Genomic DNA, 72,089 nt, shown 5'->3' on the forward strand with positions numbered 1-72,089 from the left:
AAACAGGAAAAAAATTATTCTGCTACTCTCTCATGCTGTCAAAATCACTCTGTGTCTGTGTGCACTTAATACTTCATACCTTATGATTTAATATGTACTGCTTAATGTAACAGTACACTTTACTATTAATTTGCACTCTATTGTTATCATTTTGTTAATTTCATGTCACCGTGGGATTGTGAGAGATGTTTTCTCAATTCCTCTGTATGTCAAGTTCATGTGGTGAAATTGACAATGAAGAATAAAATGAAGAATAGTAAGAAGAAGAAACAAGAAACCACAAGATATGGTCTGACTTGTGTATCACTAGCTGTGAGGCAGGGTGCATCTTGGCGTCAATTGTCAATTGTTGCATTCAGATGGATAAATGCAAAGAGCAAGTTCATCTGCAGCCAGTGCCTCCCTGTGCGACAAGCAGATCATTGCCCAGCAATGTCATGAAAATACAGCTATCCTCTGATCCATTGGTTTTTGTAGCCTGGCAACCAGATAAATCTGCCAAAGTCATTGATTTTCACTCTACAGGTTTGACTGCTTACACAGAAAACTTGCAGACAATGCAGGCTTTCATGCACATTTATTCATATATTCATTGGATAATGTATTCATCATATATAGTGCTTATCCTGTACTCAGGGTTCTGGAGGGCTGGAGCCTATCCCATATGTCATTGTGTGAGAGTTGGGGTAGAACCTGGACCAACGGCCAGTATCCACTTGATATGGATACAAACAACCATTCACTCTCTTATTCACACGTCACATAGTGAAATACTACCATTAATCCTCTCATTTGCATGACCTGGCAATTTAGCGCCTCCACTGAACCTCTTGTGTGTTTTTGGACTGTGGGAGGAAACCAGAGAACCAGGAGAATAAATCCACGCAGACATGGAGAGAACATGGAGATTCCACATGGAAAGGCTCACTATCTGAATGGGACCAGGGATCTCCTCATAGTGACTCAGAAGCACTTAAAATTGTGCAACCGTGTTTTAGAAAATAAGACATTGTGTCAGTAAAATGCTACTCATAATCCGAACCCCTTGCATTTCTGACAACAACAGAGTAACAGAGGAGAGTGAGTACAGTCTAATACTGATTTTTAGAGCAATGTGCACAGCAGAGGCCTACAGAATGAAGATGAGATTCATGGATTGAGTGAAAGAGGACAATAAGTTAGTAGGTGTGAGAGAAGAGGATGGAGAGGAGAGGGTCAAATTGATGCATTATTATTATTATTATTATTATTATTATTATTATTATTATTATTATTATTACTTTTGTTGTCGTTGTATTTTCATTTAGGCTACAACAACTACTATTAATGATAATAAATTAACAACAACAATGATAATAATGATATGATTATTATTAGTAGTAGTACTATTATGATGTGATTGCACTGTAACTATTTTCTCAACAGATTTTCTTTAATGTATGCAATATCAAGTGAGGTTAAAGAAAAGACCATGAGCATGGGTAAAAACTGGAAGATTTACCGCTGCTGCCTGTTTTATTCTTTCTTTTATGTGTGTGGGGGGCAAAAATCAAGACACAAAAACAAATTGTCTCACTATGTTTTGTTTGGTCCCATCAATTCACTCAGTAGTGATCAAGTGATCAAGTGACATCAAGTGACATTATTTGCTAACAACGTCTTTTATTCTCTTGATTTGTGACCCTTGAAATATCAATGACATTCAAATATCATTCAGAGTTCTGGTCGCTTGTCATAAAAAAAACAAAAACAAAAGAAAGCTAAGCTTCAATCAGCATCATTATAACACAGACTCCGGCTAAACAGGGGTGAGGGGATTATTCGTCTTATTATTTTCTTGTGATGAAAGGAGCTGAAACACGCGTGGAAACCACTGATCGGCTTTGTTCCCCGAGTAGACTTATTATCTCACAGCGCGAGAGGGACCTCAAATTCAAGTAAAAGCGCAAATGCTTTGCATTAACGACACATTTTTTTGAGATGTGAAATAATGTTTTCCTTCAAGCTCAGTTCTTAATTTGTCATTAGAAATCATCCGAACTGCTGCCAAAGGAAGCCGCCGTACGGTATCTCCCATCCCAGCATCTCCAAGACGTAAATGTTTCTTAATGCCGATCCACAGAGCAAAGAGTCTCTTCGTCCTTTTTTTTCCCCCCTCAAAATGCAGACAGTACTCTGACACTCGTGGAACTCAGGAGTCGATGTAAAGATGGCATCATCAAGCAGACAATGTTACTATTTTAGGGAAAGATGAAAAAACTCAAAGCAGCAGGTGCTCTCCTGACTGGAGATTTCTAGCTACAGACTAATTGAAAAATTTGTTTAGATTGCCAATGTCGTAGTTCAGCTGACGACGCCTGCTGTTCTCAAATCGAGATTATCAAGCAAGTTAGAGTCAAAGGTCCCTCTTCAGGTGGAGCTTCTTGTCTCTGATGTGCTTCAGGAGAATCTTCCATCTCTGCTCCACTGTACGGATGAGGGGCCCCAGCCCACTAGCCCCGCCTCGGCTTTCCCAAAATTCCCTATCTATGTAAAAAGAGCGCAGGAGGAGACTCTCCAGACAACCCGACTGGAGAATAGATACTGCTTTTTGTGGAAATCTGAAAGGAGAATAGGAGAAGCTAATAACACTGTAGTATTAACACATTCATACAGGCTACATGAACATTAGCTGACTCAATGCAAAGATTAAGTAATGTTTTCTTAAAGGTGCAGATTCATTCTCTGTGTTTATAAATGCATTAGCATATTTTGGGATTATACCCTGCAGAAAGCCTTGTACCCTTGAGATTGTATAACCTGACCGACGTAGTAAAAGCCATAATATGAATGGTGACTTCTTTTCCAGATGCAGTTTATCGTTTCCCCTTGTCTTCCAAGGTTGACATATCGTGGAGAGGCTTGGCCAGAGCTGACTGACCCTTTAGACCAGGGGTCAGGAACCTTTTTGACTGGGAGAGCCATAAAAGGCAAATATTTCTTAATATATTTAGTTGAGAGCCATATCGTATTTTTAACATATAATAAATTAATATATCTTACTTTTAATGTGACCTCTGGTGCTGCATGGATTTGTTCGAAGTGCCGCTTTATAATTGACCATTTCATCAATGCAATTCTATCATTGCAAATTAGACATACCGCAGATCCGAATGCAAATTTCTCTGTCCACTCAGCCCGGAATGCGAGGCAATCATCGTCTTTTTTCTTTTCTTCATCTTTTCCGTGACAAGGGTTGAAGCGGATATAAAATTTCTTCACCTTTTCAATGACCCAGACATGCTCGGAAGCTATTCGTTCCCAACCTGACAACCAGGTGATCTGTGAAATTTATCTTCAAAACTAATTTCTGTTTACTTTAAAATGATACAGTATTGTGAAGAAATATCCCAAATGTTTTAAAATCAGTTCCAACTAGATTTTTTTTTCAATTCAAAATTGTCTAGGAGCCATATGCTGACGCCGGAAGAGCCATACGGCTCGCGAGCCATATGTTCCCGACCGCAACTTTAGACATTATTGACAAATGCGGAAGGTGCCGAGGCCTCCAGGGGACCCCAAAAAATTTGGAAAAAATTCACCTTTAAGATAGTAAAATTAGTTATTACCATTGCCTCTTTGAATGGAAAAGCTAATATTGATTCAAACATAAAGCAAAGCCTAATTGATGTTAATACAAATAATAATACCAATAAAATACACCCTGGCTGATTTGTACCTGCTTGCTCTCTGTGGAGGGGAGAGGCATATTTACTGATGTGACCCTTTGTTGTATATATAATTTATTACTATTATTATTCACTTATTTACATGATTTTTATTTTGTGGTGAGGGTGTTTATATTGTATTTTAGATGTTTTTTTATTTATTTATTAATTTTTTAAGCAGGTTAATTGGGTTACATGCGATCTTATCATTTAAAGATAAAGTTAAAATCAATGCAATTCGATTTATTTTGTGAGCAATTTAAATCGCTGATGGAGGGAAGTGCCATATAAAATCTCATCTAGGGCGCCACATTGGAAAGGGCCGGCTCTGGACTTGGCTAATTGAATGCACAAATTAAATCTGATAAGACATGGTGGCGAAACCCCTAACAAGCTCCCAGAGCGGACTGAGGTGCCACAGATTTGAAAGCTCCCCGGGGGAGGGGAGGGGTAACATGTTACATGTTTTTCATCCAAAATGTAAGCTCTTGAGTTAAAAATTAGCTCCTGTGCGTGGAAAACTCATATGACTCAGACCGCCGCGATTTTATTCAATAATATCAAATAAGCATCACGAGTGCTTACTCATCGATGCCCTCCACGAGCCTGAAGTTGAGGTTGTCCTCGGCCTGCTGGGGTCTGCCGGCACTGTCTATGAAAACAAGCCTGGAGGGATCCGCTTGCCTCACCTGTGCTCAAACAGGGAGAACAGGAACACGATAGTGAATTACACACTGAGGGGTGTTTCAGGGTGTATATTGATACACTTATATATTATATTTAGAGGCCTCAAACTTCCTGAAGCATGGTTCTAACATCAGCTAAAATATAAGTACTAACCAATTTATTCTCTTATGGAGTTTATATAAATGAACAATCATCGCAGTTTTGACCATATATCTTAGCTGACAAAACAAGAAATGAGCTCTATGTGGAACTCAGACACTTTCCTCAATTTCTTTATTTCTTTTAGTCTAAAATTGGTTCCCAGGACATCATCATCATCATCATCATCATCATCATCATCATCATCATCATCATCATCATCATCATCATCATCATCATCATCATCATCATCATCATCATGACTTCCCTGTAGTTTGCCCCCGTGTTTGCAGGGTCCGCTTATGAACATGCATATGATCATTAAAGACCTTTCGGTATTTTAAGAATTATTCTGTCTTTGCTGTAACCAATTTGATATTTTGATGGAACAAACAAGGAAAAAACAAAGAAAAGACGCCCGTCCTATCACGTACCAGGATGTGAACCAGCAGCAGATCCTTGGTGTTCGAACACTTGGCGTTAAGGAGGTTCTCCACACAGACTTCTGTTGGATCCGGTGTGAAGCCGCAGCAGTACCTGTCTAGGCGGTCGTTCACCTGCATTATCGGTACATGATAGTAAGAGGTTTTGGACAGGTTTGGGCTAATCAACATGTTTTTTGTTAATTACTGACTTGAACTAAGCTACTCGTAGGAGTATCCAAGAGGAAGAGTCTAAGTTTACAAGGGGCCAGTTGTTGTACCATTTTGCATTAGCATACGAGATACAAAGAGAGTACAAGTTGGTACAAGGACATGAGGGCAGGCTGAAAAACAAGAGCAGATCTGACCCTGCGCTCCGCTCATAAAGTGACTCATTGGAAAATCTGAGCTTGAGCTGTTGAAGTTCATTAGCGGCAGGTCTTGCGCACAAAAAAGAACGCTTTGTGAAAAGGGCAAGTGAAATCGGTCGGCTTGAAACATCGCTGCTTGATTCGCGTTGAGTGCAAAGGCCGCAGCGATAGTTTGGATTCCGGATTCAGCCCACGCTGAAAATATACCAGGATGCATTTGCATGAAAAAAAAGAAAGTTGATTTGAAAAGATTGACTCCAGACTTGCAACCGGTATCGGCCACAGGTTGTTCAATGGACAAATGGGACCTGCAATGATGAACGGAGTTTGGCTCAATTGTTGCCATTCTTTTAAAACACCTTCATCCCATCATAATATCACCTCATTTATACATTACAGAACACTGCATTGGTGCCAAAATATCAGTAAGTACAATTTAAATGCTCCCTGTTGCCGGTCCAGATTCTTGAAAAAAACGAGCCAAAGAGTAAAATCTCAGCAAAGGATAAGAAGTGAGGAGGGGCGACACGTTTCCATTTTGGCCATTAGAGGATGCCGCTGAGCTGCTGACACAAATCGGAGTATTGGTGGTTATCATGTAGCCTGTAAAAGTAAGTAATTAGAATCCCCATTACGAGACCAATATTGGGACTTTATCACGTTGATGGGGTGAATTTTGTCTTATTTCATTTCACTGTTGAAAGGGTGGAAAGGGTGCCGTCAATCTGAGAACGATGATACTTCAAATAATTCTTTCAAATGCATTATTGACATCTAGACCCAAAAAAGAGGTATCAGGGAAACAAGGGAGTTCCGAATGTTGCTATCATTCTCCATTTAAAGTCAGCTGTGTTTAGGTCTGTATGTGTGTGTGAAAGGGAGGGTGTTAATACGTTTGGCTCTTTAGCAGTCACGCATCAGTTTCCCCTCCCTTTTATGGTGATTCTGAGTAACTTCTCTCCATGGCGCCAGTTTTTCATGGAATTTGGTGCAGCGGCCCCTGTGAGGACGGAGCCAATATTGAATAACACCGCTGGTGAATATGTGTGTTTACCAGCTTTAATAAGAGGTGGCGCAATTGGTTAAAAAAGTGCATGATTCATGAGCAATCAGCACTTTCTCCCATGTATTGTTTGTGTGGAATCGCCAAATTTGTACCTGTTGAAATTGTCTTTTCGTCTATCTGCAGGATAAAAAAAACAGATACTCTGTCACTTGCAGTAAATTTTGATGAAAGATATTAAGCAACCTTAAATACCTGACTATTAAAACTCATCGGCTTTCTTGTATCTCAGGTTTGCTTAGCCTTTTCAGGACAATATAGGCTGGTTGGACACTTAAGAAAGCTGTTCATACATGATAGTGTGTTTGGTATGCTAGGCAAACAGAGCCTGCCCTACCTAATTTGGCACCCCAGGTGAGATTTTATTTGAAACAATAAAATGTCATTCGATTTACATACTTAATATATTACAAATACATGCAAAAAACCTGAAAAACAATATTAATACCAGTGCCACTAAACAGCAATTCTGTAAATATGTAAGTAAAACTGATAAATTACAAACATGTCAATAACCCCCCCCCTATAGACAGCCAGCTGGAGGAGGAGGGGGCGGGGGGCTTACTTGGTATTTACATTTGTAGTAATATCAATTGGCATTGCTTTATGTCTGAGTGAATGTGAGCTTTTCCACTCTAATAATTAATTAAGCACTGGTTTGAATATAATTATATTGTAGGTGACATTTTTCCTGGGTGTTGTGGTGCTCCCTGGAGGCCACAGAACCCTTAGCTTCTGCTTATATTGCCTAGGTGGCCTGCCTGCATCCGGTCATCACCAGTGTTTTGTTTTATTTTCATTTGTTCTTCCTCTTGATTTGCACGCTAACAGGAGCGTTATTGCCGATCTTGCATTTTACATAACTGATCTTTGGCAGAAATTTTGATCCCGGATCTGGACGATGCAAATCCATCCTTTCAAATTGAGTTTTGATATATTTTCACATAATTCCGCCAAAAAGTGATTTCAGTGATATCAGATACATTTGCAGGAAATAAGCCGTGTCAGCTCAACTGTGAAAAGAACCAGCGAGCACAGATCCAAGTTAATTTCATTTTTTATAACTATCCTTCCAATTACTACCTTATCTTAATCTCCTCTTTACATGTGTGTGCATGTATGTGTGTCTGTGTGTTTGTGTCCTGCTGCACCTTTGCTCTTTGGTTCTCTGCAGCAGGTGGTGTTAAGAGAAATGGTAGGAACAAGTGTCCAGAGGTGCTGATGAGCTCTCAGCTAATCAATACTGAGCTATTAATGCATGGCTATGTTTCAAGAATTGATTTGTATGTGTGTGTGTGTGTGTGTGTGTGTGTACATGGCCTTGTGCATGTGGGTTCAGGGGTGAGCATCATATTTCTCCTACCACACACACACACACACACACACACACACACACACACACACACACACACACACACACACACACACACACACACACACACTTTGTAGATTGCTTTCAAATACACATTCCATCTCACTCTGCCGACAGAACAGAGTGTGAAAAAGGGCTTTCTAGAAATTGTAAGATTTCTGGAAGCATGAATTTCTCAGCGTGGAAACAAAGTCAACAGCAAAGGAAATATGAAGTCTGAAAACAACAACAACATATCTACTTTGTAAAATAGGGTCTGGAATTACAGCGTGTGCTCAGATTTATTGGTGGAGCATATAATTAAACCATGTACTTCAATGACGGTCATCCATAAGGACTCCGGCCTTTTACTTTCAACATAACCATCTTAAAATGATCTGAGAAAGAAAGATAATCTGGAATGCAAAATGTTTAACCTCATGTCGGCTGGGATGGTGAAGCTGAATCAGTCTGTTCAAGAAGATTAAGATCAAGCCAGTTGTTGTAAAAAAAGATTTAATTAAAAGCTAGTATTTATTGGATTTAATCTGGAATCAATATTTTTTTCAACTACTTTTTCTGTTTAAAGTTTAGTGGTTTAATCTGTCAAGTGACAAGGAGGGTATTTTTAATTTTCTATTTTATATAAGCACTTCCTTTTTGCAATCAGTGTCCACTGGGCTGTGGAAAAAGCAGTGGACAGTTCATACGAAAGAGCCTCTGTAATAGAAATTGCCATCTCAGGCTGCAAGACAAATCTGAATATTCCCCTTCTTTTTACTTACTTTTGTGATAGTCTTACTGTCTGTGACCAGATATGAACCAAACTGAATTCTAAAGTGATAACAGAGTAGAGCAGAGTGGCACATTGGTAGCGTGCTGAGCCCATGGGTCGATGGATTGAAAACTCTTCTGCGAAGCATTTTAAGCAATTTCACAATCATGGGATCATTAAAGTACATCTCATCTCAAAACATCTTATAAGATGTATCCGTAACTTTAGACTCTGTGTGATCCAGACATTAATCTGAATGCCATTCAGACATTATATAATCCAAAGCTTTTAACACGCGTTGACTATTTTCCCTGCCTTGGACAAGCTACCTGTGGAAGCAGGTTAAGTTATTCTCAAAAACCTCATGTGATTGAAACCTTAAGTACTGCACCCTTAGAATAGGAACTGTTGTTTAGCTCAGAGGTTCCTAACCAGTGGACCGTAGTCCATTAGGTATTGGTCAATAAAAAAAAGAAAGAAATTGTTTACAATGTATTTCCTTATCATTATCGGTAGTCTTCCGGGTATTTTATTTTGAAAAATTAACACTTCTGCCCACCCCTCACTCCTGAACTCAATGCATCAGTAAGTCAGCTAGCTAACCATTGCTAAAAAGTTGAAAAGGTAGAAAGAGCCAACGATGAAACACCAAAAAGGTCTCAGAGTACCAGCAAAAAGAAAATTTAAAAGAAAAGAAAATTATGTGTTCACCTCAACAGGTTATTGCACACACTCCACTCCCATTCTGCATCATATGCAGTGACTGGTTAAGAGCTAATTAGTGAGCTAATGATGGCATAAGAATCATAAGAATAAGAATAAGAACAACTTTATTTATCCCGAAGGAAATTGTTGTGCCAGAGTTTCAAGTAAAACATAATAATAAATAATAGTAGGAAATTGTATAAACAGTAAAAAAAAAGGAGGGAGAATAAGAAATACAAATAAAACTATAAAGTGTCAAAGTCAAGGCTATAAAGTGTTTTAAGGTCTTGAGTGCAAAGATTTGAAGATTCTCTGCAGCTGAAGCAGCATAAAGCCCTGAAAAACGACTTTGCCACACAGCACCCTGGATTGAAAGACAAGCCCTTTGCATTTTTTTGACAAAAAAAACCTCATGTACAGGGGCCGACACAAGGTTACAGAGTAGCCTGAATATAAAGAACACACTCGAGTGTCACCGTTGCCCATCACCCCAAGATGGGACCACCTTGTTGGAGAAAAACAAGCTTTGTTTAACTGCAACTGACTGTGCATTATGGTAGCTATATATTGATGTGAAAATCGTTTACTAGTAGTTAAAAGTGTACAATATAAGGTCTAGTGGTTACATTTACATGCTTACTTTAAAAAAAAATTACAGCCTCCCCCCTCCCCTCCGTGCATGAAAAAGTTGGGTACCACTGGTTTAGCTGATGAATGACATAAACCTGCAAAAGAAAAGAAATCTGTTCTTTTTACTTCAATAAATTCAAAACTGCAAGTACTGCAGAAATCGTTTTTTGAGAAAATGTCTTTCCCATACCCAGCCTCAGCATAACCAGCGTAAACCAAACAACCGCACAAAGGGCTCCCATCCTAGAGATGAAATTAGAGGAGCCAGCTGTGTAAGGATGCGTTTTGTAGAATTATTTCTGCTTTTGACAAAGGTGTCTCCCACAATCTGGATGGTAAATTTAAAAATTTGGATGTTTGTTATTTGCTCATGCAGCCTCAGGGGGGCACAAACCAGCGTCTCCCGGAGCCCGTCTTAAGCCTGAATAAATGGAGTGGGTTATGTAAGGAAGGGCCAAAGAGGGATAGCCATTGGTGTCGATAACCTACAGGGTACCAGTGGAAATTGGGCTACTGTAGGTCAAAGAAGGAGGGGAGGAAGGTGTGTTCAGAAGCAGAAAAGGCAAGACAGAACAGGAAAGGCAAGAGTCTGGGACTGCGAGTAGGGACTTTGAATATTGGGACAATGACAGGGAAAAGGTAGAGAGTTAGTTGACATGATGCAGAGAAGGAAGGTGGATATACTGTGTGTCCAGAAGACCAGGTGGAAAGGTAGTAAGGCTAGAAGGCTAGAAGCTTAGAAGCAGATTTTAAGTGTGAGTTATCTTGAAAGAGGAGTTTGTAAGGAATGTTCTGGAGGTGAAAGGAATGTCAGACAGACTTATGAGTCTGAACTGGAAATTGAAGGTGTGATGCTCAATGTTGATAGTGTCTATGCTCCACAGGTGGGATGTGAGCGAGAGGAGAAAGAGAAGTTCTGGAATGAGTTAGATGAAATGATACAGAATATCCCGAGATGAGATGAGATGAGATGAGATGAGATGAGATGAGATGAGATGAGATGAGATGAGATGAGATGAGATGAGATGGGATGAGATGAGATGAGAGAGCGGTAACTAGTGCAGACTTCAATGGACATGTTGGTGCAGGCAATAGAGGTGAAGAAGTGATGGGCAGGTTTGGTATTCAGGATAGGAACACAGAGGGACAGGTGGTGGAACACTTTGAAAAAAGGATGGAAAAGGCTGTGGTGAACACTTTTTTCCAGAAAAGACAGGAACATAGAGTATCTTATAGGAGTGGAGGTAGGAGGACTCAGGTAGACTACATCTTGTATAGTAGAGGGTCATCCGAAGGATCAGTGACTGCAAAGTCGTGGTAGGCTGGAGTGTAGCCAGAAAGCATAGGATGGTGGTTTGTAGGATGACAAGGAAGATGGAGAGGACAAAGGCAGAGCAGAGGACAACATGTTGGAAGCTGAAAGGTGGAGGAGTGTTGTATGGTTTTCAGAAAGGATTTGAGAAAGACTCTGGGTGGTCAGGGAGAGCTTCCAGATGACTGACAACTATAGCTAATGGGATCAGGGAGTCAGGTAGGAGAGTACTTGGGCTGTCATATGGAAGGAAAGTAGATAAGGAGACTTGGTGGTAAAATAAGGAAGTTCAAGAGTATATACAGAGAAAGTGGTTAGCAAAGAAGAGGTGAGGCACTGAGGGGACTGAAAAGAACAGACAGGAGGATAGAGGGAAAACTTGATGAGACATATGATGAAGTTATGGGAAAGCGTAGGGGAAACGAGACTGAGGGAAGATGTAAGCATTTGTGAGCAGCAGTATGGCTTCATGCCTAGAAAGAGTACTACAGATGCAGTATTTGCTTTGAGAATGCAAATAGAGAATCACACCAGAGAGAGCTACATTGCAATTTTGTCAACCTCGAAAAAGCACACAACAGGGTGCGAAAAGCGAAACTCAGGTACTGTACGGGGAAACCTGGAACGGCAGAGAAGTATGTTACACTGGTGCAGGACATGTATGCTAGCTGTGAGACAGTGGTAAGGTGTGATGTTGGTATGACAGAGAAGTTCAAACTGGAGGTGGGGCTTCATCAGGGAACACCTATGAGTCCCTTCTTGTTTGCAGTGGTGATGGACAGGCTGACAGATGAGGTTGGACAAGAATCTCCATTCACCATGATGTTTGCAGATGACATTGTGATCTGTAGCGAGAGCAGGGAACAGGTTGAGGAAAATCTGGAGTGATAGCGGTACTGTATGCTCTGGAAAGGAGAGGAATGACGGTTAGTCGCAGCAAGACAGAAAATATGTGTGTGAATGAGGGTAACCCGGGTGGAACTGTGAGGCGAACTTAGGCTCAACAGTCCAGAGCAATGGAGAGTGTGGAAAAGAGGTAAAGAAATAGGTTTAAGCAGGTTGGAATGGGTGGAGAAAAGTGTCACGGGTACTATGCAAGACAGTGGTGAGACCAACGATGCTGTATGGTCTAGAAACACTAACAATGATGAAAAGGTGGGAGGCAGAGCTAGAGGTTGCAGAGATGAAGATGCTCAGGTTCACTTTTGGAGTGAAGAGGATGGGTAGGATCAGGAATGAGTCAGGGAAGCCAGACTGGGATGGTTCTGTCATGTGCAGAGGAGAACTAGTGAATATATAGGTAGACGGATGCTGGAATTGGAGCTGCCAGGCAAGAGGTCTTGAGGAAGACCAAAGGGAAGATTTATATATAGTGAGAGAGGATATGAAGTTAGTTGGTTTGAGCGAGGAGGATACAGAGAATAGGGTTAGATGGAAAGGTGGATTGGCTGTGGCGACCCCTGAAGACAAAAGGTGAAAGGAAAAGAAAAAGGAGGTGTTGGTTATTTGCTCTGGTTGAAAGTAATGGAGTTTGTCACTTTGATCAAAAGGGCTCTGGGGCAAGGAAGGAGACAGCCCATATGGCCTTTGAGGAGATATTTTTTAATATGATCAAAGTCCAACACCTTGTTCATGATTGAACGGACACGACAAAGAATCCCCTTGAATGCTGAAAGAGACACCATTTTCACAGAAACTCATACTTAGCTTTTGGGAGAAGAATCTGAATTCACTCTACTGCAGTTTGTTATGCTGCTGCAAACTTTTACTGTGCTTGGCACATTTAGAAAATGGAACGACCAAATATGGAAAACATCAACACTAAATGACTGGAAGGCTGGCATTACTTCCAGACATGCATCTTACCCTTGCAATGTCTTCAATGAACTCCAGTTGCTGTCTGGCAGACAGTTTGGGTAAACTAAGGAAAACACTATCGGACTAAAAATACTTCATAACTTACGACAACAATATGTAGAAATTTTAATATTATGCAATCTGTTAGGAAAAAAAACTGCCACATCTACTGATTTCTGGTGACTTTATTTATGGTTTTGTATCGTAGTTGAAAGATGTGACAGGAATGTTGTTTATTAAGTATTATCAATATTAAAGAATTTTTATGAGCATCATCTCTTACCTGTAGTAGGAAGTCAAAGAGAGCCAGTCTACTCCACTCTGAGTGGTGGACTCCCACACAGGGCGCTGACATCAGGCCTACTTCATTCCCGCAGTGGACCTGGAGCAACTTCTGGTACTGAACCCAACTGAGCGCTACCGAATTCTGGTCATTGTCGTCATCTGCAAGGTGCTTAATATCTGGGTCCCACCATATTACAGGTCTGGGGGTGCCACTGGTGTAACTGTATGGTAGAATCTCACTATGGAAATTCCTCAACACTGCAGGCAGACTCCTGTTAAGTCCAAGCACCCGGTCCAGATGGAAGGCAAACACTTCATACCAGTCATCAGTGCGTTTGATCAAGGAGCATTTTCCCTGCTCACAGTGCTGGCCATGGGGTGCTGTGTGTCCCTGTGCGTGCCCGTGTGCTGAATTCCTCATTACTGAAGACACCTAAAATGAAAAGAAATAATTACACCACATTTTGCCATCTAATATGTCACAATAATTACAATTTGATGACAAAGAATGAGAAATAAACAACTTTTGATCTATTGAGTTAATTCGGAAATAGGACCATCACCTTTCAGCTTTAAATGTGACTGCTCTATTTGAGTTGCTTAGCCATGATGTTTTTAGATTTAGTTAAGATAGAGTTTGAAATAGTCTAATATTTGGATGGAGTATTTGTAAGGAAAATTGTATGAGGTAAGGAATGGCAATCATTAAAGGTCAAATGAATGATGTTTACTTCTTGCAAAAAATAGAACAAAGTTAATAAGCTGATTCTCAATGAGTCCTGTCTGTGGTCTGTTACCTTGACAACAGTCTGACTAAAATATTAGCGAATGAGCTGTGACAAACTGTCCCCATTAATTAAATAGGGTCTTAACTTTATCAGCCAGGAAGGATACTGTTGGTATCAGAGCAAGATTGGTATCCAGGATTGGAATGAGGAGGGAAAGATGGGGATTGGCTTTGAGAGGTGCAGGACATGTATGAGAGCTGTGAGACAGTGAGGTGTGCTGTCTCTGTGACAGAGGAGTTCAAGGTGGAGATGAGAACACATCAGGGATCACCTATGACTACCCTCTTGTTTGTTATGATGATGGGCAGGCTGAGAGATGAGGTTAGACAGGAATCACCATGGATGGTGATGTTTGCAGATAATGTTGTGATCTGCAATGAGAGCAGGGCATGAGTTTAGGGAAATTAGAGAGTTGAAGGGATGTCCTGGAAAGGAGAGGAATGAAAGTCAACTGCAACACAACAGGATACATGGTGAGGCTACAGGGTGTGGAAATAAAGAAGGTAGAGGATTTTAAGCACTTGGGTTCAACAGTCCAGACCAATGGAGAGTGTGGAAATAAGTGAAGAAAAATGTGCAAGTAGGTTGGATGAGCTGGAGAAATGTGTCGTGTGATGTTGGATAAAGAATATCTGTCAAAATGGAGGGAAAGGTATATAAGATGGTGGTGAGACCAGCATTGCTGTGTGGTTTAGAGTCAGTGGCATTGAAGAAAAAACAGGAAGCAGAGCTGGGGGTAGCAGAGATGAAGATGTTTAGGTTCTCTTTAGGAGTGAGGAGGATGGAGAGGATTAGGAATGAATCCATCAGAGAGACAGCACATGCCAGATATTTTGGAGATAAAATCAGACTGAGATGGTTTAGACATTTGCGGCGGTGGGATCGTGAATATTGGTAGAAGAATGCTGAGGTTGGAAGGGGCAGGAGGCCTAGAGGAAGACCGAAGAGGAGATTTATTGATGGATTGAAAGAGGACACGACGTTAGTCCTGAGAAAAGGAGTGAGAGAAGAGGATACAGAAAATAGGGCTAGATGGAGTAAGAGGATTCACTGTGGCAACCGTTAAAGAGGTATACAAGAAGTTTGGTTATCTCTGGATGCAAACGTGCCTTTCAGTCTACTTCACTTGAATTTACATACCTCACAACTTTAAAATCTGATTTTCTGTTTAAATTGCATCTATTCACCCAGATATTAATGGTGGATGCTGCGATTAGAAGCACCACCCAGCTCATTATTCAGAATCAAGAGGACACTTGGGCACGGTCTCCACCCATCCACTTATGAGTGTAGAATAATTGATTTCCTGTGGCTAATATTTCGGTAAAATACAGTAAAATAAAATAAAATCAAACCTCTAAATGACCCTACTGCCTCCATAGGGTCATTTACAGTTAAGCTGTTGCAGTTTAATAGTATGATAGTGTCTCATTACCAGCAGTTATCCACAAAATGTATTAATGTTATACATTGATTTTCCTAAAAAGCTTTGAATTTTTGGTAAACAAAGAACACATCTATGTGTGACATTAACTTGTACACTACAGAAGAGCACATTTAGAATCTCCTTATGAGCTGTCATGAAATGAAAGCTCGTCACATAGTCTTTTCCTGTTATTATAGCATATCAACATCTATATTGAATATATATTTCACAATTTCACAAACTTCACAATTGTCCATATCAATTATGCCTATAATGCAACTGATTTATAAAAACATGTGAAAAAAAATGAATTACACACACACACACACACACACACACACACACACACACACACCTGCCCCTAGCAGAGGAGGTGCTTAAAGCTGCCCTCACAATATTTTCCTCATTATTTTGTAATGTGTAGCAATTTTCATACAATGAAAAATAAAAAGTAGCTCAAAGTCCTTTACGCAATAAAAATAAGAAAAACAAAGCAGAAGTGATGCCCCCTCCCGCCCTCTAACACGCACAAACTTTCTCTCACGCATACATACTCTGGAAGGAGGGCGACCTAAATGCTAATATATATGCAAATGGGAAGTGTTATTTGAAGCTAGATGTGATTGATACAATGCTTTGGCAGTGCAGCCAATGATGTGCAAGTTTCGATGATGACTATGATGACTGATGATGATGGCCCAAGACCAATTCCACAATTAGATTGTGTCAAAAAAATTATATGGAATTCTGATACAAGCTGAATACACAAAGCATTTAGCATTTACCTGTTTGCTTGCGTTGCTGTCCAGTGCAACCTGAAGCACCTGTCCATGTGCAGGAACCCTGGCCTTGCTGATCACTTCACCCCCAGCGAGCAGCTCCATCTTTTTGATGTCGCTTTGGCTGAACCAAGGGGGCTGCAGGTTTGGACTAACTCTGATCATCCTGCGGTCACCGTCCGGGAAGTCTTCCTCTCTAAAGTGCCGGCACGAGCCGCCGTTGTCTTTCTTTGCACTCGTCCAAGCTGTCACCGAAGCCGTTCCTGCGTCCGACACCCCGGGGTTCTTCTTTGGATGCTGTGAGATGTTGCGATGCATTCTGTGGTCTTTGGAGGGCATTTTCACAGGCTGTTGATCCCAACTAATTTTGTCTGATTTTTTAAGCGCCCCCTTCGTGGCGTGTCTGTTTGAGTCCAGGGTGTGCTTATGCATGGCTAGCTTTTTACTTGTGCGGTCATTACGTGTTTGCGCATTTGCATCCGGATTGCCGTTTGTGCGTCTGTCTCCCCATTTGCGTGTCTGCCTAGCCGCATCTCTATTTCCACTAATCAGCCCATCGGGTGGATGGAGAATATGCTTTTCTTTGTATTGGTTCTTTCCAAGGTGAGTGTGTATCTCTGTAGTGTGCCTTACTACGTTATTATCACTTTGCTTTACTCTCTGCCTTGTATTTGGGGCTGTTAACTCTTTGAGGTGATGATGCTCACTAGTTTGATGCTGGATTGATCTCAATATACCTTTTCTTCTTGAAGAAATGCCATTGCTGGTGTGTTTAGTTTTTCCAAACACTGGCTCATCTCTCTCTAAATGGCTATTTTTGGCATTGCTGGTTGAGTGCTGAGAATATTTAGGGGGTGCTGAAAGTTTCGTAGTACTTTTTTTCATCATTCCACTTTGGATGCGAGGGAGGGTTAGTGTGAGGGGATACCGGAAGACGACACCCGAAGGGGGATCCATGACCACAGGCCAGGATCTCATCTCCTCGGCAGAGCTCAGCACCCGGGATGACCGCCGGTCACCGTCGGAAGACAGCGACGGGAGAGGCAGGGTGATTGTCATTACAGCAATAGTGATGAAAAGGAGAAGGAACGGGAAGAGGAGGAGCAACCATTTTTGACCACAGCAGAGTTTCGCCCACAGCCGCCAGCCCTAAAAGAATATCGGTAGACAAAAACAGAAGAGGAAAGAAAGTATCACGAGTCAGTGGAAGACAGAGAAGACCATGATTACAATCTTGTGGAGCTATAAATTACAAGGATACCACAGAATTCTTAGACCAAAACTGCACAGTGTAGATCTTATGGCTGCAGCAATCCGGAAAACAAACGTAGGCCTGATTCTCATGGCTTGGAAATGATTGTTTCACTGATCAGTTCACTATTCTCTTCACGTTGCCATATCAACGCTTCTGAGTGCTTATCATCCAAAATGGAAAAGTGTAACAAACACTATACTTAAAAGAGAAAAACAAAAAAAAAGACAACCAGCTGGATCAAATCCAGCTCGCCCATAATTCCGAGTTTACGCCTCTTAAGTACAATGGCCAAAAAAGGAAAACTATATTTTACACAAACTGCGGTCCCCACTCAGTGTTTTTTTTCCACTGAACACCATAAAAGGATTGGGATGTGTATCGCTGTATATAGAGCTACTTATTTTATTCTTTTGGCTGTGATTTATCGCATGTATGCAGTTTTGTCAACACACCGTTCAGTTTGTCTCCAACACACATGCCTGTGGATCAGCCAACATTTCAGAGAATATTTCTCAAGTTAGTGTTGGTCCATCATGGCAGCCCAGGTGTACTCAAGAGCACAACACCACTCTTTTTTTGTTGTCTGTTTTTTTTTGACAAGGATTAGCATTAGAAGGATGATTTTGTTGGGAGTCTTACGACACAAAGCAACAACAAGTGATTTCCTTATTCCTATTTTTTTTTTTTTTTAAAGAGGTATAAATTCAATGTGACAAAATAACAAATAGGGTATTCACAATGGATATACCTAAAGGGGGACCGATTCTTTACTTTTTGGGTATCTTTTCATGGAAATCCGGAACTTTTAAATGGGCCAAGCAACTGGGGAACAGAAAAAGCAAAATTGTGGTCCCTTGAATGTTACATCCAGATAATATCATTAAATTAAAGCCTACTGAATATTCTTTTGTGTTTGTGCAGGCAAGGGCTAACAAACTAAGCAAAGTAAGTAGAATCCAACCGTAGAAAAACTATGGAAAATAATAAAAAATTAAATGTTCCACTTTTGTATGGTCCCGGTGGACTAATCACGGAGCCGCTGGCCCATTAGGCTGTATAGGTGAACTTTAAGGGCGGCGAGACCTCCGGAGGGCGCCACAGAATTGGAAAAAAATTCACATTTACTATAAGTAGCATATATAAAAGCTATTTCCTCAATAAGTACCCGCTAACTGGGGAGGAGCGAATTTATAGGCGAGATCTCTAGTTACTATTACTATTACTCACCCTCTTATTGGGTGAGGTTATTCATATTTTATTTCAGATTTGTTTGTATTCATTTGTAATTTGTTAGGCATGTAAATTGGGTGACATGTTATCTTATAAATGAATGATAGTGGTAAAAACAATGCTATTTGATTACTTTTGTAAGCTTATATAAGCTACCGATTGAGGGGGGGTGCCATGTAAAATCTCACCTCGGGCACCACATTGGGTAGCGGCAATTCTGACTGATTGCTTTGTGTAGCAAAGATAGTAGTAGATGTAATATAAAATTCGATACTAGAAGAAGAATTATCACATATAAAATTCTGAAGCTTCTTTTCACTGCTTAAGGTGCAGTCGTGCCCTGACTGAAATACGGCTCTGAAAGACACACTTTCCAAATAATCATCTGTAAGTACAGCTGTTGGATGACCCAGATAACTACTGGCTCTCCGCCCTGCCACCTGACTACTCCCCCCCACCCCACCCACACACACATACACACACACACACACACACACTCCCTCCACATAGGTGAACGAGGGGTTAAGGAATGTTTCAGCCCCTCGAGATCCCTTCCACGTCCCAGAGACGTTAACAACATTCCCAGATTCACCCGTGAAAGGATCTCTTTATTCTGCCTTTCAGCAGCATGGACCCAAGATGGCAGGTTAAACATGGAGCCAATAGAAAATACACAGACAGCCAGGAGGTTGGTATTAGACAGGTATTTATTATAATCATATGTCCAATCAATACTGATAATAAATAAAGCCAACTGTTGCATTAAGCAGTAATTGCATTAAAGTGCAATTTCTCTGTTCCAGGCATATGGCAGGCAAATGTGTGCAGAACACTAATAGTGTCGGGGAAAAAGGAAACGTGCTCGGGCAAAATTCTCCTTTTCAGTTATTTTCTGCAATATTGCTGTCATCTACAACTGAAATGTGTGTGAAACACTAGTATTATCACGGTGGAATTTAGAGATAAAACACACCCAGGCTACTGGTCCAATTTTGGCTTACCCACAATTCCACCCGCACGGCTTTCGGATGAAATGCATAGCAGGGGAAAAAATAGATTTTACTCAAACTGCAGTCCATTTGCTGTGTTATTCCTTGCTGTTCAGAGCTTTTTCTTATTGCACATTCACAGTGTTGTATTATCCTTATGTTAAATCTGTGTCTTAAATATAATTAGATCAAGTTACAACTCTCATTTCGCCACTAATGTGAAAGGTTTTCACAGATCTTTTGTCATCAAATCTCACATTTCCTATTGTGTCTGCACTCATCAATGCATGACAACAACTGCATATCTACACCAGAGTCTCTGGATTATTACATTTTGCAGGGGTGTGACTTGATCTACAGTTGCATCCCTCCAGGCGTCTACCATTGGGTTTTCTTATAAATATTAAGGCTAGTATTGTATCATGTCAGCTATTACTATGTAATGGTCAGCACCACTGTAACTATTAGTAAGAGATCATTATTGTCTGTCCATCCCAACCTTCTTATTACTCTGGCTTTCTCTCTCACTCTCTCTCTTTCTGCCCCAACCTGTCGAGACAGACGTCCGCCCACAATGAAATCAGATCTGGGAGAGAGAATGCTGGCTTTCTGTGAATCATTTTGATGAATGGTGGTCCTGCTCTATGTGCAAAGTGTCAGACAACTGTATGAATTTATGGTGATATTACCCATATATACCAGTAAAGCATGTGTGTGTGTGTGTATATGTTGGGGCGAGGGTTTTGTGTGTATCCTTGCCTGCTCTGACAGGCTGAGATGACTAGACTGCCTGAACTCTGACAGCTCCCGTCTTCTTCTTCTTTCTTTCCCTTGTCATTTTAAGACATTCTGTTTTTCTCTATCAGCTGGAGGCTGCAGGGGAGGTATGCGGCATTGGGTCGAGACATGCAACAGGTGCTGCAGCCGCCTAGATCGCCTAAAGGGAGGAGGTGGGAAGGAATGACTAGAAGAAAAACCTGTCTCTTCTGGACCGTGAGGCTCAGGTGGGCAATTAATTGCAGGTATACGTGCTAAAACACACACATTATGTGGTGTTGGTCAAGGGAAACGAAGGAACAGCTACTGTAACAATGATTTCCAAGCAGTTAGGGAAATCTTTAGCAAATGTTTGCTAATGTGATCAAAGTTGGCTTGTCATCGCCTGCGAAAGTGACTGCTGTGCGAAGCATTTATATTTGGCCGAAGGCTAAATGGACTGACTGGTTGTTTGATATTTATTTGCACCTACATGCACATTTGCTTTATTGCTCCCCAAACTCGACTGTCGGGAGTGTAGGAAGGTTTTGATTTCCTGCGCACATTTGCACTGTTAACTTCAATGAGTCACAAACATGTATTTTACAATGTTACAACTGTCAAGTCAAATCAGGTCTGATTTTATCTAAAAAACGCTGAATCACAACGCAGTTGTCTCATGACACTTTCCACGTAAAGCAGATCTGGACCACCACTCACTGAAATGATTTACACAAACCCAACTTTACCCTGTGAGCAAGCACTTGGGAACTGTGGTGAGGAAAAACTGTCTTTTACACGGCAGAAACCAGGGGCAGATTCAAGCCCAATGTGGGCGGCCTTATGTCTCGATGATTGGGTTTGAAAGAGTGTGATAGTTTGTGAACACAACAGGGTGCGGTGCAACGGTTGGGATGGACAGGCACAAATAATCTCATACTGATAATAACGTTTTTACATCACATTACATTACCGTCATTTGGCAGACGCTTTTATCCAAAGCGACTTACAAAACTTACAACGACTTACAACGTTTTGCTGTTGTGTTGACAGTTACATAGTCATAACTGACAAAATACAATATTAGCATTGATAATTATAACAGAAAAAAAAAGTGGTGGAGGAATGCTGCAGTAGATCCCACCTCTTGGGTACCTGCATAATTGAGAGAGCCTAGGGACTCGGGAAAAGACTGCACGTGCTGAAAAGTGCCATGAGCTGCTAATGACATCTGGAGGGAGATTCGTAATGTGGTGAAAAGCCCAAAACCATTTTCGATGAATATCGATGAAAGGACGTACTAAAACAGAAGCAAGGTATTGATGCTGCTATCAATACAAATGACCGGTACTAGAGCATGTGAGCTGAATCCAAGACTATTCTATTGTATTTAAAAGGAGAAAGGCAAGTTGATTTGAATTGTTTGCATAAATAGAGCTCACCATTTTTATGTTCCTTTGCAGCCAGATATTTGTTATTATACATTACCAGACCAGCTGGCTCACTAGGCATTATGGGCAAATGCTAAGGGCGTTGTGGCCTCCAGGGGAAGCCACAAAATTGTAAAAAAAAATCATCTTCAATATTTACATTAAAACTTGTGATTACTATTAACTCGTAAACTGGAAATTTTGTACATTGATTTAAATGTATAGCAAAACCAAAGTCATATTTCTGTAAATGACAATATCAGATATGCTCCCCACTCCAGCCCATGTTTGTATTTTTTTTAAGCATTCAATTGGATGACATGTTATCTTACAAATTAAATACAATGGTAAAAACAATACTATTTGATTTCTTTTGTAAGTGTATGTAAATCGCCCTAAAAAATCTTACCGAGGGCGCCGCATAAATAAGGCTGGGTCTGGTTAGTACCTCTTAATCTTATCAACCGCTGACTGTTTCCTTTGCTGAGGTATCGTCTGATAAAGGAAAGTTTTACAAAGCTTGTTGGAACAAAATGGATTTTTCTCTTCATAGTCCAGAACGTTGCCACCTTGCTTGTTACAAAATAGTAATCACTCATGTTCCAAGTTCCCTTGGCTGGCTGCCCGTTTCTGCAAAATGTTAAAATGCACCTGCACAGGTTTGTTTTCTGCACACATCTACTGGTGTGGGTCCTCGACTGATGGGGAAACAAACAAGATATTTAAGTTTAAGCTCACATAAACTGATTCATTCATAAAAAAAATATCTTTTTTCTACTATCAAACATTGAAATGCAATTTAAAATGTGACATTTTGATCAATAAATGACAAGCTCTTAATAATCAAGTAATTTTCTTTAACTGAATCCCAGCCCTGATATTACATGTAGATTAAGACTTCACACTTTATTTATGAGACATCAGTTATGGACAATAACGTTGACAGTTCAACTTGCTCATAATTGCTCTTTCACGGCCATTAAGTGCTGAAACTTGTCTTCATAAGGCAGTTGCCACACTAAAGAAAAATAATATCAAATATTTGCGTATTGTGTATTGTGTCCGACTTTTTAATTCCTCTCCCTTTAGCCGAAGGGGATATTCAAATATTTGTACTTTTTAAGACCAACTTTGACACTTTATATTTTTATTTGTATTTCTTATTCTCCCTCCTTCCTACTATTATCTATTATTGTTATGTTTTACTTGAAACTCTGGCACAACAATTTCCTTCAGGATAAATAAAGTTGTTCTTATTCTTATTAAAGTGTGAAGTGTAAATATGAGTTGTTGAAGTCTGATTTAAAGTTGATTTAATTTTGATAATTTTTCTATCAAACTGAAGAAGGAGTCCTATCAAGTCTTTCTGGCCTGTGGGGCTCCAGGGACAGCTGACAGGCACCGGCAGGCCAAGCGGCGTGCAGTTTCGGTGGTTGCTGAGGCAAAAACTCGAACGAGGGAGGAGTTTGGGGAGACCGTGGAGAACGACTTCCAGTGGGCATCGAGGAGATTCTGGTCAACCATGCGGCAGTTCAGGAGGGGGAAACAGCGTTCCCTCAACACTGTGTACAGTGGGAGCCGGGTGCTGCTGACCTCAACTGGAGACATTGTAGATCAGTGGCAGGAATACTTCTGAGACCTTGTCAACCCCGTTGAAATGCCTTCCAATGAGGAAGCAGAACCGGGGGGACATTGGAGCAGACACATCTATTTCTGGGGCTGAAGTTGCTAAAGGAGTCAAAAAGCTCTTCAGTAACGGGGCCTCGGCGAGTGGATGAGGTCCACCTTGAGTTCCTCAAGGCTCTAAGTCAGGGGTCGGGAAGCTTTTTGACTGGGAGAGCCAGAAAAGCCATACCGAGATCCAAATGCAAATTCCTCTGTCCACGCAGCCTGGAGTGCACGGTAATCATCGTCTCTTTTTTCTTTTCGCCATCTATTCCATTATGAGGGTTGACGCGGATAAACTAGTTGGCTATCTGATAGCCATATGCCATCACCGGAAGAGCCATATATGGCTTGCGAGCCATAGGTTCCTGACTGCTGCTCTAGATGCTGTAAGGCTGTCATGGCTGACACGCCTCTGCCACATTGCGTGGATGTCGGGGACAGCGCCATTGGACTGGCAGATCAGGGTGGTGATCCCTCTTTTTAAAAAAGGGGATCAGAAGGTGTGCTCCAGCTACAGGGGGATCACACTCCTCAGCCTCCCTGGTATGGTCTATTCAACAGTGCTGGTGAAGAGGGTCGACTGGGTCGTTGAACCTCGGATTCAGGAGGATGAGTGTGGTTTTCGTACCGGTCGTTAAACAGTGGACTAGCTCTATACCCTCAGCAGGGTCCTTGAGGGAGCATGGGAGTTTGCCCAACCAGTCTACATGTGTTTGGTGGACCTGGAGAAGGCATTCGACTGTGTCCCGTGGAAAATTCAGTGGGCGGTGCTCCGGGAATATGGGGTACCAAACCCCATCATTCGCGCTATTGGTCCCTGAATGATCGTGTCGGAGCTTGGTCCACATTGCCGGTCGTATGTCGGACCCATTTCCAGTGAGAGTTGGACTTCGCCAAGGCTGCCCTTTGTCACCAATTCTGTTCATGAATGAGGACCAGCACCTCCAAATCTGAGACCATGGTGCTCAACTGGAAACGGGTGGAATGCCCACTCCAGGTTGGGGAAGAGGTCCTACCCCAAGTGGGGGAATTCAAGTATCTCAGGGTCTTGTTCATGAGTGAAGGAAGGATGGAGCGGGAGATCGACAGGCAGATCGGTGCGGCGTCTGCAGCGATGCGGACTCTGTACCAGTCTGTCGTGGTCAAGAGGGAGCCGAGCCAAAATGGGAAGCTCTCAATTTACCAGTCGATCTACATTCCCACTCTCACCTATGGTCACCTATGGTTCCTCTGTAGGGTGGCCAGACTCTCCCTTAGAAATAGGGTGAGGAGTTCGGTCATCTGGGAGGATAACTACTGCTTCAGCTGCTGCCCCACAACCCAACTCAGATAAGTGGGGGAAGATGGATGGGTGGATAAAGGATGGATGGATGGATGGATGGATGGATGGATGGATGGATGGATGGATGGATGGATGGATGGATAGTTTTCCATGTTCTTTAGAAAATGTTATTTCTCCATTCACTTTGACTTTATTTCCTTGGTAGAAAATTTCTGAGCGTTGTGATAGTAATAAATGGTAGAAGTGGACCCACACCACCGCTGATCTGAATAATTTCAACCAAAAACAGGTCAAAGATAATAGGAATTGACATGTGTTATAAATGTGTAATGCACTTCATTAGATATCCGTCATATATGGAATTCTTTTCGTATCCAAAGAAGGGCTCAGAGTTTGGATGTGTGTGTGTGTGTCTGTGTGTCCTAAATATGGTGTCATGAGAGCAGATAATGAAACACATTCTCTCGCTCTCATAATCATACACATGCCTGCAAACACACACAGGCACACACATACACAAACACACACACACACACACTCGAGAATAAAAGAAATTCAAACGATGAAACCCAAAGTGATGTACAGAGACCCGACCGCCTCTTCAGCCCACTTTCAGATGTGTTTTATTTTTGCGGATGATGACACCACATGAAAGATTAAAAAGAAAAAAGAAACGCGTTTGGTTACTCGGAGCATTTATCATTCAAGATCATTTATTTAATACACAAAAATTGCATACCGGAAAAAAGGACCTCTATATAAATTGGTCTCACGTCTCTTGGAATATTTGCTTAAAAAATTGTGTTTCACAAAGGAAAAGTGATCCCTTTCAGTTGGATTGTCAGACAACCCTTTCCAGCCAATGTTTTTCCTTCGGTGTAAAGACAAGTAAATGGTAATAAGGAGTTTGCGAAATGATAAAGCCACTGTCCTCATTCTCCCCCCAAATTTCTGTATATATCAGCAACTTGTCAGAGAGCATCAGCAAAATGACAGGATTAAATGTCTACGCAAGATTAAATGTTCAACTGGAAATTTTTACATGCGGAAATGCTTATAATCCAGGGTAGAATTCAAAATCCTTCTCCTTGACTATTCAGCCCGAAATGGCCACTAAACTCCCAGGATGCAAGGAGGCTTAAAATCTTTCTTTTTGAGAAATTTCTCTAGCCACTAGTCGTGCTGCTGTGCTGTGGTATATCCCCTGATGCACTTCTTTCACTTTTATCCTGTCAAGACAGCAGAAGGTCGCCCGTATTGCGCTCTTAAAAGGGAGTTTTTCCTCACCACTGCTGCCAACCGCTTGTGCACTGGGGAATGTTGGGTTTCTGTGAATCACTCTAAAGCTGTGGTTCCCAACCCCCGGGCTGCGGACCGGTACCAGCCCGTGGATCAATTGGTATCGGGCGCACAAGAAATAATTCATCATTTCTGCTTTATGTAGTATCTGAGTCTGGCGGTCTTTTATTTTGAAGAACCATTTATTTAGAAAAATGATTCTCCCGGTGACATCTGCGCCAAAATTGAACCCAAAAGCTAGCAAAATGAGTAAGAAACAGACGTCTTTGGAGAGTTTCTTTGCGAAGGGGGAGAGACCCAGTGAGGAGACAGGAGAAGAGCCTACTATCGAGAAAAAGACAGTTTTTAACAAACAATACCAGGAGTCCTACTTGAAATATGGTTTTATCCCGGTAGGTGATTCCTACATACCAAATCAACTCTGCATAATATTTGGCAACCATCTCTCTAACCAGGTAATGAAGCCGTCAAAACTGCTTCGCCACTTAGAGACAAAGCACCCGGGATTAAAAGACAAGTCCCGCGAGTATTTTGAAATAAAAAAGGAACACGAAGGAGAGATGACATTACTGAGGGCCACCACATCAGTAAATGCGAATGCGCTAGTAAGGTTTCTTGACATTGACTCCATATTCTGAAATGTTTGAAATGTTCATGAAAATAACGTTTTCTTTATAAATGTATTTGTGGGCCTGGGCAAGATGTTTGACAGCTCTCTCAAAGATACAGCCTCCATAAAGACAGCTTGCGCTGAGCTGGATGTCTGGTTGAAGTCTGTGGACAAGTCCGGTCTACCTGGAAAATTCAAGGCTTGGGTCTACCAGCACGGCATCCTCCCAAGGATCCTGTGGCCGCTCCTCATCTATGCCGTCCCACTCTCCACAGTAGAAACCCTGGAGAGGAAAGTCAGTAGCCACCTCCGGAGATGGCTGGGGTTACCAAAGAGCCTGAGCAGCATTGCTCTCTATGGGCGCAACAACAAGCTGCAGCTGCCCTTCAAGTCCTTGGAGGAGGAGTTCAAGGTAGCAAAAGCCAGAGAGGTGGTGCTATACAGGGATTCCAGCGACCCGAAGGTGGCTAATGCTGGAGTCCAGGTAAGGACAGGCAGGAAGTGGAAGGCAGAAGAGGCTGTAGAAACAGCTGAAGCTAGGCTGCGCCATAGGACTCTGGTGGGAGTCGTCACACGGGGCCGAGCTGGCCTAGGATCCTTCCCAACCCCCCAAATGAACACCAGGGGGAAGGAGAGGAGGCGCCTGGTCCAAGAGGAGGTGAGAGCAGCTGTGGAGGAATCAAGATCGTGCAAGGCGGTGGGCATGAGACAGCAGGGTGCCTGGACAAGATGGGAAAATGCGCTTGAGAGGAAAGTTACCTGGACGGAGATCTGGAAAGCTGAGCCCCATCGCATCAAATTTCTTGTCCAGGCAGTGTATGATGTGCTGCCCAGTCCATCGAACCTGCATACTTGGGGCTTAGCGGAGTCGCCAGCCTGCCTGCCCATTGTGTTCTAAGAGAGGAACCTTAGAACACGTCCTAAGCTGCTGCACCGCAGCGTTAGGAGAAGGGCGCTACCGATGGAGGCATGACCAAGTCCTGAAGACCATCGCTGAGGCACTCAGCACAGGGTTGGTTAGGGCAAAGCAGTTCCGCCCTGCCAAGAACTCCATTGGCTTTGTCAGGGCTGGGGAGCAGGCAGCCACAGCTACAAGAACACCAGCAGGCTTCCTGACATCTGCAAGAGACTGGCAGCTGATGGTGGACCTTGGAAAACAGCTTAAGTTCCCTAGCCATATCGCAAGCACCACCCTCCGTCCTGACATTATCCTTGTATCAGAGGCCACCAAGCAAGTGATAATGTTGGAGTTGACCGTCCCGTGGGAAGACCGCCTGGAAGAGGCTTTTGAGAGGAAGCTCTCCAAGTACACAGGACTGGTCAGGGGGTGCAAGCAAGCAGGATGGAGGGCAAAATGCCTTCCAGTGGAAGTGGGCTGCAGGGGATTTGCAGCCCGGTCCTATGCCAGCGCTCTGGGTTGTCTGGGCATCGTCGGGCAGCATAGGAGAAGAGCCATCCGCAATACCACCGAAGCGGCAGAGAGGGCCTCAAGATGGCTGTGGCTCAAGAGAGGAGAGCCATGGAATCATGGTAGCTAGCGTGCCAACTGGACACAAGTCGGGGCCTGATCAGCCCTGGCTGGGTCCCCTGGATGAGGGTGTATGATGTTGAAAGACCCGAGACACCCGATGATCCCAGGGACATCACTGAGGATGTGTCCAGGTGCATCAGTAGATGTATTTACACAGTGGCATATCTGAATCTTATTTTGAAGGGATATTTACCGTATTTTCACGACTATAAGGCGCACATAAAAGTCTTCGATTTTCTTCAAAATGTGCGACGCGCCCTATAGTGCAGTGCGCCCTGTGTGTTATTGTTGTTGGGCGGACGTAGTAGAGAACACCATAAGAACATTAAAGGGGGAAGTGTGGGCATTAATTGTATATAAAAGAACGGTTATGTGCGTTATACAGAATATCGTTGTTTTAACAACCCTGAAAATGTCTCTGACAAACACATCCAGCCCAGTCACATCACTAACGTGGACGAGGCGCCGTTCACTTTCGACGTCCGTGTGAGTCACACTGTGGAGAAGAAGGGGACCAGCATGGTAGCAAAACGCCCAACGGGGTACAAAAAGTCTTCATGGAGACCACAGTTTCCAGAGCGCTCTGAGGCCAACCCCCCCATGCCGCAGTGAAAATTGTCAAGTGTTGAGCGTTGGTAAAAAGTTTGGGGACCACTGCTCTAAAGAGTGTAAAGTGTCATGGGACAACTGCATTGTGATTTGGCGCCATATAAGTAAAATCTCACTTCACCATAAGTAGACAGTTATACCTGCGTACAAGGGAAATACACACCTGTTGCAACTAATCCTTAAGCCCTGATATTTCCATGTATGGAGCAGACTGGTTTTATTTTGATACTCATTAAGCCAGCCAAATTATCTCATCATGTTCTCACTTCTTTAAGCATAGATCCTTTCAAATGAGGTGCAACCCCCCCCCCCCCCCCCCCCCCCCCCCCCCAAAAAAAAAAAAAAACAAACAAGCCAAGAACTTAGGCTTCCATTTGAACAGCAAGGAAGACTTTTCTCAATTTCCCATATCTCATCCTTGCTTTGCACATTATCGTCAAATGCTTGTCTTATTCAGACAATGTAGATAGAAATCGAATACCTTGTGTCCACATTCAGGTGAATATACCAATAACAAACTAAGTCATGCGCTACTGGAGCTCTTGCTACCAGTGATGATACTAGTTAAAATGCCAGTAATAATAATTCATTCAACCAGGTATGTTCAGTTCCAAAGATGATTGCTCTACCTCCTGCACCACGTAATTGTCCTGTACGATAATTACTGTACAATTACACATGTATCCATACTAAGCTGTGTATATCAAATGTGGAACATGCCAGAGTAATTTAATTTGAAATTTGGCTCTTTGAAATTGGCAGGTTCAGGTGAAATTTCCCAAAAGGCACAAACAAATGATGAAACTGTCAAAAGTTACTTTTACTTGTTGTTGGTGGAAGGTTTTATTCGGTAAGAGGTTTACATTTCTGATCACGCACAGAGATCATAGATGTTGCTTATTTGTTTTTGATCTATTATCTAACATAGTTAATAAAGTTGCATTGTGTCCAAAACACTTTGCAGATAACCAAGTGTTTACCTTTTACCGACAATGAGCATGTGAGTGGGTGTGTGTGGTCACGAGCATTAAGCTAGTCTCAAGGAAACCTGTTCATTAAAGCCCGAGATCTGGGCTGAGCCAGCGAATGACATTTCCCGTCATTTTCAATTGTTTATGTTATCTAACCTGACCATTTGGGATATATATACTTAATCACTCCAGTCTGTTGAATGGGACTGTAACTCATTGTACTGCAACACACATGCGCTTATATTCAAACATTGATAAGGAGCGGAGGAGCATGAAAGAATGCAGAGCCAGCCGCAGGCCAAAAAAAATCCCTGATGTTTAAAATACTTTGTTGATACTTTGTCTGCAGTGTTTAATTCAGATTCCTGATATGGGCCGTGTCCCTGTACAACAATAGATTGCAATTCAAACCGGACAGAAGATACACCAGCCGTCTACGCATGTGGAACTAACATGTCATACACCTTGAAAGTGCATCAGCAGTCCTCGAAACAAGCTCAGTCGCACGATTTATATTTCCACCACACACATTATTCGTACAGGGGGACAAAAAGTACATCTGGAGAAGAGAAGAGGAGAGAAGAAATGCTCTCAGGGATTTCCATGTGGCAGTTCAAAAACGGGAACCTCTGCGCTGCACATGGAACCAATTTGAAACATGAGACTGCGGCGCCATCTTGAAAGTTCACCCGTTAAAAAAAGACCCAAAAGCAAATGTGAGACAACGGACTGATTGGTAACTTTATTGCATAACAATTCCCACAATGTAAATATTCAGGAAATACCCTGTAAGCTTTGATTTTGCACTTTTTGTCCCCCCTTTATCCTGATTTACATCACAATGGCAACATCCTCAAAAACAAAGCCAGATAGAATTCTTTAAATGCACGCTTGTTACATTTATACAGTTTTGCACAGAGTTTGGGTAATTTTTGGACAATAAAATAAATCTTATTTATAAAATATTCAGAAAAGACAACAGTAACAATAATTGAGAGCTGTAACATGACAGTCCTGTAAAAAGGGCTAAAATGTTCAGCTGATGTAGTAAATTTTAAGGTAAAATGTTCAAAATGTCGCTTTATTGTCATTGCACAGTCACACTTAGTACAATAGTACAACAAAATTGAAGTAACGTCCCACATCAGGGCAAGAAACAGCATGACCAAAAGAAAGAAAGAAAAGAGAGCAAAGTCAAGTCTCTTTCAATAAATTATGTGCAAAGTGAAATGGTAAAATATTAAAAAAAGAATACTACAAACAAATAGTAAGTGTAAATAATGCAGTGTGTGTAGTTTGTTGACTGTAACGACAGCCTGAAGTTGCAGATGACTTCCCCTCCACTGTGCCATAGTAACGACACCACACGTTTATTTCACGCTGTGAGAGACTGAACGCATATCTGTTCTGCAACGCAGACTGTCCATCCGTGTGCGTGACTCTGACACGCGCTGGCTTTCGCTTGACACGGTGAGAAAAATCACAAACCGCCGAGAAGGTCGCGGCCGCATGCCAAGGCAAAACCAAAGATGTGACACCTATGGCAACCATCTTGCCATAGGTGCCATAGGTGTTTTAATTGAACCACAGAGATGATTGCCTTCCATAATAACTAATAATAACATAATTCCATAATAACATAATAACCCAAATAACTGCAGAGCCTTTAAGTCGTCAGAAAGACATGTGTTTTTTCCTATTAATTAATTTCCCATTCGGGTCTGGCCCATCGCAGTGGCCACATATAGAGACATACAACCGTTCACTCACTCATTCACACGTGTGGGCAATTTGGGGTCTTCCAATGAACCCCTTGCTTGTTTTGGGGGGCTGTGGGGGGAAACCAGAGAACCCCCAGAGGAAAACCACGCAGAAACGAGGGAAACATGCAAACTTCACGCAAAAAAACCCATAATGGAATTGAACCAGAGACATTCTTGCCATGAGGAACAGGTGTAAACCATCATTGCACATGTTGAGTTTTCTTAACATATATATATATATATATATATATATATATCTACAATTACCTTCCATCTATGTCGGAAAACACATTATTAATCAAATATGCACGAACTCGCATGCACACGCACTTAAGATGCAAGACACGCCCACGATTGTCTTGTCAATAATCGAAGCCCCAACGGGATGCTGCGTGCGCGCAACTGTGCAGGGAAGTAAAAAAAAAAAAAACACGCACATGGACGAAGTATCCCGCAAAGAAGCCACCCGTCCACGGAGCCCCGATCATCCCGGCGACAACCCGCGTGGAAAGCGGTTCTTACCATGGTTCACATCCCCGCTCCCGCAACTTCCTCTCCCGGTGTCATCTATCGCGCACGCATCCTCTCCAGCTGGAGGTCAACGCACATCTGCGTAAAGTTAAACACATCCGATGGACTTCGAGTGTGTGTGTGTAAGGGGGGGGGGGGGGTCCTTAAAAACAAACTGATTTGCACTTATAGAAATAAATAAATAAGAATAAATAAATAAATGACGAGAAACGTATACATACGATAATGTCATGGGAGCGCCATTGTCTTCGCGTCCTCCCCGGAGCCGCTCCACGCAAGGCGACCCGGGAGAAATGCTCTCAAAGCACACAAAAAAAAAAGAAAAAGAAAAAAAAAGAAAACGATTTGAAATTTGAGACTTGCCCCCCTCCTCCCCTCCCAGCTGCCAGAACACATGGAATAACAGGCCGAGCATGTCAAAGAGCTTGGAAACACTGTTCACTGTTGAATAGTTCTTATTACACCCGATGGCTTTGAATAATTCCAATTAATAAATAGCATCTATACTGAACCTATTTATGGACTCAAACAAACTATTTTTTTGTCAGTGTTTGTGGCCTTTATTCCTGTATTGTTTTAAACATCTTTTGTTGAAGCAGGGTGGCAACTGTGTGCTCCTTGAGGAGCAGTGGGTTCTTGCCTGGGGTCCCCCTCCATACATACACACACACACACACACACACGCACACACACACACACAAACACACACACAAACACGCACCACCGCTGCAACCTTCCCACTTAGACGTCCTGGCTTCAGATGGATGCAGCTTACCCTGCAGTTATTAATCATGTACATTTTTGCATTCCTTTCCATCTTTTTGTGTTTGTGTGTGTGTGTTTGTGCATAGTAGGTGTGCATCAATTTGCATTTGTGCGTATTCTGTCACAATGGGTGGATATTTTGGAGAGGAGATATTGGGATGTACTCCTGCAGAAGAAAAAGAAAATAAATATACAGCAAAGACGTTATCTGGATGTTGAACTGAAACTGTTGTCTTGTGCTCTGGTAGATCTGGTAGCTCTGGTGTTTTTGTTCATTTCATCAGACTTCTCTCATCTAAAATAGTTCAATGGGTCCACACCCAATGATTTCCATGTACTTTTACAAGTGCAAATTGAAAATTGGTCTCTTTGGCCTGGTGGCCATTCCTGCTCTGCTTCCCTTTAAACAACACAGAGGAAGTGTGTGTGAACTTGATGCAAAAATGGCTCATCCCTCCACTGGTACCTCCAAGGGGCTCCAAATTTCTTGCGGGTGTGTGGCTACCAGATAAAGAACCTGCGATCAGCAATGCATCACTGAGTTCTGCATCACTGAGTCTTCTTCTTCTTTTCCTTTCGGCTTTTCCCTCCAGGAGTCGCCACAAAGAATCAACCTTCTCCATCTAACCCTATTCTCTGTATCCTCCTCCTCTCTCACACCAACTAACTTCACATCCTCTCTCACTACGTCCATAAATCTTGTTCTGTACCATGAGTAAAAACAGTATATCTGGGATCCCTTTGAAGAGGTCTTGCACAAAAAAAAAAAAAAAAATAGGATGTTTAACAGCTGCAGTTTGGGGTCAGGCATGTCCCGAAGGCGGTTATTATCTTGCAAAGTGAGCAGAAAGTTGCCCGTCTGCGCCACAAATATGACGTGCGTATGATCGCTTAGTTTTCTAAAGATGGATCCTTTGCTCTGAGTCTCGGTGTTTGACACTTCCCATCCAGTATCTCAATTATCGGGTAATTACATGGGTGAGGCAGTCAAAGTTTTCCCCTACAAATAATAATTTACTTGTCTCTACCTCCGGCTACCTTCAGTGGATCATTTTTGGGGGAAGTTATGTCAAATTTATATGTGTGACACTGGAGATGAGGGATTACTTTATAAAGGGCCAATAAAACAGCCCTACTGACATACTGTGTTTTTTACAGCAGAAGGTTTAGGGTGCTCTCTTGTGTTCACCATAATCCTTTTTCATTCCAGTTTCTCAAATAATAAGTTGGAAAAGGAGTTTTTGTTATCTGGAACTGAGGTCCTGGAGAGGGCCGTATTTGTTCTTCTCATTTCCTGTTAAAAAGTTAAAAAAAAAAGGTTGTGCCTTCTCTCAAGCTATGTAATGTTTGTTTTTCACCACACCCAGAATTTTGCACTGGCATGCAGCCTTGAATTGGAACACTTATTAATCTTTTCAGGCAGTCCTGCCTCAATCAATCATTATTTCTAAACTTTGATTTTCTCTTGTTGGTGAGCACAGCATGAAGCAACACTGTCTTCACCAGATGTCTGTCTGGTAGAGTTGTGTCTGAATTATGATGATATGGTGCAATAGGGGACTTGTTTGTTTATTTTGTTCAATCCTTATATGACCGTTTTGTTCACAGAGCAACCACTCCACTCAACTGTCTGTTGTAACTTGTAACCTCACGAAGGAAGGCAAATATCAAGTCTTTGAAATAAACAGTGTTCAGAAAATAGATAATTTTGTGCCGTCTCAAACAAACTGTCGCTCAATTTTAAATGATACTGAAAACTAAAGGTGGATTCGAAATGACTTCGCAGAATCCACTATTCCTGGTTCCTCATACAAAAATCCCCCTCAAAAATCTAGGAATTCGTCAAAATTCACCAGGTCTGCAAACTGCAAATTGCAAGATTTAGGCTTCCAGGTTGCAAAACACCAAGAATAGACTCGAAAGGATGTAGATATATAGATGACTGGTTGAATATAGGAACTCGCATTTGGAAATTAACCTTTTTTTTTTTGTACATTTAAAGACATTTAATCAGGACGCCTGGAGGCAGGGGTGAAGCAGTGGTTAGTGGACATGTCTCACAGAAAGAAGGTCCCTGGTTCAATCCCCATGGGAGTGGGAGCCTTCCTGTGTGGAGTTTACACGCTCTCCCCACATTAACATGGGTGTCCTCCAGTTCTCCCTATTCCGATGACAGGTGAGATACCACGGGAAGATCTAGAGAAGAGCAGATTAGTTTTACATGTTTACTCTGATGCCCCCCCACACACACACACACAGACACAGATACACACCCCATCCCTTCCACCACCACCACCCCTGCATAAGCTGTGTTTACCGGTGCCCCTGTGGTTGAGTTTACTTCCTCCAATGTGATGTGTTGATACGCGGGCAAACTTTGATTTGACCCTGTCACCGACCTTTACTTGAATGACTGCTGACTTTTTATGTATTCCAGATCATTCCTTTGTCTCAAGCATAGTTTCCAACCTGAAATTTTGTATTAAAAATATATACGTGATTATTAAGAAATAAAAACAGAACATGTGTGTTATAATCAACCTATTATCAACATATTTTGTGACAGCAATTCCTTTTTTTCAAGCTATGCTTTTTGTGTGAAATAAGAACTTGAAAAATGATTTTGTTTCATCATTTTGTCATTCATGTTTTGTTGTTCATGAATGAAAGAACAATTTTCTTATAAATGATTTCATTGTGTCCTACTCTTATTCCTTCTTTAATAATAATAATAATAATAATAATAATCAGAACAACAATAATAACAATAATAATAATAATAATAATGATAATAATAATAATAATAATAATAATAATAATAATGAAATTATGCTGATGTACAAACATAATGAGCCTATGATAGGGCCAATGAGATGGGAGAAAACCATGTAACCCTCTTTCTGACACTATTATCCTTGTACTATTGTCATGTGTGGATTAGTGCTGACCTGAAGGTGGCGATATTGGTGTGGGATTGAAATATTCTAAAAGACAAAAAGAATAAGACTTTGTGTGCACGTGTGTGTGTGTGTGTCTGTGTGTGTGTGTGTGTGTGTGTGTGTGTGTGTGTGTGTGTGTGTGTGTGTGTGTGTGTCAGAAGATAGAGATAGCGGCATGTGGGACAAACAATGGGATGTTACAAGTCTCCAGAGACCTTTTTCACTTGGTCACTGACCTTTGGGTCTTGCCGATGCCTCTCCTCCTCCTCATTCACGATGTCAAGGCTTTCTGTCCCCTTGGACAATTGGCAGCTTCATTCGACTCAGAAGACTTTTAACCTTGGCTGTGTTCGCTGTGACCCACCGGACTACATGACTCCTACGGCTCTTGCTGACATTTCATCTGAATAAAAGATGCCCTGAGTGGACCCGCCACTCTTCTGAGAAAAGCACAAACGGGAATGTTTTTTGCAATCATTCAAAGGGATATACACTGAATAAGTCTGCATAACAGTGTTTCATTCTTATAACGGCACAGGCTTTTTGTTTGAGACAGCAGAGGAGAGGATGCTATTTCCCGGCAACATAGTTGAGCTTTTGTTTCCGAGCATCTATCCTCCACATCAACAGTACCGTAAATTATAAGCATCTGGAACCGTACCAGCTACTATCGCCACCATTCAGGCTATACTCATATTTCCTGTTCTATATCCTGCAAAGATGTGCACAGATGCATGGAACTCCAAAGTACATAAAGTGTTAGGGGCGTGGGGGCGTGCCAGCAGCCCATTCGCTATTGGTCCAAATAATAAACGGTGATAAACAGTCTGCATTTCAGACCAGGAACTAAAAAAGTGTATGTTTCTAATAGAGAATATGAGGTGGATGTGGAATACTTCAGTAAGGATTCATATGTTGGCAGTCAACGCAGCTTTGCAAATCTGGGGACTCACTTGTAACCATTTGATACATATAAACAGGGTCTAAACTAAGAGGACACACACGCACACAGAGGCTTTGATCGATTTAATAAAATGTGACTGGATTGCGTGCGTCTGTCTGCAAACAAATTTAGAAATTTAAATGTGATGTGTACAAATGCAAGCCAGATAATGATATAATCTCACTTACACATGTCCTTTCACTTATTTTTTTTTTTCTTTTGTTTTTGCCAAAATATTTGTTAATATTCATGGATGTCCCTCACATTTTTTTTTCCAGTAAAATATGAAATTATACTGTATATAAACTATATTTCTTATGCTTGGGCCTCCAACCTTTATTCCTGGCATCACATTATATTTCAATAAGATAAACAAAAACATTTGACTAACTATTGCTTACTTATTGAAATGACGAAAGAGATCATTGATATAAATGGACAGATGTCAGAGTATAGTATATTAGACCGATGAGGCATTAAACCACAATAGATTATCTTAAATAAATAAAAAAAAGATTGACAAACACATGAAGTGAAATCTTGAATACTATTGAAATAGATGTGGATCCTTGAATTACAAATTGTGAAAGTGAAGTTTTATCATTGTTCATTCAGTAAGTTTTTTCTAAAGGATACACGCAACTGTGGGTGTAAGCAATGAAATAGCTTGCACTGTTGTCATAATTAGTTTTGCTGGCCATTTAGCCAAAACAAACACTAATAAAATAAAATAAAATAAAATAAAATAAAATAAAATAAAATAAAATAAAATAAAATAAAATAAATTAAATTAAATTAAACAAATAAACTATAACTTTAACCACTTTCAATCAGCAAGTTTCTTAGTATAATGCATGCTCTATAATGCTATTGTCTATTTCTAACATTATTGCCAAAAAAATATATATACTCATTTGATTACACCAGGTTGTCAATAGTTAAAATAATTGTTTTATGATATAAGAAGATTCATTGAAGATTCATCTAAGAATACTCATTATCTGGACTGAAGTTGAAGAAACTTAAGCTTGTGTGTCCATATGAGAATTAGGATTTATTCTTATGATAACGTCCCAGAGTTCATGTATGCTATATACAGTTGATAATTTATTTAACTTCTAAATATATTTCACAGAGTAGGCTTGGGGTCCAAATTTTGGAATTGCTATTGAAAAACAAACAGTCAGCAGTCTCAGATAAGGAAACACACAAGCAGGATGCAAAGACGGTGGTTTATAGGTTTTCAGCAGAAACTGCTGAGAGGAAAGAGCCTCCGTGCTTTGGCATGTTTGAAACCTGGAAAGCAAGTCCTCGGGGAAGGTACGGTAAAATTGTCTCCGCTCTTTGAGGGTCCATTTTCTCTGTGACCACCACCAATGGTAAGAACGGGGATGCAATTTTTTGATGGAAAATATATCCATGAGAAAGGACAGACTAGAACCTGCTGCAGCTTCACAATCTCTTCAAAACGCCGCAGCTTCTGGTTACATGAATGAAAATACAGCAACTGCCAATTCGCCAAACTACAGGCCTCGGTTTGAGTGCCCGTAAACTAACAGATGATCACACAGTGGCTCTGTCCATTCAAATCATTCAAATTCAAATCCCCATTGGGGACCAATCATACTCTACAACATACACTTGGTGTATTTTGAGAGGTTATTTTTCTGTCTAGACAAGTCCCAGTCATGCTCACTCTGCTGAAGACTATCCCATGATTCACTTCTTTCATTCCACCCTCTCTTCCTATCCCTTCCCCACTTGTGTCCTTTCAGTGTCTGATAGTAACCTCATATCTTCTCATTTCGCAGGTTCCCAGGGGCTGTAGTGGTCCTGCCAGGTGCCCACTATTATTTCTTTTATGAATATTCATGTTATTCAGAATCAGAATCAGAATTACTTTATTGCTATAAGCTTATGGCAGCACATCATGAGTTTACCACGTCAGTTTACCACGTAACTGTTGGTGTTAGAAGATTTTTCGTGCCTGTCTCTCCCAACCCTTATAACCCCCTCTCACTCTAACATACTCATGCTCTCTGTGTCTCTGTCATTCTCCCTTGCTCGCTCTCTCTTCCTACCCCTACCGGTCAAGGCAGAGGGTCACCCACATTGAACTTGGATGTGACCTTGGATGTGCGGGGTAAAAGGTAATTTTCCCACGCATCGCTGTCTCAGAGCACTCGCTCATGGGGGGGGACTATTAGATTTCAGTAAATCTCTTTGAAGAGTGCAGCCCAGGCCTGCTCTGTGTATTGTGATTTAGCACTTTAACCCTCATATTATGTTAAGGGTCAATTTGACCAATTGGGTCAATGGGTGAAATGGGTCAAAATGACCCTTAACATAATATGAGGGTTAAATAAAAATCTGACTTGACTTGACTCCAATAAGCTCTTTTTGATGACGTCTCAATGCCTTGCTTCTTCTTCTCAGACACCTACCCTGTGACCTTTTAGATATTAGTCACTGGCTCTATAATCAGTTTGATAATATCAATAAATTCCATTTTGACGGCTCTGATATGTCCAGATTATGCTTCAGGTCTAATAATAGAGGCAGGTGACTGGGTTTAGCGGCCACTGAAGGCAGCAGCCGAGCGGAGAAGAAGAAGAAGGTGCTATCAATCTAACCTGTAGTTCACTTGACGTGGAATAAAAAGGAACAGCACAGACTTTAAGCTGTTTGGATAAGTCACTGTTTGTGTTGCTCTGCCCGACACATCTCTGGCACCGAGTGTGAGTCTGCTGCGTGGAATCTTTAGCGCCTCTCTCCTCTTCCCTCGCACCCATTTGTCCTCTGTATATGTTACAACATGATTCAATCTGGATATCTAATTTTTCTTGTTTTTTTTCCTACACAGATGTTCTTTGATGTTTTGGATCTTCTCTCTTTCTCTCTCTCTTCTCCATTCTCTTCGTTTCCTCCCCTACTCATTCTCCCCAGACATGTTTGTGAGTTCAGACATTGGTCTGAGGGCCCCAGCTTGGTTCACATGGTAACAGATCTGAAAACAGCCATAAACAGAGTTGTGAGAATGTGTGTGTGATGAAGAGGAGGGACGGACAGAAGGAGAGCAGAGCTGAAAGGGCAGAGCCAAGGGGCAAATAGCATTGGGATGACCCATTAGGTAAACCGCAACAAGGACTTAACTTTATAGAACAGTTTTGCGAAGCAGAAAAAGAAAAAAAAGGCACTCAAGTTTAAAGTGCCGTTCCATTCCAGCGGTACAGATAACCACTGAAGACTGAGATAGTGCCAGGATATAAATGACACGCTGGACACACGGTACGCCACCATTCAAATATTGCACAATAATCAGCTGTTTTCACTCAAGTTTAAAAAGCGCCTCCTTGCTGTCCGCATATGTCTGGGTCATTTCCTTTAACGTCGATGGATACATGATGTCACATGCGCCCAGACACAAAATTCAAGAGTGGACTCAATTTGGGGTTTGGAGTAAATATTTTACTCCTGCAAAATATTTACACAAACCGCGGATTCAGGTGCTGAGTATAACCGGCCAACCGAATGTTTCGCAAAGGCCATCAAGGTTCTCTTCCTATTCTGTCTACACTTCACCAATAAATTGATCGCAACCTTATATACTGCTCAAAAAAATAAAGGGAACACTTGAACAACACAATGTAACTCCAAGTCAATCACACTTCTGTGAAATCATAGTGTCCACTCAGGAAGCAACACAGATTCATTTTGACTTGTTTTAAGGACATTACATCAAAGTTGGATCAGCCTGGAGTTTGTTTTTACACTTTAATTTTGAGTGTGATTCCTAATCCAGACCTCCATGGTTGATACAATTGATTTCCATTGATCATTTTTCTGTGATTTTGTTGTCGGCACATTCAACTGTGCAAATAGCAGAGTATTTCATAAGAATATTTCATTCATTTAGATCTAGGATGTGTTTTTTAAGTGTTCCCTTTATTTTTTTGAGCAGTGTATTTTCTCCCGAGTCCCTGGGCTCTCTCATTTGGCTTAAACTACTACAGCGGTCCTGCCAGGCTCCAACCATCGTTATTTCTTTCATGAATAATGAAAGCATTATTGTATCATGTCAGCTATTACCATATAACTATTAGTGCCGACATTGGTAAGTATATAATCATTTGTGCCACCTCCATCTCTATCACACTCTTACTTTTGATATCTCTGTTCCTCACAACTCACGTGTGTATTGCAATTGGCAATACACACATGAATGGAAAGAGCAAAAACAAAAGGATCGTATGATTGGTAGATGATTTCAGTGATTATCATATATAGTTCTGATTCATTCTAATCAAATTGTTGGCTATTTCAAACATGATTTATAGGAATAGAAAAAAAATATTATATCACCTCATTATTATACAGGAAGAAGAACAGCCAACATTTTCCATGTTTCTTGTTGACACTGAACTCTTCATTGACTGTGATTCTGTGAAAGTGGCTATTAGTACATTGTAGTGGTATTACACTGGAGACATTTTTTTCCAGAGGTTTATGTTTTATGGTTGTTTAAAAAGGCATACAAAGGCATACTACAACTGAATATAAAACTCACCGGGGTTTTAGCTCTCGATGCACTGAATAGTTGTTTGTGTACTTTATATTTCAACAGTATATGAAGGCAATGCTTATTACCACATTAGTTTTGGGAAATTAATCTCAGTTGGCTGATATATGCGTCCAAAGAACTTTTTTTCTTTTAATTTATCAATTTTAAAATTTTTATAGAGTTATAGTTTGATACTTGAAGAAAAAAGTAACAACTTTTTTTATCAAATCGACATTCATTTGTGTGTTTACACCCTACAGTTACAAGTTGTGCATTTCCTAAAAGAAAAGCCATCTATTTGACAAATGATCAGTATGTTAAGGCTCTCACAGAACCATAAATAGCACCTCGATATATTTCAGCTCAACCCATGTCCGGTCTGTAGCAACTAAATACAGCAGAGTAGATTAATGTGTTAAAGCGGACTCATGGCGTATCGAGACGAATTCTTTGTATAAATGATGATGTTTCATGCATATGGGAGTCTCAAGTATTTCTACCAAGAACTCAGAAAATACAGCAGTCACTATTTTATGTCATACTGGTGATTAAATAAAAATATTGTGCTAGTAAGCCGTTTAGAAAACAGCCGATGTCAGCGATACTCTCGCATTCTGGATCATCAGCAGTGAGTTATTGGCATATAAATTAAACGTCAGCCTATACGTTCCTCTTATAAATTTTTAAGTCTCAATACGTGTCTTAATAAAATTTTCTATGGCAACCAAGTGGCCAAAACATGAATTTAGTATAGATTGTTAGTTAACAATTTTGGCCGTTGCATTTGCTAGTAAAGGGCAAATTGCTTGTAAAAGTGTACAAATCTGGCATTGGGTGCCTAAGGAAGTTTTATGAATACCTTCAAAGGAAGTATTATGGATTAAATTCCATAGCATGGGGAGTGCCTCCCATATCTAAATTTACACCTCCAGAAAACATTTTCAGGCTGGTGTATAATTACTAAAAGAATTTGAAATCGCCTAAAAAAAACAATGGTCAACACAATTAATAGATAGATCTGGTCTACTAAGGGGTTCTACGCATGGTACTGAACTTGTCAAACGTGCACCAAACTATCCAACTATCTCAGTGAAAGGTTTCTAAATAAATCATGCAACTATATCGCCTATTTTTATGTTGCTGTTGTTTTCAGCGTTATCAGTGACATATAATGTTGAAGAAATTCCACGAGAGGGCCGGTAGGACGTGATTTTAATGCAATTCGAATCTCTATGTCGGCAGCAACATTACTGTTAAATGTATTGTAATAGGTTCAATTTGTATGACTTCAAAACAAAAACAAAAGTCCTGGTTAAACTAAAGTATTCCTTTACCTGTACTCAATGCGACAGTACTAGGTACAATAATAATAAAACTTAACAGTTGTCAGTAGTGCACAGACATACGTGCGACTCGTCCTTCGAGAGTAGTTTACCGACATGTTCAGCACTAGTTGGCGAAGCTCACAGAAGCTGTTTCACTTTCAGGTTGGATGTGGGCTGGGATATTTCATTCTCACGGAGAGTAAGAGCTGAAACTCAAGGAAAGCACATTAAACTCCACCCCAGCCATGATGTGGGGATGACAACAGTTAATTTCAGGATTTCATTGGCCTGGTGGCAAAAATGTTCTTCATCTTTATTGCGACCAGCAGATCTGAGATGCATTTCTGTTGCTGCACAATGAATCTTGGAATGGCAATATGAAAAAGTATTTGGTATGTGTAATGTATGACACAATCGTTTGAAAAAAAAAAAAAAAATTGCAGCAACTAAGGAGTACACCACACAATTTTTTGTGGGAGGAGTTCACATTGTTTCTTATTATGTTGCAGCCAAATGTTTCAATCTCTTCTAGATGGTTGACAGAGAATATCTGAAAGGAATGTGTCTGATTTCTCCACTTTAGGTCCATCTCTTTTCACAAGACTTTGAAAGGGTACACCATTACTGATGGACATGTAGACTGATTTATAACACAGTGAGAATTTGCTCTTTAGCTGGAGCGATAAGAAGGCAGCTGTGAACTTTTCAGACGCATGTATTTGGGCCAGATTTAAGAGTGTTTAATAAAACTGATAACTTTCCCTTTCATATTGTATCTCCAAGGGTTCCCCTTAATCCCCAAATGCATTGTAATTTCTACATTAGTTGCAAAGCTATATTGCTATATTTATGTTGAGGTGTACCTTAAAAATCTCTGTCTGATACATTTGTACAATAACGAAATGCTCGACTCATCCCGTCACAGTTTTATCAGGACCACAATTTGCTGTTAAGCTGAGCTTGTGAAATTGGGCACATGATTTAGCACAGCACATAGTGTCGTTTGACAAACCATCCAACAGTATGTTTTTATGTTTTTTTCGATTGAGTTATACCACCAGAGGAACATAGGCTTTATGACCCTTTGGTAAAGCGACTTTTGGTCCACATTTGTAAGAGAGTAGGAGAAAGACATGTCCTTGTGAAAGGACGGAAAATGATTTTGAGAGCAGCACCTGCTACAGGGAGGCTGGCCCGGGTTAATCTTTGTGAGATGCAAATGGCTGGATTACTATGTTTTGTTTGTTCAAACCAACGGGATGGCTGTCTGCTCAACCAACCAGTAAACCGTTGTAAAAAAAAAACAAAAAAAACACATCCCTTTTGATGTTCCCTCCTGGATGTTGCTACCCTATTGAAAATTCAACTGCCTAGAGTGAAAATGCTTAAACTCCTGGAATTTGTGTCCCTGCAAATTTCAAGGTCCACATGGAGTAACCTAAGCCACAGCCCAGAGGTTCAGTGTCTCCCAGCTTTGCAATTTTATGCTGTGGGCATTTTTTTTCAGGAGGTGGTGAGAGACGTGATCCTGTTCAGCAAAGCTTTTGGTGTCGTGGAGTGTTGAAGCTATGACCAACCCGCTGTATGTGTTCTCTGCCAAGTCGATGGTTGATGCAGTTTTGGCATGTGAATTTGTGGTCTGACTGTTTCCAGCAAGAGCTAACAAAACAACAAATAAAAATAGCATCAGTGGAAATAAAGAACCAACACAACTGTGGAGCATGGATATGTGGCAAAATAAAACAAATGAACTTCATTACAGGATCATTCACTTAATCAGAATCAGAACCAGAATCAGAAAACTTAATTTGTCCCAAAGAGACAATTGGGGGCCCAAGGGGCAGCAGCATCAAATTGTTGACATTAAGTAAATATATGGATGAATTATATAGACAAGAATATATAAATATATACAAATAGAAAAGATAAAATATAGACAAGCATAAGTTAAAAATAAATGTAGACAACAAAAGAGCAGGGATAGCAATGAGAGGTTGGCAAAGGTCTATGTATGGAGTAAGTGAGGAAGATCTTGCCATCATCCACCCCTCTGCTGATGTATAGTGACAGCACTTGGAATATTAAACCTTAATTCACATGCTTAAATAAAGAGACATTAGACTTGCTGAAGCTGGATAAATACAGCCCCAAGATCATCTGAGGCAATACTTGTATATGTTCATTATTGGTGTTTCGTTATTCAAAACATGCGTCCTTTTATAGGTGGCTATCTGTCCCTACTAGATAATATTTCACCCTCTTTAAAAGCTCTTTAAAAGTGGGTAGTTTAATCAGAATTTTGGGGAATAAGAAATCCAGTTGGGATCAGCTGGGATTGTATGTTTTAAGTCTCTATGTCATGCATTTAAACATCTTTTCATAACAATTCTGCCGTCCCTAGAAATCCAACTTTACCCCATGAACAAGCACTTGGTGACAGTGGCAAGGAGAAACTGCCTTTTACCTCGCATAAACCTTGGGTAGATCCCAGCTCAAGATCGGGGGCCTTCTGTCTTGACTGGTTGTAGTAGAAAGAGAGAGAGCGAAAGAGAAGGACATAGATAAACCAACAGTGTGATAGAGACAGAAAGTAGTGAAAGTTTGGACGGACAGGCACAAATGATCTCTTACTACTAATAACAGTAGTGTAGGGTATTTTCCTTTTTGAGTATTTGGACATTACACTCTCAGTTCAGATAAGTCTCATATTTTTTCTCTTTTTTCTGCAGCTTAATCAACCATGTTTGAGAAAATATTTCACTTCGGCTAGTGAGCTATGCTGTTTCAGCCAGACACGAAGGCTTTTAAGGTAAGTTGACCCGCGACCATGAAAGAATGCACAACTAGATTGACCTCAATCTCTGAATGCAATCTATGGAAGTATTGCTTGAATGGTCACTCAATCAAGTTGCATGTCCAGCATTTGGTTGTCTATGTCACCAAAGCCATATGTGGCAGGTTGCTTTTGTAGCCAGGCCAAAACCTTGTTAATCATTGACAAATACCTAATAATACCTTGAGGCAAATCGTTTTTTGGTGAACAAATCAGTTTCTCACAGGGAAAGGTATGTGCTATGCCATGATTTTGTAAAGAATGTAGAGTACATTGACCATAGAAGCTTGTTTGTTTCCTCCAATCGGGGGTGAAAATGGAGAACCCGGAGGAAACCCATGCAGACACGGAGGGAACATGATAACTCCACGTAAATCAACTCGACGCTTCAAAATTTTTAAGGCAAAAACTGGGAATACATCAACTGTAGACTGCTGGTCATAATGTTATTATCCTTGACATAATTGTCCAGCTCTCTGATGGTAAACGGCACTATTGTGCCATCTTGTCTGGTTACATGTTTCCACTCAGATTTGGGCTGAGACCCTGGATCTCCACAGAAATTACAAACATTACATTGGAGTACGTCATCAAAACAATCTCTGGTCCGGGTGTGTGTTCTAATGTCTCCAATGGCTGTGCCCATTGTACCCAAACACCCAAGTTTCCATATATTCTGCTACTCCTGCGATGTATGCTGGTATGGCCTAATGAAGTATTAGCTAGAAGCTACCTTTTATACCACCCTCTTGTGTTGGGGTAGTAAATTGGTAATTTCGATTTGCACTATTTGACATTTCATAATTTCTTAACTTCATTTGACACATTTGATCATCCTTGGTGATGGTTTTTATAAAAAGAGTCAGGGCTGGGCTAGGCTTCAGCATCTATGCAACCTGGGCCGATCACCAGGCTATCACAAGGCCATATGCAGAAACATGAGACTGCTCTCGTTCACTCTTTCGTGTGCTTCAAAAGGACTTGAAATGCAAATGGATATCCAACATATGTGTATCAGCATTCAATCTAATACGAAATACGACAATAGTCAAGAAGAAGATGATTTTTGTTATTCCGCTTGTTTTCCTTCCTCTCCGTCTTTCGTTTCCTTTTTTTTTGGACTCTGCAGACAACTTGTAAGTGGTTGCAGTCAGCTGATAGCTCTGTCCACGGGGCTAATTGAATGTTGGTTTGTCTTCTCTGGTTAAAGCAAGCGTTTGATCTCCACTAAGCCTTTTACCACCGTTACGGCTGGCTGCCAGAGATGGAAGCTCTCTGGGATGCAGTCATGGAAGTTATTGGTCAGTGGTATCCGAGCAAATGATTTTGCCGTGTTTCACTGCATATCTCGATATTTGTATTTCTAGCGTTAAGCTCTCAAAACCATTATCAGTAGCGCCCACTGCTACCTTTTGCTGAGTTCTGTTACTATGGTTGCAAGTGTTTACTGCTGTCCATAAAGACAGATGTTGCAGGGAGAGCCCCCTCCCCCCCGTTAAGGTTCTGACAAAATCCTGGGGGTTCTGAGTTGGATCCCATCGGATTTTGATGGGGAATTAATCTTCTGAGCCACAGTTAATTGATTTCTGTCGCTGAATATGTGACTTTACAAGTCAAATAATCTGCCCCACTTTACACATACCTTCCTCTCAGCTTAAACAAGCCCATGTGTGCCAATTAAAGAAAAATTCCACGTGCGGTTGTTGCTCTCCAGCCATAGTGAAGGCTGAACTCTTTTGGGCTTATGACATGTGACAGCATGTTTTACAAATCCACTGATTTATTATAGTAAATATTTTAAAGTAATTACATTGAAAATTAAATATTTAAAATCAAAAAGAAACTGTAAGCTATCTAGTCCCAAATTGAGAAATCACAATTTTTTTTTCATCATAACAAGTGAATACTTAACTAAAAGTGGTGTCATGGGCCCCCAACTACACATTCCCGCAACTCATCTCCTAGATCCTCCCTACTTGCCCCTCAGAGGTTAAATTCTAGCTGCAGTAAAAGTACAGGGGTCAGCAAGTAGATTCACAGCTGCAGTGAGGAAATCATAGGGCGTCCCCACAACAGATCATGTTCAGTGACTAATGAGCCACTGATTCTCTGCAGGTCTGCCATTATCTTTTTATTGTAAAAAGCTGTGCTTTGTGCAGAACAGACAAAATATTTCTCTGTCTGTACACTAGGTTGTATTATTAGTCACTAGAAAAAAAATGATTAGATTTGTACCTTCAGTGTCTTGACTTTCCGGCATCGGCAGTCTTTACAATACAAAAAATAAAAGTGCATGTTCGTGCTGGTGCATGTGTTTGGGTTTCTCTGTGTGATGTATTTTATGGATCCAAAAGCCAGGAGTCTGCAATGCATGTTGTGTCACATGTGCTGCATGTGCCAGAATACTGGGGTCCCAAAACATTTAAGGGCGGTCCAATCATATAAGAACTGGTTTCAAGGGTTTAGGGAGAACTAAGACTTGAGTTAATGTTAAGGCAATGTGCTGGTGAATGAAATGTCTATTAGTTATGAAAGTTATGGGAGTTATGATTATGGTTATGGTTATGGTAGGGTTAGTGTAGGGGTTATCTTATCTTATCTTATCTTATCTTATCTTATCTTATCTTATCTTATCTTATCTTATCTTATCTTATCTTATCTTATTATTGAGGTATTCAGTTGCGACAGGTAATGTTAAGGTAAGGTGATGGTGAATCAAATTTCTGTCAGGGTTAGGGTTATCTTACGTTATCTTATCTTTCATATTAGAAAATGTTTCATTTCTGTATTTTTTACCTCCGTCCAGCTCAGTAAATGCAATCGCTACAATCAGATCACGCTGACATGGAGATCCCATGTCGTCATGAGTCATCTGTACTTTATCATTAGACGAGGAAGTATGTCAGTCCGCACTGATTTATTTATTGATCCAGGATGTTACAGCAAATGCCAAAGATTAAGCGTCTCAACCAAATTGATGATGCAACTTAGACTTCTGTGATGTGATGTGATAGCATCCTTAGCTTATGTAATTGTGACGTGACGTGACGTGACGTGACGTGACCGGATGTGATTTGCAATGGGACAAACTGCAAATCATTGGAATTTTAACTGGATTCTGTTTCAAGATATAAATCAAAAATAAATTATTTGGAGGCTGTAGAGAACAGAATGACCAGTTTTGATTCTCTTATTTTGTAAATACATTTGTAATTGTATTTCATCAACAAAGACTCAATTCAATTTACTTGATTCAATGACATTCCAGCTTCATCAGAATCCTGAACTGTCATCCTTTCCGTGTGCAGCAAATGGATCCAAAACAAGAGAGGTCTTTTTATTTCCTCTTTGGTCTCTTTCATCCACCTCCACCCTATGTGAGGGAACAATTTGAGACTTCTGCGCAGTTTCTCAGCGATTCTGAGAGCGATCCATTTAACCGGACGATTGCAGCCAGTTGTTTTGTGTCCAAGTTCTGCACGGATCTCATTATCTTTATTTTACAAGTGCAGCGTTTGGCACAGAACTAATCTGTCACTATGGAGAGGACCCGGCCCTCCTTGCAGCCTCTCCCAACAATACCTCGCATTGTGTTGCTGACGTCTGTCTTTCCTGTGTCCATGCCAGGAAAACTGAAATAAGTGATGAAGTAGAAGAGGAAATGTGGGAAGAACTGAAAATAGATTATGTTGAAATTTGTTGGGGTTTTTTTCTTCACAGTTTTGAAAACTTGATTCAATTGAGTAATTTCTTTCAGTCATATGCCTTTGAAGCAGTGTGATTGTTAGTAATATTCTAAGCGTTTGAAGAGTGTGGCAGCAAAGACGTATGCAAGTGTGAATGGGTGTGTGCAAGGGGAAGTTGAAGGTATGCGCTGTGCAGCACATGGAGGAACATTCCATTCGTGTGTGTGCAGTACGGCTCCTTCAAGAACAAATGCTTGTCTTCACTCTGGACACTCCCACGCATATGACTGCAAGAACATGCACGGCCCTCCTCTGCCCAGTCCGGTCAATTGATATTCTTTTCAACTCTCAGATGACTCTTGGCCCACCCCCGATACACACACACATAACACGAGTGGTCTCACACGGGTCACTATCATCAGTTATACTGACATTTAAGAAGATACAGCCGACATCGCAAGGTTCACATTTGCTCTTCCAGGTCACCAAAATAAATAAGTTAATTCTAAAAAAATATGACACAGGAAACATGCTTAAGAGCAAGGGTGATCTTGAATGAGAGGAAAAGCTGAATATTTTAGACACATGGCTACACTTTACAGAGTGATTAATTAAATTAAGTTGTTGTTTTTGTTGTTGTTGTTGTTGTACCAAATAGGGTACAACTGAAGCAAAACCTCATTTAGTAGCATATGTTTTTTTTAATTTTTCTAAATCCATTACTTATGGGGCTTTGCAGGCATCATACAATATATTCATGCGACATGTAATAAAACTAGAGTATATAGATTACCTACATTTTTATTATCAACATCAATCAAATTGTGCACAAAGGCCTGCAGTAATCATGTCATATATTTGAATCTGGATTCATAAATAATCGTACGAATACGAGGAACATGTTTTATAAACCCTCTGTGCATAATTCATTCAATAAGAGTTTAACCAATGCAGTTTATATGTAATAAACAAATGCACCAGTCTCAAAACACTATTTTTGTTAGGGCAGTGCTGTAGCATTATATGCATACAATGGTAGCAATATAACCATCCACACAAAAACTGAGAGTTAGTACTCAATATAAGTTTTAACACATGAATAAGTATAAATGGGTAAACATAAATCATATAGACAGGCAGATAATGATTATTGCTTATTACATGCTAATTGTGTATATGTTTTTCATGTTTTTGTTTTCTGCCTGTGAAATACACCATGTGTTTCTTCCTCTCCAGAACTTCCATAGTGGAGGGGGTGTTAGTGTGAAGCTGTAATACATGTAAGAGCATTAAAAGATAAATCTAGCAAAGGAGTAACTTGCCCAGATTGTGTCGCCGTAACCCTGGAAGAGTTATAGATATATATTTAAAAAAATTATTCCACTGAACTGGGCCACTTCATTGTGCTTCACTTATTGATTCATTCTGACTTGTTCACATGACAGGTTAAGTCGGAACCAATTCTCTCGAACAATTGTGTCGTTTATTTTTGTTTTGTTTTGTTTGTTTGTTTTGATAGACAGCGACAAGCCTTTAATTTCAGTCATATTTGGTCCTATTTTCTCTTATCCCACAAAATATTATTTCTTTGTTTGGAGCAGGCAAAGCACACTGTTGTTTTTGAAAACCGTCCAGGGATACACAATATGGTAATGTAGACACCTAGTTCTGATACTACAGGACTTTGAGGATATATTCAAAAACACCGACAAGAAATCACTATTTTGCTCTGAAGGACAACTCTATCAAGAACTGGGTAGAATAAGGTGTGTTCTTTTGCACATGTAATAGGCATTGGATGATATAATTATAAGAAATTGTTTTTGGGTAATAGACCTTAGATCTAAATTGCCTAATATTCCTAATTTTTTACATAAGGCAGGTCACCTATCATGGCTAATTTCTTAGTCAGCAAGATGGCTGAAATCCAGTCTTCTTCTTTCCCTATCAAGATTTCCCTTCAGGGGTCACCACAGCGAATCAACATTCCCCATCTAACCCTATTACTTGTATCTTCCTCTCTCACACCAACCTCATATCCTCTCTCATTATGTCCATAAATCACTTTGTCACTTTGGTCTTAATCTAGACCTCCTGCCTGGCAACTCCAGTTCCAGCATCCATCAACCAATATGGTCACAATCCCTCCCTCCATTTTTGACCAAACCTTCTCAGTCTGGCTTCTCTGACCTTCCTTCCAGAGCATCAAACATGCGGCGTCCCTCTGACAGACTCATTCCTGATCTTGTCCATCCTGTTCGCTCCCTAAGAGAACCTGAGCATCTTCATCTCTGTGACCTCTAACTCTACTTCCTGTCTTTTCGTGAATGTCACTGTTTCTAAACCATAGAGTATCACTGATCTCAAGACTCACTGTCTTGTACAACTTTCCTTTCATTCTGGCTGATAGTCTTCTATGGCATCAACCTGCTTGAACCTGTTTCTTTAGCTCTTTTCCGCAATCTGGGTTGTTCTGGACTGTTGACCCTAAGTACTTGAACTCCTCCAACTTCTTGAACTCCACTCCCTGTAACCTCACCGTTCCACCTGGGTTCCTCTCATTCACACACATATATTCACACATATATATCTCCACCTCTCTAGAGTTTCCTCAACCTGTTCTCTGCTTTCACTACAGATCACAATGTCATCTGCAAACATCATGGTACATGGAGATTCCTGTCTAACCTCATCTGTCAGCCTGTCCATCACCACTGCAAACAAGAAGGGGCTCAGAGCTGATCCCTGATGGAGTCCCACCTCCACCTTGAACTTCTCTGTTGACAATAATAATGATAATACATAGTTTTTCTATAGCGCTTTTCATGATACTCAAAGATGCTTTACAAGTGAGAGACAAATGAAACAGTAGCCGTACAGCACACCACACCACACCACTGTCTTAGAGCTAGCATACATGTCCTGCACCAGTCTAACATACTTCTCTGCCACTTAAGACTTCCTCATACAATACCAGAGTTCTTCTCTCACCACTCTGTTATATGCCTTTTCTAGGTCTACAAAAGCACAGTGCAGGTCCCTCTGACCTTCTCTGTTCTTCTCTATTAGCATTCTCAAAGCAAATACTTCCTCTGTGGTACTCTTTCTAGGCATGAAGCCAAACTGCTGTTCACAAATGCTGACTTCTGTTCTCAGTCTAGTTTCCATTACTCTTTCCCATAATTTCATTGTATGGCTCATCAACATTATCCCCCCACAGTTGACGCAATTCTGCATATCCCCCTTATTCTTAAAGATGAGCAACATCACACTTCCTCTCCATTCCTCGGGCATCTTCTCACTCTCTAAGATCCTGTTGAATAATCTAGTAAGAAACTCTACCGCTGCCTCTCCTAGACTCTTCAATACCTCCACAGATATATCATCAGGACCAAGTGCCATGCCACTCTTCATCATCTTCAATGCTGTCCTTACCTCACTTTCCTCAATCTCTGGTACTTTGTGGTCTACAACAGTGACAGTACAACAGTGCACCCTTCCCTCTCTTTCATTGTCCTCATTCATCAGCTCTTCAAAGTACTCTTCCCATCTTCCCATCTTTAATGCTCCAGCATCCTTGCAACCCCAGGTGTGGGATAAGTAATAATAATAATAATAATAATAATAATAACAATAATAATAATAATAATAATAATAACAATAACAATACAGACATCTTTTTAGCCCCTAGAGAACTCATGAACTCATGACCCAGCATCCATGCGAGTATCATCACATATGCTAGGAGTTCTATAGTTTAAGATGTATTTAAACGGTTCTTTATAGTGATGGCTAGAATACAAGACGAACAAAGTAACGCTTTCCTTCAGACACTGGTTGCCTAAACATGATTTATTGACTTGTCTTTTATTTCTTTATCACCTACCTGATTCAAATGAGCTACCATCAACTGCGTAGTCAACTGTTTTGTTGACTGTTTTGACTTTTTGATCATTTGGAAATATTTTGTGCATTTTATTCATTTTCTGTTTCCTCTCTCTTTCTGAACACTGTTCCTTATGTTTCTTGGCTACAGGTCTTGCCCTTCCCGTCAGCAACATTCCACATGGCATACCAAGCCTTCCCCTGCGTGGATGATTGTTGTTGCTTAGAAAAACACCTTCCCCTTGGACAAACACGGCTATCACACAGGGTCCCAGCAAGAGGAGAAATTAATTGTTGTTCATCTTTGGCTGAAAATAAAGCAAATAGGTCATACTGAGTGTGGAATCACTGAGCCCAGTAAACCTCACTGAGTGCCGTGGAAGGGATATTGGTGCACAAATAGCTCCCATAAGCTTGGATGTATCACATGTGTGTTTGCCCTTTCTGGTCTTCATCCACTGCCACCTCCAAGCAGGACAATGGTGTTTTGCAGAGGCAGATAAGAGCACTGATCCTGATACTGTGCACTGCATTTCAACTTCCTTCATCGCATTCAATGTTTAAATCCCATTCATGTGACAGTGACAAGATAACTGATTATGTTTTTATAACAGGAACCCTTCAACTTCTCCATTCATCAGGAAGTCGGGGATGTCAGGAAAATTCCATTGCCATAATTTAAACATCTAACATTGTATGCAAGTGACGCCTCTACAAATTCTGCAAATGGTTTCCATGTCAGATTAGATGATCTTCATCACTCACTGTGACTTGTCAGACATAACTGCCTTCATAAAAAAAAAGACAGCACTGTTCTAATGCCATTAGTAGGACTTTAATGCTTAAAAATAATTCATTCAAAGTTTATCCAACATTGGATTCACAGAGAAAAGATGTACTTTGGATGTGGGCTAACTTTTTGGGGGTTTCACCCAAAGGGATTCTACCAGCAGAAACACTTTGCATTAAAAACTAAAAGCTGAAAACCTCTTCCCTTGACATGATATATATATATACACCTTTGTAGTTTATAAAGTGGCATTTACCACAAACTTTATATAATTGTTTCCAAACATCTATATTTGAGTGTTTCATCACAACTCTGTGTTAATGCGTGATCTTCAATTAACACAGAGGGGATACAGAAGTAGAAAAAACAAATGGATAAGAAAGCATTTATGGAAAGTGACTGATGTGTTTCTGCTTGTATTTTGGAATTGTAAGCAATGCTTCATCTAATTCTCAGAAACATTATCTGTCAATTGAAGTAATTACTTTCCCTGAATCTTGGTTCACGGCCCTTTCATGCTTTTTTCAGCCTGAACCCGACTAAATGCCTCATTTCAATATGTTTTGCCCCTCTTTATTTCTCTGTTGAGTCTGCATATTTTTTGCGTTTGTAAAATATTTCTAATTTTATTTATTTCTTGCATGTAAATCCCTCCCCAGCATGGCTGGGTGGAGGATGTCGGTGGGGGAAACAGGAAATAGGGGCAGGGCTTCTCCCCCAAACTGTTGAGAACCACTGAGTGAAGACATGATGAAGTGGTTTTGAATTTCAAACGGAATTCAAAACAGAACACAGACATAAATAATGAGGTGGGAATGTGGCAGAAAAGTAAGCAGTGGTGGCAAAGTTTGCTGAAAAGGAAATTGGAGCTTGACAACTTTGACTTCCTATTGATATTCCTTCTAATTTTTTTTTTTGTTTTTGTTGTTTAAAAAATATTAAACACTTTTAAGAGCCTACTACTGATTAATTGCTAATGACAGGCACATTTGAGGATTTGATGTTTCATTAAAATGAATATAGACTGTCTTTGTCTTGCTCGTCAAGTCACTCACGCAACATGTAATGTTACTTTGTGTAACAAACAGCTGCAACCATGATCAAATCTTGATAAATGATAAAAGATAGCGAGACAAATACTGTTAACATTTTAAGCTCTGACAAAGTGGCCATGTGGGGAACTTTGAAATAAAGATTTATGGACTTGTTAAGGTGATAAATCCTGAGCAAAAAATGGATCTGTCACTGAATTGTTGCATCGCTTAACTTTCATCCGAGGGGGAGGTTGACAGTCAAAAACTCCAGGCCCTAAAATGTGCGTATAGTAGACAAAGCTAATTCAAATGATGTTTGCTTCCTCTAAATATTTGCACACTCCAGAGTAGCCCACCTGCCACACTGATTGTGTGTGTGTGTGTGTGTGTGTATGTGTGTGAGTGAGTGCATTTGCCCAGGCTGGTTTGTACTTATCTGTGTGATAATGTCAGGGGATAAAGAATGGTATAGGTTTTTTTTTCCTTTTGCTTTTTTTTCTCATATACACAGCTGGGTACTTTTTATTATGCACATTCACAAATGCCCGGAACATTCACTTTGACTGTGGTGCCTGGTACAAAACAAAGCACAAAAATACTAAATATTCTGTTTTTACTGTACTTTTGCGGTGCCTTATCAGTCAGCTTGAAGACCAAGAGACCTGTTGATACAGCTGTGGAATTACAGAAACTGTGTCACGGCAGTGATGAGTGATTTGAACCTATAGGAATGCAAGTGTGCCGATAGAGAGCAGCAGCTAGACAGTGGTTATAGATGAGTCATAACAAAGGTCATTTTGTGAAGTGTGACAAATGTGTCGGTGCTGATTTATAGCACAAAGGTTTCTGACAGACTACACCCGCAGGCTGTTTTGTAGGCTGCGGTTTATTTTGCAAGATGAGTACAGGGACTTATTCTCCCCCCCTCTCTCTCATTCACACACACTCACACACACTATGCTGTCTCTTTCTTTTATTTCAACACCAACCATAACTACTTAATGCTGATTTGGATAGTGCTGGCAGAACATGTGTTGAATGATAAAGGGGCACCATAGCAACGTTGCTAGAAGATAAAGTGGTCCTTTTGCAACGGTGGACTTTCCTGGTCGATAAAGGGGCACCATAGCAACGTTGCTAGAAGATAAAGTGGTCCTTTTGCAACGGTGGACTTTCCTGGCAGTGGTTGCAGTTGATAAGCAGCCTCGAGTGCTAAATTACATAATATTTCCACAAAAGCTGTTCAAGGTAAGTCCCCCTCAAGCTCGCCTTATAACCAGATGAAGCTGCTAACCTCATTTCATCCATCTGGTCCACTGCCCGTTCTTTCTTACTTCCAGTGGTTTCAACCCACTGAGCCAATGCCGACCAGTTATCTCATGTGCTTCAGGTAAATTACGAAAAAGACAAGCCAATAGCTACTGAGGAACAAAAAGACCTCCAAGAATGCATGAAGCTGCATCCGTCACTCCCAGGGGCACAGGATAGCAGCCGCCGCCAAAGTGGATTTATGGGTAACAGCCGGAGATTTTCCATGTCAGACACCGGAGTGGGGGGGTGGGGGGTCCAAGACTAGCAAGCTGGCCGGTAAAAGACCATTTGATTTCTAATCAGGCCATCTCTGACAGACATGTTGGCTAATAAACAGACACACATGTTCCTAGTGCATGTCTAAAAGGGTCTATAGAGGGAGCAAATAAAGAAATGCATTGTAGGTCGATACGAACCTGTATACATTTTTATAAAAACATGTATGTCAAAACCAATTGACTGCGGCAAGGAGGGGAACTCCAGCCTTCCCCTTTGGACTACATCCCTGCATGGTCTTGGTCTCATCACCTCAATATAAGCCCTACTTTGCCAAGTGAGAAGGAGACGAGGTGGCTCACATTTTGCTGTACCCTTGTTTTTCTCCCTCAGGGAAAGGGCAGTTATCTTCACCCCCATCGCCCCGAAGTCACAAGCCAAGTCCCGTCCTTGCAGTCCGTCTGATCGGCCTTATCTACCAAGGAGCATAGTATCAGACATCAGTGATAATTTATGAATAAAGAGAAGACGGGCACATAGACAGCCTCTTCTCGAATTTGTCAAAAGAGGGCCGACAACACAGCCATGGTCCATGCAAGGGGGGCATATGCACTTAGTTGGTTAAGATGCGCAGGAGATCACTTCCTTCAAGCAAGGGAAATGTTCGCCTTTGATTTGGGGCAGTAGATGATGGGTCCATTTGCCACTCTTAACATGTATAACTTATGTATAAGTATTTAATCGTCTCATCTGCTTTCATAGGTACATCGTTGTATTCCTGCTTGAAGCTTTGACCATTGTCTACTCAGGTTAGTAGACCTGATTTTGCCCCTGGTGTATTTGCAAAGTTTGAACAAATCATTTTTTCTCACTGTAAAACATTGGAAAAGAAAATCTGATTTTATTTGGTGTGATTAAAAAAAACAAAACTATTTTGTTTTTGTTCTCCAAGATACAAATATATTATCGGCAATTACATTCGGGACCAACCGAATGTAATTGGTTGTCCTTGATCTGAAGCATGAAATTAATGGGAGAATTGTCATTTCGGGGGAAAATGCTGTAAATGAATCGAATCATTCGGATCAATGAGAAATTTGATAATAGGGGTCAAGGTCGATCCTGGGATGGGTTCCATAACACATGATGTAGGATGTGTGGTATGCATCCGAACTGTTTAACTATTAGGTAACAGGAATGTCTTGTCCCTCAAAGGACGCAAGCATCTGTGTTTGTGGAGCCATGTCAACACAACGACACAAATGAGCGTACGATCACTCAGTGCTCCATAGTACTTTCAACCGTCTCCGATTACAGAATTTTGATGACTCATGCAGTTTCTTGGCATTATCCAGCAGCAAGACAACTGCCAACAACAGGAGTAGGCGTTTGTCATATTAGCAATTCAGTTATGTACCAGCCCCTCCCCCTGGCATTACTCAGATGAGGGAGTGACCAGTTCACAGCTGGTTAGGCACTTGTTTAATGTTTAATTCATTCATTCATTAACCATACCACTTAAACTGGACTCGGGGTCTTTGGAGGGCTGGGGTCCATTCCAGCTGAATTTGGGGGATAGGACCAGTCGCCAGTCAATCACAGGGGCCATATAAAGAGACGAACAACCATTCACTCCTTCATTCACAGAGTCTCCAATGAACCTATTGCACGTTTTTGGAACCGTGGGAGGAAACCGGAGAACCTGAAGGAAAGCCAAGCAGACATGAGGAGAGCATGAAAACTCCACACAGAAAGACCCCCTGGTGGAACTGAACCAGGGACCTTCTTGCTCACTAACCACCTGTGTCACCAACCAACTCTTCCAAATCCTGACTAGTCCTTGACATAACATTTTGTACCTGACAAAAACATGCAGATTTTTGAAGGAACAGAACAGAAATGGCACTCCACCATCTGCAACCAAAAGACACTGAAAGAATGTTGTGAGACATTGTCGGATTTGATATTTGAGTTGGATTTAGATGTCACACAATTCATGTTTATGGACCATCTCCCATCCACACCTGCTGTCTCACCACCGAGGAGCTTCTTGACCATTTTAGGAACCACAACCAGCACAGCTGTTCCTCAAAGTGCTCTTTCCATCACAATTTTCCATAATCCCTTCAAGGCTAACTGAAGCTCCTCCCGCACTTGGGTTTTTGCTTCTGACCACCAAGGCAGAAAGCCCCTCTCGCCCTTCAGTATTTTCTGACATCATTTCGGGGGCAGGCTGTTGGGTCAACCATGGGTGGGTGATCTCTGCCCCTAAACCTTAGGCAAACGATGATCTCTGACCTCAGGTGTTCTGGTATCATGTCCATTCATGAATATCCTAGTGCTGATTATGGTTTTCCTTATGGCAAATCACTGTCTTGCGTCATTCGGGATTTAGATCTGGCAGGCTGTTTTTCCGAATCCCGCCGCTCCAGGTTTCTCTATCATCACCCACCTCTTTCAGCAAAACTATGGGGTTACTCCAACACGCTGATGCTAACCCAAGAGATTGTGAGCCACCCTTTTACCGTGAGCAACTCTAGAAAAGAAGTGTAGCCAGGCCCTCTTCAGATGTGGTCCTGTTCTTAAGACCCAGAATATGCTTTGTCCTTTAAGTTAGACAGAGTCCATTTATGTGGAACTCAAAGACAAGGGATGGAGGTTTCTGTGAGATCCATTATGTATAATATATATGTGATAGATAGATAGATAGATAGATAGATAGATAGATAGATAGATAGATGGATAGATAGATAGATAGATAGATAGATAGATAGATAGATAGATAGATAGATAGATAGATAGATAGATAGATAGATAGATAGATAGATAGATAGATAGATAGATAGATAGATAGATAGATAGATAGATAGATAGATAGACTATGCCTCTCCCAATGACATCTGGGATAGGCTCCAGCAACCCCACAACCCCGAGAGCAGGAGTGGTATCAATAATGAATGAATATATTAAAAAAGTTATTAGTCAAAGTCTAGACAACAACATTTATGAAGCATTCACCGATTTACAATAGACAACAATTTATGGCATTTATTTATCGTGTTTTTCGCTTCATCAACAGGCAGTGTATAGGAGATATTTGATAGATTTTTTTTAAAACAAAAACATGTAGAAATAATAATAATTCACAAAGAAATCAAAGATATCAATTTGAGGAAAAGTTATGTAAGTCCGCATTTTTTTTTGTTTTCACGGAACACAAACACACACACACACACACACACACACACACACTAACACACACACACAGCCAGAGAGAGAGAGAGAGAGAGAGAGAGAGAGAGAGAGAGAGAGAGGAGAGAGAGCGCTTCCCAATTGTGTGTTAGAGTGGTTGTATGGGTGGGTAGGTAGCGCGCACGCGTACGGGTGCGCGTGTTTCAGCTTGAGGTGGAGGAAGGAGTCGCGCCGCACCGAGCGGAGCAGATACGCGCCGCTCCGGATCCAGAGTGGAGCTCCAAATTTGATGTTTTTCGTCCCGTCCCGTCCCCCCCTTTCCTCCCCTCCTCCTTCTCCTCCTCCTCCCGCCCTCCCACCCCCTCCCCGCGGCCGGACCTCGGGTATATTTTTTTGTTTGTATTTTTTTTTTTTTTTTTTTTTATCCTCTCGGATATTTTGGATGCGGGAGAAGTCCAGTTCCGCGCTACGACGCTGACCGAGGAGGTGCCCAGACATGGAGCGCCGCGTTTTGTCCCTACGCGGAGTTTTGTCGGCGTGCCTCGCCGCGGTGCTGCTGGAGTCTGGGACGGCCGGTGAGTTTCTGTGACACCGCTCTTCCGGTCCACCACCACCACCACCACCACCACCCGACCCTGTCAGCCTTAAGCGTATTTAACCTCGCCGTTCGCCGTAATGAGCCTGGGAACGTTTCCGTTCCGGACGTCGGGAATGGCTCTCCGGAGAGCGGAACGGCCAAGCGCAACAGGTGACTCATACGGGCGGATCGCTGCTCCTCGACCCTCCTCTCCCCTTCTCCCCCTCTGAGCCATCATCGTTCGAGCTTTGTTTAAAAAAAAGCAATAACACAGGTTTTCATCCAGCTGCGGCGCAGCGGTGTTCATATAAGATACATTAAATATCCAGGGCATTATGCGCAATGTTTACATTCCCGTCAAACTATCCTATCATGGAAGAGTAAGGTTCATAAAGCTGTTTTTTATTGTTTTTTTTTTTGTTTGTTTTTTCATAATACAAAGAGCAACCGATTGACTTATCACTTGTTGACTTTTTAGCGTCGAGCTGAGGTACGTTGAAGGAATATCAGTGGATAAATGTATCACAATTTCTCGAAGTGCATTGCTAAATCATGCGTTAACTATATAATGTCTAACAGTAAGCAATCCAATGGAAATATTAAACATAGTGTGGTGTTTTTAAATGTATTTCATTGAGTCATTATGTTCTGGCGGTAAAATTTGAATTGAGAACAGTGTATTCAGTTCCTGAGACCCTGAGATTTTAATATTACATTATTGAGAGAACCACTTCTGTTGTAATAGGAAAAACAGTGTTTAGAACTTTCACGCGCGGGTCCGGTGGCACTTGATCACTTTCTCTATCATGCACTGTAACTTAGTGTTTAACAGATTTGGCTACTTTCCACGCCTCATACCGATCCACCTCCCACAAACCACAGAAACTTTCACAAGCACAGGAACAGGTAGGCAGGCTGAAGGCAGCTTTAGGCTAAGAAAACGAATCATTTGTGTGTTGGGTAGGTTTGTATGATTCTTTAAGTCTTCTACCTCCTCCTTTAAGCGGTAATTTCCTAGCACACTAGCAATTTTAATTATATATATGCGCCTATCAGATCATTGGTAAAGGACATTTTGTGCGACAAAAATATACACACACAGGCTGCTACAAAAGATATTCCGGCTCCAAAAACTTCTCTAGGACACATCGATCTCGAGGAAGTCGCTCAGTCGCTCGAGGAAGTGCTGGAGCAGCTTGACATAGTCGATTTTCAAAACACTAGAGCCAGCTCTTACTTTTGTTAGTTTTTTAAATGATATTTCCAACCATTTACTTTGGAGGTTGATAGAAGAGAGTCTCTCCTTGCTTCCTTTCCTGGGAATCTTAATCTCCCACTGTGGCAAAGGTCAGGATGAGCTTGTCAGGGAGGTGAAAATCAAATCAGACCCCGACCAGGCTTTGAATCCTAGCTGCACTTAAGGGTACCATCTACTTCCGCATCTTGACTATGTTTTGCTCTTCATTCATTTATTTAGCTATTTATTTTTGTCTTTTAACCGTCTCATTTTTAATTTCTATATTTAGACATTTATTATTCATAGACAAAACAGTGCAGCATGACGTGATATTCCAAGCAATAGCTTAACCATAACCAGTGATCTTTAACATTTGATTAAACAAGGAATGCATTACCGCAAATTAAAAAAAAAATTTGTGATCCTCCAAATGTAGCAAAAATGATAATGTTTTTGGAAAGTGGGAATGTGTAATTTTATTTTATTCTTTTAGCTGAGTAACCGGCACTGAGATCATCCTCTTTGGCTGTGACAGGTCCCTTAGCCCATTACATCAGCTGAGCGAGAACATAGATACACCCAGCTTGAACCATCTAATATGCATTACAAATGTACAAAATTCAGAATCTAACAGTTGTTTTTTTGTTTCTGCATGGAGAGCGAAAAAGCACCTGTAGCCTTCACCTGGGAGGCAGACACAGGAAAAGAGTTACAGAAAGGTCTTTCATGAATGCTCCTCCTCTGGAATTCTCACAGTAGGCGTCTGAATGCGAGCTGAGCGCTATCCACGCCAAATGGCACAGACAGTTCTCTTTTGCCTACGCTTTTTAGAGGTGTACTAAAGTAAAAGATCATTATCAAGCTTGAAAATATCTGGAAAGGGAATAATTCCCCTAGTTTCTAATAGCAGACGATTTGAACACCAATTAATTGTCTTCTAAGGGGCAATTGGCCTTTGCTACATGTCACTGCCCTTTAAAACAACTGCAGTCTTACACATGTAATCATCAGCCTGTTGACTGTATGTGTGCAGTTACCCACAGGTTTTATACACAGCAAGGACAAAACAAACAGTTCACCTTACATTTCTTTACTCACCATAAATTTGCTTGGAACTTCAATATATCCGCCCCATATATTTGGGGGGGTTGAGGGCCAAAGTGAGAGAGGTGGGAGGGAAGATGACTTTCAGGATCAGAGGGAGTTAGCCAAGTCTCCCACTGTGGCAGTTATGTAGCCCCGCGCAGCCTCTTGCCAGTTGTCTGCCCTCATTTTGGTGACAGAACGAGGTGGAATAGGAGTGCCCCGCTTGCCAGAGTCAAAGTGAAGAGTCAAATTACGACACAAAAATATGGATATGTCATTGCTGGAAGTGATGTCCGACAGTGGACTCCATAGACAGATCTAAATAAAGATTAGAGTAAGCTTTACCTATAGGTTGGCTCAGCTACCTCCAGATTTTTTTACATATATTGCTGTAGCCCATATTGTAAAGATTTTCATCATTTTCAATGCACTCACACGGGCAGGCTTGACCTGGGATAATTGGAATGTCAGGTGAAGACTGAGGCTAGGAGGCGGGCGGAGGCGAATTGCTGAGGGGCTGATTACGGACTCAACCACACATGGGCCGATGAATCTAGGGGCCAACATCCGGGAGGTGGATTTAAAGGGAATGTCGCAAGAAGAGAGCCTTTTACCCAGGCGAATAGACTGGAGGAGTCCGCCTCTGGTCAGCACTGGATACTCAGCACCCTCCAACCAATGTCACCACTCCTCCAAAACAAGCTTGATGGCAAGCAGTTCCCGATTCCCCACATCATAGTTCCCCTCGGCAGAGGATAACCTGTCTGTGGGGATTGGACTGGATAAGGATGGGTTCCTGGGAGAACCTCGGCTTCAGGTCCAGGAAGGCTGAGTTGGCTTCAGAAATTTACAAGAAGGTGGTCTTGGTGGAGGTGAGGGCAGTTAGTGGAGAAACTGTTTGACTGTAATTCTTAACGAAACTGCAGTAAATATCAGCAAACCCTCAGAACCTCTGGAGTTGTTTGCATGTTTGTGGACCTGGCTAGTCCATGACTGCTTACATTTTTGCTGGATCTAGAATGTAACCGAGAAAGAGCAATTGAGGGACAATGAAACTCTCTTTTCTCAGCCTTGACAGAAGCGCTTCTCCAGCAGTCGCTGCAGGACCATTGGTACTCTGAAGGTGGTCCCAGAGAGACTTTGAAAAGATGAGAATGTCATCCAGATAGACAAACATGAGGATGTTCAGAAGGTTATGGAGTCCATCGTTAATCAAGGCTTTTAAACCCCCCCACAGCGGGAGTATTGCAAAGGCCAAAGGCATGACCAGGTATTCACAGTGCCCAATGGAGGTCTTAAAGAAAGTCTTCCCTTTGTCTCCCTGGTGGATCCGAACAAGATGTTAGGCATTGCGGAGGTCAAACTTGGAAATCACGGTGGCACCTTGAGCGGGTTCCAAGGCTGACGACAGGAGGGGTAAGAGATACTTATTCTTGATGTGAACGGATTCAGTCCTCTGTGGTCGATACAAGGTGGGAGCTTGCCATCCTTACCAATAAAGAAAAACCCTGCCCTCAGGGGAGATGAGTGGTGGATAATACCTGAAGCGAGTGATCTGTGGATGTACCTCTCCAGGGCCTCACTCTTCGGAAGGGAGCCGACTGGAAGGTAGCAGTACCCCAGGGAGAAGATTTATTATACAATCGTAGGGGCGGTGAGGAGGAGGAGGAGGGAGAGCTTTATCTTTGCTAAAGACTGGCTGAACTCGTGATATTCTTCGGGGACAAGGGACGAGTGACCCAGGTCAGCTTCTTCGGGATTAGTGGGAGGCAGACTTGGGATGGCACTCTGCAGGCAACTGGATTGACAGTTAGATGACCATGATTCAAGTCTGAGCTCAGACCAGTTTAGGTGCAGGTTGTGGCGGTGGAGCCAGTTGAAGCCAAGGATGATGGGTGAGTGCGACATGGGGAAGACATGAAGGATATTCGTTCACGATGGTTTGTGGAAATTAACTCTAAGGGTTTGGTTTTGTGGGTGATCCGAGGTAAGGCTCTGCTGTTTAGGGCAGAAACATTCAATGGTGTGGACAAAGGCATGGTTTCAATTTTGGAGAGCTGGACCAGAGAGGATCAATCAGATTCCACTCGTAACCAAAGTCAATGACTGCAGTGAGGCCGAGAGTGTTGCCGGGCGGTGTTGTCGGGATCCTTGCCGAAGGTCAGCTTGAACTCTTGAAAGAATTCCTTGAAGGTGCAATCAAGGCAGGATGGGTCCTGGAACTGAGCTTCAGCCCATCTTAGGGGCTTGGTGGAAAGGAGGCCCAGGATAAACGAAATCTTGGCGTCATCATGGGGGAAGCAATATGGTGCACTGTGGAAGAAATCCCCCACAACGGCCTACCTCTCCCAAAAATTTCTCTTCCATAGGTGATCTAACAGGGAGATGGTGAGGGACTTGGAGACTGGCAGGGCAGCCTGGGCCTCTGTAGGAGGAGATGGACTAGGTTGATGGCTCGGGAGTAGCTGAGTCAGCTGATCCAACCGCTGGTTAGTGTTCTCTTGTAGGCTAAGGGACCATGGGCGTGTAACTGTTGAAGAGAACTGTTCAGCAGTGGCTCTCCGGAGAGCGTCTGTTGGGTCAGAAGGGGCAGATTGCTCTGTCATGTTTGCAGAAGGTACTCCTGACCCAAACACAAGGACACTCAGGAGGTAAGACCCCCGTCTTAAGGGGTTTATTGAAGAGGAAGGTGAATGGAGAGCTGTGCTTGGGCAGGTTTGTCTCCTGGGGAAGGTCACAGGTCTCAGGAACCATGCGCTGGCAAAGAGAGGCGTCAGGGGTCACAGAAACTAGTCAGGAAGCACAAGACAAAGTATGCGCTCAATGGTGACTGATGTTGCACCCAGAGCCCTAACCATTACATTACATTACATTTGGCAGATGCTTTTATCCAAAGCGACTTACAATAGAGGACATAAGGACTGCAAATAACAATTGCCCTGGATCCCAACAATTTTCTATTTTTATTGGTTGATAAAGGAAGAGAATAACAATTGTAAACATTCAATAAGATAATCTTGGTTCTAAATGCATTTACACTTTCTTTCTCCTTCTCTGTCTCCTTAGCTGATTTCTTCTCACACCAAACTTTCTGCTGTTGTGCAGTTGTGCAGACGTTTCTGGTTTTTACTGTCTGGTCTAGCACCTGTAAGGTTAAATGTCAGCGAGTGAATCAGAAGAGAAAACCCAGAGACACATTCATGTTTTCACAGACACAGACACATCATTTTCACTTTCTGGGTACACTCTGACCATAATGCAGCCCACTAATGCAGGACATGCATTAAGTTAACAAATCTAAAGTTACATTCTGCATACTGTATGAAATAATATCCTTGCATTGTTTCCTGGGGCTTTATACAAATATTGTTTAAATATATAGAATTGAAATTTCCCTCCAAGAACAAAGAATATTATTAATATAATAATATAGTAATATATTATTTTTTGGATATTGATAGTGAATTTATCTGTTATTACTACAGTCAGGGAGCTTTTACAAGTGCATGTGCTTCCATTTACTAAGCAGTTTTTGCACAGATGAATAAATCACCCATAACTCTCTGAACTTTCAAAGCCTTTCTAAAACTTCAAACAATAGGAATCCATGTGCTCTGCTGATTTATCATAAATCCAGAGGCGGTGGATTTTCTATTTTGCCCTGTTCGAATACAGTGACTGTTAAATGTCATAAAAAACCAGTGTCTGCCCATAAATTAATGTTTCATAAAACTTAAATTAAATTGTGGCAGTTTGTTTTCTTACAGAAACCTCATTAAGAAAGCACTGGTTAAAAATGTGATATGCAGACCAGACCCAGAAAATCTACTTTCTACTTGTCCCACCGAAAGTATATCCCGAAGAAAAAAAAAAGCTTAAGACTTTCTTGGTGATAGAGGCTTTGCTAATGTTCAAACCACCATGTTACACCACAACACCTGCATGTAACCATTAAAAGCCTGACATTTTACACAATTCTACAAATCACAGTGACTCAAATCATACTCTCCTGTGGTCCCCTGGAGAACAATTCCTTTTCTAGATTCAAAAATGGTACATTATGCTTGTGCCTAGGCTTCAGTCTTACTCGGGATGTGGCGGCCTACCTGAAGGTTTTACACATTCTTTCTCAGGACAGATGTCGGAGGGGCTTAGTCTCGGGAGGCAGGTCTGAACAGGTCACGTAACAGATTGGCACTCGGGGAGGTTTTTTTTCTTTTTCTTGAGAAACGGTAAGAAGAATGGAAAAAGATAAGATTGCACAGACTGTGAAGTAAGCCACGGCAGCACACAACTTACTGCCATGCGTGCAATTCCTGCGAACCAGTCAAGGGGGGCAATAACTGACGGTGTAATTATATCCGAGGGCAGATTCCGTATTGATAATCCGGGGCTGAGTGAAAAAATGGCTGCAAGAGCCGTTTCCGAGGGATTGTAAGCTTGAATGTAACCCAGAGCCAACCCTACACATTTTGGCGCCCAAGGTGAGATTTTATATGACACCCCTCCTTCATCTGCTATTTACATACCACATATACTTGCAAGAGCAATTGAACAGTTATAAATTGTATTGTAATAGTACAATAGTAAAATTGATTTTACCATTGTTTTTCATGTATACGAAAACATGTCACCCAATTGACAAGCTTGACCAATTTCAAGTCAATACAAAGAAATCTTAAAGACAATATATACAATAATATATAGCTTTACCACATAACAAATATCCTGTAAATAAGGGAACATATAGTAGAAATAGTCATGAATTATAATTCACGGGGGGGGGGGACTTATTTGGTATTATCATTTTTAAAACTAGTAATTGGGCATATCTTTACATTTAAATCAAAGTCAGATTTTTCATTTTTAATGGCAATAGTAATAGTAACTAGTTAGAGCCTTCCGTGCAAAAGTCAAGACTAAGATAAGACTGAAAATTAAAAGAGGATTGTTCAATTTAAGGTGTGAATACAGATTTTTAACAGAAGTGATGAAACAAACTCCTAACACTGCACTTCTTTTAATGTTTCACATGAAGCATTTAAGCAAGAATCTCGAATAAGGCTCTCAGACATGCACCCACTTGATTCAAATGATACTGTACTTACGCTGATCTGTATCTGCATCGATATTCAAGTGCCGATCAAGACATACAACGCAATTTATTTCAGTGAGGGCAATTAACTTCTTCTGAAAATATATGACATTGGTATGTACCGTAATTTCCGGACTATAAGCTGCTGCTTTTTTCAAATGCTTTGAAAAATGCAGCTTAAACAATGATGCGGCTAATGTATGGTTTTTTTTTGGGCTAACGAGCTTCATGCTGCCAAATCCTTAAGCCAGGGGTGTCAAACATACGGCCCGCGGGCCGGAACCGGCCCGCAAAGGGGTTCAACCATGTCCGCAGGATAATTTGAAAGTGAAAAAATGCATAAAAGACAAGGATTTATTTATTTTTTATTAAATGCAATTCAAGAATTGTCCGCTAGGGGGCGCACTATTTAGGTCAGAGTAGACGTCAATCTGCATCACTGAGACGGACCAATCAGCAGACGTTATCAATTCACCACCTGCTGCTTGTTTTGACGTTTTTTCTACCCTGTTCTCCACCTCCCCGCTACGCCCTCATTAGCCAAAATGTCGTTATCAAAACAGAAAAGTAGTTAAAGAGTGTAGAATTTTCAAAGAAAAATTGACTACGTCCTATTTATTTACGGAGAAACCTTTGTGCTTGGCGTGTTTGCAACAAGTTTCAGTATTTAAGGAATATAATATTCGGCGCCACTACGAGACTCATCAGAGCAAAAAATATGACAGCTTTCAAGGACAAGTGAGAAGAGATAAGATCAACGAATTGCTGGCGGGTCTGAGGAAACAGCGAGCCACTTTCAACCACAGCCGAGAAATCCGCAAAGCAGCGGTAAAAGCCAGTTAGCTAATTGCTAGGGAAAATGTGCAATTTAAAGTTAGTCACCAGCTTCACTACAAACGAATATGATGGAATTCTATTGTTCATGCAACTCCATACATTTTCAGTATGTATTGTATGTGTATGCATGTTTCATGTATGAAGGTTACACATTTACAGGACAGGTGAATACTCTCATCCTCACACATTTAATAGCACTTAGTTTGGAGGGTGTAGGCAGGGATTCAATTTAGACTTTATATGCACATGTGTAAATGGTTTAAAATTCCCTTTCTTTATAAATCTCATTTAATCTTAAAGTGCATTACTATATTTTTCAATACCAATTACTTGTTAAAGTTTTATGCCTTTGTACGATCAGTGGGATCGCAGGATCACATGATTGCAATGCATACATGTGAATGATAGAAGTAAATTGCACTTTTATTTAAAAAAATATGAAGTGTTTCATGAAATGTTTTGTAAAAGGATTGTTCATGAAATTCCAAGATTTTCCTAATGTCCTTGTACTTCTTTAGAAAGACATGATAATTTGGTTATTTATTGCTGAGTATGCTATTATTTTAATGGTCCGGCCCACTCGACATCTACCTAGGCCGTATGTGAGAAATGAGTTTGACACCCCTGTCTTAAGCCTTGTCGCACCGCACCAATAAAAAAATTTCTGTGAAATTCTGAGGTCGTTCAATTCCAACTTTAATGGTTTTCGTGCGCAAGAGGGAGACCAAGATAGCGATCAGCTGGAGGAGGAGAAAGCGGGGATAGAAAATGGATGGATGGATGGACTTTTCCTTGAGTTATTTATTATTAATCTTTTTCATCAGCCGTGTTACAGGCACTGTTTCCACTATCTAATTAAAAGTAAAAAAACAAAAAATTCTTTGTAACATTTTTCTGTGTAAATATCTAATGTTGCAACGTGGAAACCTGTAGCTTATAGACAAGTAAGTGTGCGCATGGATTTATTTATTTAGTTATTTTTAGCCGGTGCGGCTTATATTCAGGTGCGCTCAATAGTATGGATATTATGGTAATGCCATTACCTGTATAGTCACCTTTATGAATCTGTCTAAAGACAGGTGATTAGGTGAGACTATATATGACATGGGAAAGATCTAGGTCGGTTCTTAGCTTTTAAGTTTTAAATTTTAAGCGTAAGCAACTTTTAACCGATGTCCACATGCCCTATACTGGTTCAAGGGGGATGAGTGGCAAGTCCGTCAAAAAGTTTAATTAGCTAAGAATGAATATACAGCAAATCTCTCCAGAAACTGCTTGATATCTGGTTTGAACAATAGCACAGGAATAATTTTCACTCAATCTTACATCAGGATTACATTACATCACATTATGTTCTCACTCACAATGTGTCAACAGCCTGATGAATGGAGAAGGTTTCCGTGTCAAATACCAAGGCATTAGAATCCTTAATAAAACCAAACTAAAGCAGAGCTTGTATTTTCCACATCTCTCTGCTCTAAATGAGTAATCACGTTCCTCCACTGCTACTGCATCTGAATATAGATGACTTTACAGGTTACATTATTACATTACATTTGGCAGATGCTTTTATCCAAAGCGACTTACAATAGAGGACATAGGGACTGCAAATACACTTGCAAATACACGATGCACAGGAAATATACAGAATAGGTTCTTTGAAATGACACCCAGGTTAGTTGAAAAATGCTGGGCGTTGCCAAACGCGTCGGTATCTGACCCAGGTCATCTTCTACTGCCTATCCGCCACCGGGTTGCGGGGGAAGCAGCTGAAGCTGAGAGCCTTCTCCCCAGCTAGTTCATCCAGCTCAATTTCGGGGAATCCCGAGATACCACCCCCCCCCAAACCCACACACACAAACACACACAAACATGCGCACAGGATGTCCCGGGCCTTTCCCGAGGCCTCGGCACCGTGGGACGTGCCTGGAACCAGATTAGATGCCCGAGCCTCCTCTTCTGGCTCGTCTCGTGCCCATGGGTGAGGCTGTGAACATCGATGGACCAGTCCCTTCCTTCCATGCAGGACTGGTGTAGAGTCTGCCTGTTATTGTCCTGCTCCCACACTAGTGAACTAGAACGTGAGATGCTTGACCTCCTCCACCTTGCACATTATCTCTTCCCTGACACAGAGAGGGCAAACCACCTTTTTCCAGCTGAGGGCCACGGCCCCGGATTCATCATTCATATCAGTGCTATACTAAAAAAAATGATTTGTCAATTATTCATTTAAAATCGTACAACTGCTATTGAAATTCAATCCAGATTTCTGTTTTTGGTTTGTGTCCTGCAGGCATTCCCCAACTTTATCCGCTGCGCCAGCTTTGTAAGTTCTGTGATCTGGAACCTTCCACATGCAATGGCTCAGGGATTTGCTTGGCCAACTGCTCTATCACGTCCATCTGCGTCGACATACACGAGGTGTGTGTCGCAATCTGGTACGTGTCCGCAGCCTTTCTCGGCATTGCAATCGGTTATAAGACTTCCTGGCACATGTGATATTCATCTAAATACTCCAATCCGTCTGTTTGTCTCGCAGGAGGAGGAACGATAGTGGCTTCTCCATTGAGACCCTCTGTCACAACCCGTCCACCCCGCTGTACGGCATTTTACTGGATGACTATAACAGCTCCACCTGTGTGATGAAGGAGAAGAACACAACTGGCGGGATGGCTCACATCTGCTCCTGCACTCAGGAGGAAGAGTGCAACGACGAAATCATATTTTCCCCAAGTGAGTAGGTGAACCTGCGGCCTCTCAATGATATGGCATTCTTTGAACTAATCAAATAAAGTTGGGCATCAGATGCTTCATGAAAGACTGCCAAGGGGTTTTCTTAGGCGCTATGATTTCACCAGGCATGAACCAGGCTCTAAAATCTAAATTGACTTGCAGTGACTTGATCACGTAAAATGTGACAGCCGGTAAACCAACATCTGTGCACTGGTGTCGTTTTAATAATTAGCTACATATATATATATATATATATATATATGTATATATGCTGCCTCATAGGGGAATGTGGCTGCTTGAGAAAACTTTGTTTCGATATGAATACATTTTTTAGAAATGATGGCAATGATATATACATTTGATGAATACATTTTTATTTTAAGCATGTGCGTGCATCAATGTGCGTGCACACATGTCTGTATGTAGTGTATGTATGCATACAATAATAAAGTATATATATGGGAGATTGATAGATTGATAGTATTAGATACAAGAGTGATTTTCACTTTAATGAGTGATGTAACATCTAATTTAATCTATCCTTATCTTTCAGTTGTGAAGTAGCCACTGCTTGCACCACTATTATTTTATTTATTGTCTTCAGTTTTGAGCAATAAATAACGTTCTGCTCAAATGAGACATTTTTTTGGAATTCTCATAAGCTTAGAATATATAAATACAATATAATAACAATATATATGTATATATAAGCACGTTGTGATCTGCATGACAATACCCCAATCTAATGGCAAGCTTATTGTATAAATTCAGTTTTTTTTATGTTCACTGAGCATAGTCAGTAAATAAGTTGTCTCTGATAATAA

General features: G+C 41.2%; 2 protein-coding genes and 1 long non-coding RNA gene across 3 annotated transcripts in view; 2 read left to right on the top strand and 1 right to left on the bottom strand.

Annotated features, from left to right (window-relative positions):
• Positions 1–1,645: 1,645 nt before the first annotated feature.
• gask1a (golgi associated kinase 1A) lies at positions 1,646–32,616 on the bottom strand. The gene is made up of 7 exons (XM_086154927.1): positions 32,442–32,616; positions 32,212–32,298; positions 16,303–17,445; positions 13,302–13,736; positions 4,967–5,089; positions 4,293–4,396; positions 1,646–2,600 (listed from the first exon to the last, which is right to left on the bottom strand). The coding sequence occupies exons 2-7, from the start codon at positions 32,212–32,214 to the stop codon at positions 2,396–2,398; spliced, it is 2,013 nt and encodes a 670-aa protein (XP_086011053.1). The 5' UTR covers positions 32,215–32,298; positions 32,442–32,616; the 3' UTR covers positions 1,646–2,395.
• A 23,795-nt stretch (positions 32,617–56,411) lies between these two features.
• On the top strand, positions 56,412–58,578 carry LOC147229468 (uncharacterized). The gene is made up of 3 exons (XR_015106858.1): positions 56,412–56,495; positions 56,902–57,317; positions 58,156–58,578. It is a non-coding gene; the product is annotated as an uncharacterized LOC147229468 (long non-coding RNA).
• A 1,311-nt stretch (positions 58,579–59,889) lies between these two features.
• Positions 59,890–72,089, top strand: part of LOC147229469 (TGF-beta receptor type-2-like) — a 31,987-nt gene continuing 19,787 nt past the window's right edge. The window contains exons 1-3 of the mRNA XM_086154932.1: positions 59,890–60,275; positions 70,826–70,970; positions 71,072–71,265. Coding sequence (XP_086011058.1) covers positions 60,197–60,275; positions 70,826–70,970; positions 71,072–71,265 — 418 coding nt within the window. The 5' untranslated portion in view covers positions 59,890–60,196. The remainder of the gene's footprint in view (positions 60,276–70,825; positions 70,971–71,071; positions 71,266–72,089) is intronic.

This window comes from Fistularia commersonii, chromosome 11, assembly GCF_037954325.1.
Source record: "Fistularia commersonii isolate RoL2024-O1a breed Wild chromosome 11, RoL_Fcom_v1.0, whole genome shotgun sequence".
In the NCBI taxonomy this organism is placed as follows: Eukaryota; Metazoa; Chordata; class Actinopteri; order Syngnathiformes; family Fistulariidae; genus Fistularia; species Fistularia commersonii.

What these genes read in the sequence shown, in the direction of transcription:
- gask1a (XM_086154927.1), bottom strand. An exon ending in TCTTTGACTTCCTACTACAG is followed by an intron (nt 5,090 to 13,301) that starts GTAAGAGATGAT and finishes CCGATAATGCAG; the next exon opens with GTGAACGACCGCCTAGACAG. An exon ending in CTCGTGGAGGGCATCGATGA is followed by an intron (nt 2,601 to 4,292) that starts GTAAGCACTCGT and finishes TTCTCCTTTCAG; the next exon opens with ATTTCCACAAAAAGCAGTAT.